Consider the following 66,595-nt stretch of genomic DNA (forward strand, 5'->3'; position numbering starts at 1 on the left):
TCCAGACTATGGAGGTGTGAAACCCCAGAAGCCAAGTGAGCCTTGTCCTGACCTGTTCCTCTGCCAGTCTCTCCCCGGGCCCTGAATTCCCCTTCATTCACACTTTTCTCTGCCCCCAGGATTCGGCAACGGGAATGGACTTAGCCTGGGAGCCCAGCCAGGTGAGGGTGGTGGGCTGTGTTGGGGGGGTCTACATGCCCACAGCTCACCTTCCCTCTCAGATTTCAGAGGACAGGGCCAGCCAATGAGGAGGAGGGTTGGGCAAGTCCTCAGGAACCGTGGTTTCTTGCATGACTTTGAAGTGGGGGCTGACTGAGTGCCTTTGCCCCTTGTTTGCCCTGCCCTTTGCCCCAGGTCCTCCAGCTCAGAATGGACATGGACCAGTTACAGGAGGGGATGAAGGAATTGGGGTGTGTGCTAGGGCTGGGGTTCTGGGGAACTCTTAATTCTTCACCTAGTCCCTATTTCGTTCTCAGCTATCAGAGTGGGTGTGAAACCTCCAAAGTCAGGTGAGGTCTTCCCTGTCCCAGTGTCCCTGTGCGGCCCACTCACCTCTGCATAGCCTGGCCTCCCCTTACTCTTTACCACTGTCTGCCAGGATTTGGCAATGGAAACGGAATTGGACCTGCAGCCCAGCCAGGTAAGGCACCAAAAACCTGGGAGGAGTTACAACCAGGGTACTAGGGTTCTAAGAGAGGCATTCCTGGGGTCCTGACTGATCCTCGTTTCTCTCTCATGCTTTGATTGCATGCAAAACCCCAGAAAGCAGGTGGTACTCACTCCCGCCAATGATAGTGCTCCCTCTTGAACCATCTCCATAATAGTGCTCCCTCTTGAACCATCTCCATAATAGTGCTCCCTCTTGAACCATCTCCATAATAGTGCTCCCTCTTAAACCATCTCCATAATAGTGCTCCCTCTTGAACTGTCTCCACCTTCACTTATCCCTCCAGGGTTTGGGAATGGTAACGGACTGGGAGCCCAGTCAGGTGAGATAAGGACCTGAGAGACCCACATCTGGGGTGTCCTTCTGTGCTCCCCTCCCAGGCCTCAGAGGGACAGAGTTGGTACAGAATTGAGGGGGTGCTGAGAGCAGGCCTCTAGGACTCTAGATTTCTAGTTTTGTACAAGAGAAAAGTTGCACCTCCACCTCAGTCGAACCCCACATCCTACACTTCCTCCTTTCAAACAGGTCTGGCAGCCCAGAGTGGATTTGGTGTAGGAAGGAGGGGGTCCAGAGGGGACTGGCAGACTTTTATACAGTGTGTGTATGGGACAGGGGTGAGCAAGCAGGGTTCATCAGATGTGTGTGTTTCCTACAGGTTTTGGGGGCAGGAAATCCCAGAAGCCAGGTGAGTCCTGTCTACGTTGGGTCTGCCCCTGCCTTAGTATGGGTTTCTATTACTGTGATAAAACACCATGAGCAACGCAGCACTCGTGAGGCAGAGGCAGGCGGATCTCTGTGAGTTCAAGGCCAGCCTGGTCTACAGAGCAAGTGCTGGGACAGCCAGGACTGTTACACAGAAAAACCCTGTCTCGAAAAACCAGCAAGAAAAAAAAAAAAGACAGCATAGCCAAAGCAACTTGGGGAGAAAGGTTTTATTTAGGCTTAGAAGTCCTGGTCACAGTCCGGCATGAAGGGAAGACAGGACAAGAACTAAGGCAGAGGCCACGGAGGAGGAGCGCTTCCTACCGGCTTGCTTCTCTTGGCTTCCTCAGCCTGCTTTCCCACAGCATAGCCCAGCCCACAGTGAGCTGGGCCCTCCTACATCAGTCATCCATCCCCATGCCCCGCCCACAGTGGCTGGGTCCTCCTACATCAGTCATCCATCCCCCATCAAGAAAATGCTCCACAGATCAATATGACTAAGACATTTTCTCAGTTCAGAGTCCCTCTTCCCAGAAACTCCAGGCTTGTGTCAAGTTGACAAAGCCAGCCAGCACAGGGCCCCTGACCATGCCCCCTGAATCCATGATCACACCACCATGCCTCCCTCTCTGTGACAATGGACTGGGACAGGAAAGATGAAGCCCTACAGCACAGACAGGCCTCTTAAAGAGCCTGACCGGATGGTGGAGGATGGGTGGTCTAGCCTGAGGCTTAGATTCTGTGTCTTCCTTCACCTGGGAAGGGTATGAAGCCTCCTGGCTGGAGACTTAGGAGTCCAGAGGAGGGGATAGCCCTTATTCCCCCTGGCCCCTTCTCTGGAGGCCGGGTCTCACCCCATCCCTTTCTCCCCAGGTTATGGGAATGGAAATGGACCGGATGCCCTGCCAGGTGTGGTCTCCTGGGCGTGTGTCTTACGGTGATGTTGGGAAACTGGGCAGATGAGGAGGAGGGTTAGGGACAGATATCAGGAGGACAGAGGGTTGAGGGGACTCCAGTCAGCCCCTCTCTGTCTCTTGCCAAATGTAGGAGTAGGTGGGAAGTCTCAGAAGCCAGGTGAAGAGAGTCCATATTCCTTCTCCCTCTCTCTGTCCTCACCACCCTAGTCCTTCAGCTCATGGTGGGAAAGGGGGTCTCCTAGACCTGTCTTCAAGGAGTCCGGCCTTAGTTCCTTTGAAGGAAATATGTAAATCAGTAGGAATGCTGGGGATTATGAAGCCAGGGAGGAAGGTGAGAGATGCTAAGGGACCCCTCATTCTGGTCTCTTCTTCCACGGCCCTATAGCATCTTCCCTGTCCTCCCATAGGCCCTGCTGGTCAAAATGGCTACAGACAAGGTAGGAGCAGGGTAGGCTTGTGAGGCCCAGAGGCAGGGGACCCAGCATCCCCCACCTGTACCTGTATCTCTTTCAGACTATGGAACAGACACGAAGCCCCAGAAGCCAGGTGTGGCCAGCTCTAGCCTGAATTTCTGCCTATCTGCCCCCACATCCCCCCCCCAACTTCCCTCCCTTTTTAATGCCCCCCTCCATCTGTATCCCCAGGATTTCGGAATGGACATGGGCATAGAATCCAGCTGGGTAAGGGAGTTTGTATTTGGTGTCCAGTCACTGTCCCCCGTCAGGCCTGCAGGGCCAGGTCCAAAGGAGTCTCTAGCTTCTGGCCTGACTAAAGGAGAGGCCAAAGTCCCTTCCTCTCTAACTGCTAGTTCCATCTTCTGCTCACTTCTCCCTCCTCCTCCCAGTTCAGAATGGCAATAAGCAGGTCTAGGGGATTGGGGATAGGGAACGAGGGGCTGGGAGAGTCAAACAGAGAAAGCAGAGGATAGATATTCACTCTAGGACCTACCCGAAGGGACCCCTGGCTTCTGCAAAACCTGTCCTCCATCTCTCTCTGCCCACTAGACCCTGTAGTACCCATCAACTATGGACCAGGAAGGGGAGGAGGCGTAGATGCATAGGTCAGATGCTAGACAGAGATCAGAGGAAGGTCTTCGGAGGAGGGGTAACCCCATTTGTCTCCACAGGGTACAGAAATGGGCTGGGAACTAGAGCCGTCCAAGGCAAAGGACCACAGCCGGGTAAGGGACACAGAAAGGGGAAGAAGGCACCTCAGGCACAGATGGTCCTGGGAAGGGGCAGGGGCAAGCGGGTGGGAGGGTCCTCCATGCTCTGTTCGCCTCACCTCAGGCCTGGGAAGCTTCTGAAGCCAGGTGAGGCCCTCTCTGTCCCTCCTTCTGCCTCCCTTGTTATTCCCACACCCAGTGGTAGCCTGGTTCTCATAGCCTGCTTTCCTCCTAGGGTCCATGCCCGAGAACAGGCTGGGGTTCTTCACAGGTGAGTGTCGGGGGCGGCAGGGGTGGGGAGGGATGGGGGTGGGGGGAAGGAGAAGCTTCACTCCCAGGGATTGGTGTGTATATGTGATCAGTTCTCTGTCTCCACCAGGCCTGGGAGGGGCAATGAAACCTCCAAAGACAGGCAAGTGAGAAAGCCCCTCCTCACTCCTGCCTTCCTCCCCTGCCTCCCCTGCAGGCCCACCCCCAGCCTGCCCTTCATTTACTGCTTTTCCTCCCCAGTTTACAGCAATGGACATGGAAGGGCAGCCCAGCCAGGTGAGTACTCCAGTCTGGTCAGGAGAGGGGTCAGAGGGCATGGCTGGGAGACGGAGGGGTTGGGTGGGCTGACACAGCAAGCGCCCTTTGCCCGGCTCAGCTACCTTATCCCTCTGAGCAGTATGGCTGTCTCACCGGGTAGATGTCTCTGGGAGTGCAGTGAATGTCCTGAAAGCCACTGCAAACCATGGCTTGTCCTACCCACGTGTCCCGAGTGGCACATGGTGAAGAACCACCCAGAGCCAGCTCCTTACACTTTGCCTCCCGCTCTCTCTAATCTAGGTCCCTGCAGTGGTGGGGTTGCTCTACCACAGCTCCTCCCCAGGTCCCCAACTCCAGGAGTCTCGTCAGACAAAGGAGGTAGCTGGGGCCTGAAATCCCAGCTCCTACCCCCAGGGCAGAATGGTAAATTCCCAGGTCAGTGTGGAGCCTGGGGGTAGGGAGGCGCCAGGAGGCACGTGACACCGGGAGGGGCTGGGCCTGGCTGCATTTTCTAATGTCACATTCTCTGAAGCTCTGAGAGACCCAGCGCAGGGCTCATTTCTGTGTCCCTCATTCTAGCACCAACCCCTGCCATCCAGTGGGGACTGAAGCCTCAGAAAGCAGGTGCGAATCTGTCTGTCTCCAAGTCCTGAATCTCAGAGGGACAAACCCTCAGCTTCTCTATTCCTGTCTCTCTTGGGTATCAGGTCCTGCCATCATCATTATCCTCAAGCTGCCTCGATACCCTAAAGCCAGGAAGACCCCCCTGCAGTCTGCATCAAAATCTCTTGCTGTTTCTGTTCTTCCTTTGACTCTGCTCCATTTAAGCAGGGCAGTTCCTGCTACTTTTTCAAGTATGTGTCCTGCTACTTCCTAATGTCAGCATGTGTCCCTTAGGAGATCTGCCGTCTCCACCCTCCATCACTGACCTCCACCCTGACCTACACCCTTTTCACAGGTTACCAGGCCTTCAATGGCTATGGAGCTGAAGCAAAACCAGGTGAGAATGATGTTTCTCCTCCCCTTCCCTTCCTCCATCTCTTTCCTCTGTGTTCCAGAAGAGGGGAGGGAAAGGCCAGGGTCATTTCTGACCCACAGTCTCCTCTCCCTCAGGCTTCCGTGGCCTCAAGCTGCAGAAAGTTGGTGAGCCCTCAAGCAACTCTGTCTCCTGGCCAGACTTTTTATTTCCGTCTCTCTCTCTCTCTCTCTCTCTCCTCTCTCCTCTCTCTCTCTCCTCTCTCTCTCTCTCTCTCTCTCTTCTCTCTCTCTTTCTCTCTCTCTGTTCTCTGTCTCTCTCTCTCTGTCTCTCCCTCTCTCTTCTTTCCTAAGACAGAATCTCACAGTATAGCCTTGGCTGGTCAGAATTCATAGTAATCTTTGCTTGCCTCTGCCCCTCTGCCTCTAGAGTGCTAGGCTTACAGGCATGTACCTCTAGAGTGCTAGGCTTACAGGCATGTACCTCTAGAGTGCTAGGCTTACAGGCATGCACCGTCACTGTTCTGTTTCTTATTCACCCAACCTCCACTCCTCCACGACGGTGGCCAGTGACAGTTGTGACCCTGTCTGAGATGGGTACGGTGACAGTCAGGAGGAAGTTGGGGAGAAAGCAGCTTTAGAAGTTGCCCAAGAGGGAAGTCAGGGAAGCCTTCTGGAGAAGCAGCAGGAAAGCAGATCTGGGGCAGGCTGGATGAGGAGGCAGATGAGGGAGCCAGGGGGATGGAGCTGCCAAACACCCCAGCCTTCCTTCTTTTTACTTTCTATTTTTGATATTATTATCATTATTATGTTTTGGTCTTTTGGCTGGCCTGGAACTCACAGAGGTCCACTTGCCTTTGTCTCCCGAGTGCTGGGATTAAAGGCACGTGCCACCACTGCCCAGCATCAGAGGACAGCTTTATGTAGTCAGTTTTCCCCACCTTTATGCGGCTTCTGGGAACTGAAGTCAGCACATCAGGTGTGCACTGTAGGCAGCAAGTGCTTTACTGGCTGAGCCATCTCAGCAGCCTTTCCTTTCTGTTTGGAGATAGAGACTTGTATAGCCCAGGCGGACACTGAGATCTTGATTCTCTTGCCTCAGTCTCCCAAGTAGCTGAAATTCCATTCCTGCGGTGGGAGGGGTTGGGACTCTGCCTCTTTAATTTGAATTGCTGGGTCTGTTATCTCCTTGCTGCCCTGTCTGCAGATTTCCATTATGGAAATGGAGCTCTGAAAGCTGGAATTTTCCCTGAGATCCTGCAGTCTGGTGTCTGGGGAGGGGATGGGTGTGGGGGCTGAGACTTGGGGTAGAAAGCTAGACTTATTACCACCCCCACTAAACCTTCTCTTTCATCCTCCAGGGTTCCCCATAGCCAGTAGCTTTAGGAATGGTGAGTTGGACCCAGGGTACCAGATACAGTGAGGAAGGGGATGGACCATAGCCAGGAGCTGGGTAGGAATAAATAACGGATCTTTTGCAGTATTTGGGGAGGAGACTCTTCTGTATCCTAAGACAACAGTTCCAACCCTACGGAGAAATGGTAACATGATGATGATGATGATGATAATCCAGCAAGGGCAGTCAAGAGGGTTCCAGAGCCAGAGGGACAGGGACCTCCTGAGTGCCCATTTCTAGGGGATAGTATACTACCCATACTAGTTCTCCCCCTGCAGGTCAGGCTGAAGCCCTGCAGGGCTCCCCCTGGCCAGCCCTCCAGCCCTGGGGGGCTGGAATGAAGCCAGGCTATGGATATGCAGGCCTTGGGAACCAGGCAGGTAAATGGGGTATGTGAAAGAGGGTGGGTAGGCGGTATCAGGCCCTGAGTCCAGGCCTCACCCACAGCTCTGTGTAGGGAAGGAGGGAGCATACCTGAGCCCAACCTGAATGCTGTGCTGAGATTTGGAGGAAAGGAAGGGGACCCAGGGCTATGTAAGTTGGCTACCCTAACCCTTCTTTCCCAGGACCCTATGGGCACCTGAGGCCAGAGCTGGGACTGGAACATTTTGGTGAGTGAGCATCTCTACAAGTCTGGGGTGAAGGAGCTGGGTAGGCAGAAGTCCCCTGGTGTCCCACAAGCCCCTGTCTTGTATTCTGTGTTGTAGGGGGTCCTGAAGTGAAGGCTGATACCAAGAGCCAGCTAGGAAACCGTTACAGAGGTAAGAGGAGTCATGGTGGCCCACATGGTCCATTTAGGGGCCACTACTGTCATCTCTCCACAGGTGTCCCCAGTCCTTGGCAGGGGTAGTAGACTCCATGGCCCTTAGACTGCTGAGTGATGACCTCAGAGACACCCCCAGTGCCTGAGATGCTGCTCTACCTCTCCCCAGGACACTGCCCTTCTGGGAAATGCTGAGTGTGGAGTTTGTCCCCTGCCCGTCCCCAGGGTCTCTGCATTAGAGCATGGCTGGGGGAGCACAGCTGGGGTATCTCAAGACTTGCCCAGGACACTGCCCTGCCTGTGCTATCCTCTGGGCTGAAGTAGCAATAAAGCTGTAGGATTCTTTGTTGCCTCTGTGTCATGAAGAAGTGCTGATTTTGATGAGAGTGGCCCATCCTGACTCACAGCTCATCAGGTGACAATGTGACTCTGCCAGACGCTCTACTCAAAACGGAAGACATGACAACAAACCAGACTCCGAACCTGTCTCCAGTCTAGGCGAAACAAGTCCAGTTTAGGGGTCTTTTGGCTGGGTATGTTCCTCAGTGGCATGTCCCGGTCATGTTCAAGACCCTGAGTTTGGCCTCCAGCACTGGGGAAGAAAGACTGCCCCTGAATAGGGTCCCGAGGGTCTAGGATTTAGGGAGTGTTTGCCATGCAAAAGAACACTTTAGAACTTGTTTTAATTTGTAATCATTCACCTAAATTGTTAAAGAAGCTGGATGTGGTGGCTATACTCTAACCTTGAAAGGTAGAAGCAGGGTGGGGAAACTGAGCAGGAGAATTCAGAGTTCAAGGCCAAGCACAGGCTACAGGTAGTGACCCTGTCTCAAAAAATTAAGGTGGGGTCTGGAGAGATGATTCAGCTAAGAGCACTTGGCTGCCCTTCTAGAGGACCAGATTTCAATTCTTAGCGCTCACAAATCGGCTCATTGCCGTCTGGAATACCAGCAATTTGACTCCCTCTTCTGGCCTCCAACAGTACTGCATGCACATAGTATACAGACACATGCAAGCAAAACATCCAACGCACATAAAATAATAAAAATAAAAATATTATGTTTTCTTTTTAAATTTTTTATTTATTTTTATTTATTTATTATGTATACAATATTCTGTCTGTGTGTATGCCTGCAGGCCAAAAGAGGGCATCAGATCTCATTACAGATGGTTTTGGGCCACCATGTGGTTGCTGGGACTTGAACTCAGGACCTTTGGAAGAGCAGGCAATGTTCTTAACCACTGAGCCATCTCACCAGCCCCAAATATGTTTTCTAGTTTAATTTAATTTACTATTATTTTTGCATGTGTATGATAGTGTGTGATGGTCAGTGTGTGTGTGTGCCATACATTGGAGGCTGGACGACAACTTTGGGAGGTAGTTCTCCCCTTCTTCTGTGAGTTTGAGTCCTTAAAGCCTGGTTACATGTCAGGCTTATATGGCAAGTTTTTTTGCCTGCCAAGCCATTTCACCAGGCTTTTGGAGACAGGATCTTATGTAACCCAGTTACATAAATTAGAAGCTGGCCTCTAACTTGCTATATAGCTGAGGCTGGTTTTGAACTTCTGATCTTCCTGCTTCCATTTCTCAAGTGGTGGGATTACAGGCAGGAGACACCACCCCAGGCTCAAAAATATTTTCTACTGGAATCACAGCAGCCCAAATGAAGTTCAATCCCCTTGTGACCTCTGACCGAAGCAAGAACAACAAACGGCATTTCAATGCACCTTCTCGCATTCAGGAGAAGATCGTGTCTTCCCATCTTTCCAAAGAGCTGAGAGAGAAGCACAGTGTTTGATCTGTGTCCATTGGAAAGGATGATGAAGCTCAGGTTGTCCGAGAACACAACAAAGACCAGCAGATTGGCAAAGTAGTCCAAGTGTACAGGAAGAGATACATCACCTACACTGAACAGGTGCAGTGAGAAAAGGCTAATGTTACAACTGTCCATGTGGGCATCCACCCAGCATGGTGGGTATCACCAGGATAAAGCCGGACGACAAAGACCACAGGACGATCCTGAAGCCAGGTGGTGATGGCGCACACCTTTAATCCCAGCACTCGGAGGCAGAGGCAAGGAAAGCCAGGTCCTGACAAGTAGGAAAGGGGAAGGGTAAATACACGGAAGAAACGACTGGGAAGATACAGAAGTGGGGGCATTTCATACATAGTTTTCATTAAAAATTGCTTATGTTTAAAAAAAAAAGTATTTTTCCGTGTCGTGACCCAGCCTCAGAGGAAGCAAGATGTGACTGCCTCACGGAAAAAGGTACCAAGCCACATGGCTAACATAGACAAGAATTATGGGTTAATATAAGTTATAAGAGTAATAAGAAACCTGAGCTAATAGGCCAATCAGTTTATAATTAAAACAGTATTTTTCCTTAAAGATGTCACTGAATTAATAATTTAGTTATAGAATTTACTTCCACATTCTTTGACTAATGCTCATTAAAGTACAGATATTTAAAATGGCTTACAAACTTGATGAACTAAATTAGCTATCTCAAACAATTATAGACACCAGGGACCAGGGATATAGCTCAGTCTCAGAGTTCAATTGTGTGGATTCAGGCTCCAGAACAACAACAAAAAAAACTAAATAAAAAATCACCTCAATTAAAAATACTGTCTACTTGAGTCTGTTGATCTCTAAATAGTATAAGGGCACAGGTCCCACAATGCCTTCCCAAACAGCCAAGGCTTCTTGAAATCCTTACTCTAGCAGATTAGAGAACACTTCCAAATATTTCTTAAAGCCAGTCACTCGTCCTTAACCCATGTTAGCTCATGCTGCTGGGTGTCTTCATTTCCTCCTCTTGGAGCTGCAAATGTGGACACACAGGCCTCCAAGGAAAGGTTCAGAATGGAGGTTAAGAAGTTGAGCCCAGACCTCAAAGGGTTTTCTCCCAGGTTCTCCTCCTCGTCTCACTATATGTTCTACTTCACAAGGCTTTCCTCCTTGCTGAAGAGCAGGATTGTGAGCCTACCCCACCTGCTCCCAGTGGCAGCTCTCAGGGAGGTCCATAGACGATACCGATACCCCATATCCCATGCTGGAGACGGAGTCCAGGGTCTTGAACACGCTAGGGACGCACACTATTGCAGCCACTCTCTCTGGGCCACTCGGGCCATTAACCCTTGAACCTTCTGGTGTCACTAATTATCCTAATAAAAGCTCTAATATTCCAATTCCAAATTATTATTTTTTTTTAAATTTTGTTTGCTTTCAAGACAGGGTCTCTCTGTGCAGCCTTGGCTAACCTAGAATTCCCTCTGTAGACCAGGCCGGCCTCAAATCTTTTTGTTTTGTTTTGCTTTTTGAAGATAGTGTTTCTCTGTGTAGCCCTGACTGTCCTAGACCTTGCTCTGTAGACCAGACTCTGTAGATCTGCCTGCCTCTGCTTCCCGAGTGCTGGGATTAAAGGTGTGCATCACCATCATCTGGCATCCAAATATTTCTTAATTTTTAAAATCTTATTTTATATGTGTTGACTGTTTTGCCCAAATGTATGTATGCTGGAAGAGGGCACTTGATCCCTTAAAACTGAAGTTACAGATGACTATGAGACACCTTGTAGATGCTGGGAATCAAACCCCGGTCTTCTGCAAGAGAAACAAATGCGCTGGATGGTGGTGGCGCACACCTTTAAATTCCAGGACAGGCTCCAAAGCTACAGAGAAAACCGAGAGCGAGAGCGAGAGAGAGAGCGAGAGAGAGAGGGAGAGAGCGAGAGAACGAGAGAGAGAGAGAGAGAGAGCGAGAGAGAGAGGGAGAGAGCGAGAGAACGAGAGAGAGAGAGAGCGAGAGAGAGAGCGAGAGAACGAGAGAGCGAGCGAGAGAGAGAGGGAGAGAGCGAGAGAACGAGAGAGAGAGAGAGAGCGAGAGAGAGGGAGAGAGCGAGAGAGCGAGCGAGAGAGAGAGCGAGAGAGAGAGGGAGAGAGCGAGAGAACGAGAGAGCGAGCGAGAGAGCGAGAGAGAGGGAGAGTGAGAGCGAGAGAGAGAGCGAGAGCAAAGTGCTCGTAACTACAGAACCATCTATCCAGCGTCCTCCAATACCAATTTTGAAGAGATTAACCCTTTTGTCTTTTTTTCCTTTTTCCTCTTTTTTTCCTCTTTGCTTCATTTCATGTATGGGGCAGAATGCCAAGTAGTCCAAGGCAGCCTTAAACTTGCTATGTCTGAGTCTGGCCTTCATCTCCTGGTTCTCCTGCCACCACCTCCCAGATGCTAGAATTACAGGCTTGAACCACTATTTATTTTTTCTTTACCAGAATCTCACCTGCTTGTCACTTACAATTATTGGCAACTTTAACGTATATAATGCATATCGCCCCCCCATCTCATCTACCCTAGACTAGCCTTGAACTTGGCTAGTGGTGGAGGGTGACCTTGAGCGTGATCCCCCTGCCTCCATCTCCCCTGAGTTAGAGACGTTACACCTGATTTATGTAAGGTTGAGGACTGGACTCAGGACCTCATGCATGCTACGGAAAGCACTTTGCGTACTCAACCCAAAACATTGCGCTAGAGTACTTTATTTACTGTGTGTGTGGTTGTGTCACGGGTTTGGAGGGGGGGTTCAGAGACAGCTAATAGGAATTACTTCTCTCTTCCCACTTTGGGGGTCTCCGGAACTCTAGTCGTCAGGTTTGGAGACAACTAGTAGGCGTAGTCGTCATCTAGTAGGCCCAAGACTTTGTTTTTTGAATTATGATATTCCTTCTATAAACTAGTCATGGTCTGTAATCTCAGATTTAAGAGGTGCAAGTAGGAGGATCATGAATGGGATGCCATACTTTGCTACGTATTGATACCAGCCTGGGACGTTTTGTCTCAAAAAAGAAAATGTGATGAAAGTATCCTTCAATCCAGAGTCACCATTGATAAATCGCAATAATTACTGTGGCACATTCTATACTGGTGGGGCATGGTCTCTGAGCACCATCGGGCCAGGAGGGGGCGCCCAGGGCGCGTATGCACCTCGAAGGATAGCGGAAGGCGAAGGAGGCACCGCGGGATACGGTGATTGGTTGGGGTGCCCAGGCAGTAAGCGCACCAGCTTGTGTTTGGCTGGAACGTGTTGCAGGCAACTCCAATTGGCTGGGCGGACCTCAGCGGGCTCCTGGATCTCGTTCCCAGGCTGCGGGCATCGTTCACTGGGCCCTGGGGTGGCAGCGGCGTCCAAGCTGGCGGCGCGGTGGCCCCGCTCCCGCTCCCGCTCGCACCCGCGGCGCGGCCGCGTGCACTCTCGGCTGAGCCGTGCCCGCGCGTCCCTGCCGCCCACCCCACCGCCCGCATCGTCCCTGCCGCACCCTCCGCTGCCCGGGTTGCCTCCCGGCTTGAGCTCAGGACCGCCGCCGCCCTCGGCTCTCGCTCTGGCCGAACTACCGCCTCTGCCCGCACTCCCTTTGCGCCCGGAGCTGCTGGCGCCCTGGGGCCCCGGGGTCCACCTGGCGCTGCCGGAGCTGCCGCCCGAGGTCTGCGCGCCCGCGCCGCCCCCAGCCTCGCTCGCCCTGCAGGACCTGCCGCGCCTGCCCGCGCCCGCGCCGCCGCCTGCGCACCTGCCGCTGCCGCCGCTTCCCGAGGCAGCTATCGCTGCCATCCCGGGGCCCGTGGGCGCCCGCGGCCGGCCCCCGCTGATCGCCGAATCTCCCCCGCAGCCGCTGCCCCCGCTGCCCACGCGGCCCTCACCCTTCACCCTGCTGGCGCCGCCGCTGCCCCGTGAGCCCTGGCCGCTCCCCGCCTTTCCCCTGCCGCTGCCGCCCCCGCCCCCGCCCCCGCCTCCCTACTTCTACCTATCGCCACCCTGCTGATCGCCTGGCTCCGCTGGGCTACAAGTGGGTGAGTCCGTGCCTGGACACTGGTAGGCAGGTTCGGAAGGCAGGGCCAGACCTCGGTTGGGGACGAGAGAAGAGTGCCAGGACTGCAGCCAAGGCGGGGGGTGGGGGGGGTGGGGGGGAGAAGAAATAAAACTGACCTTCAGTTTAAGATGAGGGACGTCAGATGGGGCTGGTGACACACTCCTGTAACCCCAACATTAGGGATGCTTAAGCAGGGGGATCACGAGTTAAAGGTCAGCCTTTGTTACTTAGTGAGACCCTGTCTCAAAACACTTTCTAAAAAAAAAAAAAAAAAGCCGTGCGGTGGTGACACCTTTAATCCCAGCACTCGGGAGGCAGAGGCACGTGGATCTCTGTGAGTTCGAGGCCATCATGGTCTACATAAAGCTACACAGAAAAACCCTGTCTCAAAAACAACAACACCAAAAAAAAAAAAAAGATTTAGGGACTTTGCCACCCCTTCTCTGGCCCTCCAGTCTTGCAGCGTCTCCCTAGGATATTTGAGAACGAAACTCATCTAAGTGCTGATAAAAGTAGCTGTTGCCTAAGGAAGAAACCCTGGTCAAAAGGATGACACCAGCAGTTTGATTCTTTTTTGGTTTTTTGAGACAAGACCTCTTTGCTACGGTTGTGCTGGCTGGCTTTGAACTCAGCAATTCGATTAACCTGTCAGCCTTCTGAGTGTAGGTGTAATAGTCTGCAGCCACCAAGCTGGGCTTTGAAAACAAAACTTCAGATGCTGCAGCCAGTGTCCAGAATGCCATGCTGTCCCCTGTCCAGTCTGTGTGCAAGGCTAAGACCTTCCTAGCTTACCTTTGGAAACTCCTAAGCCATATGAGTCAAACTGAAATAGATCCAAGGGTCCCCCAACCCCCAACGGGTGATGATGGATAATTGATACTAGACAAGATGATCGCATAGAAGGCTGTGAAGTCACCCCCATGGGGAAAGAGAGCTCTAGGTAGATTCCTGAGTAGAAACTCCTCTCTCCTGCCACACAGGCCTCTCACCCCCACACCGGTTTCTGTGCAGCCAGTACAACTTAATATAATGTTCTCTTTGTTCCACAGGTCGCCTGGGCTCAGGTAACCAGGTGGATGGCAGACCTCTTCAGCCACTCAGGAGTGGTGTCAGGAAGCCAGCCTTGACCCTAGAGGACCTCTGAGAGCCCAGTCCCGTCAGCAAGAAGATCAATTTATTAGGTTCCTGTGACTGCAATAAGGAATTATGCAAACTAACGGCCTGGGACAATAGGAATTTGTTCTCTTAACAGTGCTGGTGGCCAGAGGCCTAAAAAGACTGACAGTGTCAATAGCAGCAGAGACAGCTCTGGCTTTGCCTTGCTCCGGCAGGACCTTGCTCGTCCTCCCGTGCTAGGAAAGGACTTCTATCACTGCCTTTCTTGAATCCAAGTTGACTTCATACTGAGATCCTTCAGTGAATCATGTTTGCAGAGATAATTTATCAGCTAGATGTGGTGGCGCACACCTTTAATCCCAGCACTTGGAAGGCAGAGGCAAGAGGATTTCTGAGTTGATAGTCAGCCCGGTCAGGCTGGTCTCCAGAGTGAGTTCTGGGCTAGCCAGAACTACGTGGTGAGACCTTTAAAACAAACAAACAAACAAACAAAAGACACTTTTATCACATGAAGTCACACTCCCAAGTTCCATTATCAAGTTCATACAGCCTAAGCCTTCTCCGTTGACCAGGCTACCTTTGAACTTGGAGTCTGTTTCTGCTACCCAAGTAGCTGGGTTGCAGGATTGTGTTACCAAGCCTGTCTTAGGCCATGCCGGTCCCGCCTTCCTTCTGTTCTTCCCAGAAGACTTTTCTAGATCCTGTCCTTCACTGACTTGGGGCCCTGAGTGGTCTGTGAGCCCGTGGACAGCAGCTGACACACTAACCTGCTACAGGAAGAAAGTATGCCTGTCTTCCCTAGTGACTGTCTCTCTGCTTCTTTGTGTTCCTTAGCTTGCTCTCTCTCATGTGCCCAGCTCTTTTCTCTGCCCGGAAGCAGAAAGTATCAGGAGAGACAGTGAACGTATCTTTTAAAGACAACTCTTGTGGGAGTGCACCAAACTGGAGAGCCGTATGCTGGAGGATGAAAGCTGATCAAAACTGATAATAAAGTTAATTGTTACCCAGTCCGTGGTTGTGACCTCTCCAGGTGTGCAGGTGAAACTACATTGCTCTTGACAGAATACCTTTGTCTGAGACCGCATGGGGGTGGGAGCCTGGGCTTCTGAAGGTTTTCCACAGTAGGGACCCCAGCACTAAGAAAGCTGCTTCACACAAAGTGTGTACACACACGCACGTTCACACATACTAGGAGAGAGGTTCTGTCCAAAGAAAGGACAGGTTGTAGGGACCTCCCCAGGGGGTGTAAGGTTGGCAGGGAAAGGAACCACCTTACAATCCACCACCCCTGCTGATGAATGGACGCCCAGAGGCCTGCTTTCCTGACCTGTTGAGGGAGCGGCAGACTTAGAAATCAGGTGTTTTCTGTTGCCTGTGTGTATACACAGCCCAGCCTTTTTAGGGCTCTGGGCTTGTTTCCTATCTATAGTAAGTGACTAGTGAGCTGCTGAGGATTACGGGCTTTCCAGTCTTCCTTTAGCAGTCGTTGAAGGTTCCGGAGCTAAGGAACCGGCTCCTCTAACTATAAAGCCAGGTGAGCCCTCAGGCTTCTCGAAAGGCAATGGGGGTTGTAGCCTGAGGTCCCCGGTGAGGACAGCAAATTAACCCACCTAGGCCACATTCAGGTAAACTGAATCCTGGCTCGTGATGAACTCAGCCAAGACAAAGAATGTTGTTTAGTTACTTAAGATGGGGTGGGGGGTGGGGCACACCTCCGTTTCCTCAAGCGATTAGAGCATTGGGGAAAATTCCTCATACCCTTCCTAGTCTGCGGAGATGGGGGCTGGGATTCTGGAGGACCTGTTAAAGTCTCAATGAGATGGTAACTGCTTAAAGGGGCCCTACCTCTCCACATCAGTGTTACTGTGTTCCAGTCCAGAGGTCCAAACTTTAACCCTTTAGTTCCCAGGACTCAACTGACTCTCCTGGTCTCAGATAGACCAGGAGATAACATAATGGAACTCTAGGGCTACCCAGGTAGACTCCAGGAAAGCCAAGGGCTTCCTCGTAAGCAGACTTTTGCAGCCTGGCCTAGAGTCCCCCCAAGAAGCAGCACCCAGTCCTTCAGGCTTCTGGAATGTGGGGGTTCTTCCCCACATTTACTGCCCCCCAGACCTGAATGGAGCTTGTGTTAGAAAGAAACAGTGGAAGACTTGCTGCCTGAGCCACTTGAGGACCAGTCCAACCACAAGGGGAGGTGCATCCCTGTCTGCAACACACACTTCACTGTGCTTGATGAGTCCATGGCAGTGTGGGTGCTCCGTGCTATGTTTCTAGATAGAAGATAGGGAGCACCCCACACTTTGGGGCCACCGAGAAATTGGGGACTTTTTGGCCTCTGCTCCCTGAGAATGCTTACTGTTTTCTTTCTTTCTTTCATTTTTTGTTTGTTTATTTGTTTTGTTTTTGAGATGAATTTCTCTGCCGAACAGCACTGGCTGTCCCAGAACTCACTCTGTAGACCAGGCTGGCCTTGAACTCACAGATATCTGTCTGACTCTGCCTCTGGGGTTACAGCTTGCAATGCCACCACCCAGCTGAGAAAGCTAACCCTTAATGGGTTGTGTACTACCACACACGACTCTGTCAGGGGTTCTAGAGCTATCTATAGCAATGGTGGGCTACCTGGCAAAGCCTTCCATAGGTTAACCAACTCTCCCAATCTTGGATGCAGAACTTAGTCCTCAAACTCAAAATATCCAGGGCCAACAAACCACGGTGAGTTGGCCTCCAACACCCAAAGGCAGTAGACTTTGTCTACTGCTGGGGAAGATACTCCAGGCTTGGGGCTGCAGAGGGTAGAGTTGGTGGCCCCTAGACCCAAGCTTGCAACAGTCTCAGACACCTAACCAAACCTGTGTGACCAGATTCCTGGAGGCCCCTGGAAGAGGGAGTCTCTAGGCAGGCTGGGCTCTATTAGCCTTGCTTTGCAGCCACTCCCTCATAACATACTGTGAAATCCCTGCCCCAGGAGGCAGATGAGCTGGGCAGGTCTGACCCCATCTGCAGAGTACTGGAAACTGGCCATTGATCTAAAGCGTCTCCTAGTTCTGACTTGGAGACTGCAGAAAAGCCATCTCCATTGGCCACCAAATGGCTCAGTGTGTAAAAATGTACTTGCCAAGAAGCCTGACCTTCTAACTCCTGGGACCATGAGAGGAAGAAGAGCAGCACCAACTGCTGCAAATTGCCCTCTGACCTCCTCACACATGCAGTGATACCTGGGTGCCCATATACACACAGCCTACACAGTAAGTAAAATTTAGCAAGACTGTATCAGCTTGGAGGCTGGAAAGAGTTCTGAGTGTTCTGAGCAGTTCTGTTCCCAGCACATATGCTGGTTGGCTCACAACCACCTGTAATTCTGCTTCCAGGGAGCTGATCCTCTGGCTTCTGCAGGCACAGCACTCATTAACACATATCCACACATACTCCTTCCCACAAAACTAGGATTATTATCTTATTTTATTTTAGACAGGGTTCTCTGTGCAGCCCTGGCTGTCCTGAAACTCGCTCTGTAGACCAAGCTAGACTCCAACTCAGGGATTCACCTGCCTCTGCCTCTGGAGTGCTGAAATTGAAGGTGTGCACCACCACACAGGGCAGAAAAGAACCTTCTAAAACTCTGGGCTCTGAGAAGGCGTCTCAGCAGAGAGAGGTTGATGGGTGGTTCCAGCCCACTTTCCAGACCAGGTGACTAGTATGGGCCTTAGTCTATTTATTTGGTGGGAGAGGTTCTCAAATTTGGGAGATCACAGAAGTGATGAGCACACCACACCCTGGGTTCCAATACCCAGGTTCATAGACAGCAAGCATTGAGATGCCTAAGCTGGTAAAAGGTTCTTGCTGCCAAACATCACTACCTGAGCTCCATCTCCATGCCCCAGATTATAGAAAGAGAACTGACTCCTGCAAGTTATCCTTACACATGCACACACACACACAAATACACATACACAGTGGTGTAGACATAGTAACTAAGAAAAACTTTAACCTGGCAGCCCACGCCTTTAATCCCAACACTTGGGAGGCAGAGGCCTGCGGAATTCTGTGAGTTCAAGGCCAGCCTGGTCTATAGAGCAAATTCCAGGACAGCTAGGGCTACACAGAGAAACCCTGTCTTAAAAGACCAAAAACCAAGAAACAAACAACTTTGTAAAGGCCTAAAAACATAGTAGGGGAACACCTAAATCCCTAAGTGTGTGTGTGTGTGTGTGTGTGTGCGCGCGCAGGTGTGCGTGAGTGCATGCCTTCCAGCCCTGGTCAGATCAGTGTTTACTCCCTAATAAGAGGAAGAGATTGTCCTCTTGGGTGTGGTAGCACACGCCTTTAATCCCAGCACTCCTGAGGCAGAGGGAGGCAACTGTGTGAGTTCAAGGCCAGCCTGGTCTACAAAGAGAGTTCCAGGACTGCCAGTGCTGTTACACAGAGAACCCTGTCTTGGAAAAGAAGAAAGAAAGAAAGAAAGAAAGAAAGAAAGAAAGAAAGAAAGAAAGAAAGAAAGAAAGAAAGGAAGGAAGGAAGGAAGAAAGGAAGAAAGGAAGGAAGGAAGAAAGAAAGAAAAAAAGAGGTTGAGGTTGTCCTAAACTATATCTTGAGAAGCCCCTTACTTTTCTGAAGAAAAAAAAAAAAGGAAGGGATTGTCTATACCCTGGTCTTTTCTCAGTGCTGGAAATGGAACCCAGAGCCTGGTGTGCATGCAGGACACGTTCCCTACCTGAGTCACACCTCACCTCCATCACCCCCCTTTTATTAGTGCATAGCCTTTACTCTCCAATATCACAGGTGTCTAGATGACATTTTCATAATACATTATCATGTAACCTTGCTAGTACAGCTAGTGCAGCTGAGTATATACAGGATCCAATATTAAAGGTATATGTCACCACACCAGGCCTCTTTTTTTTTCCTTTTGTTTGTTTACTTGTTTTTCTGAGACTGGGTTTCTCTGTGTAGACTTGGCTGTCCTGGAACTAGCTCTCTAGTGCAGGCTGGCCTCAAACTCAGAACTCCACCTGTCTATGCCTCCCAAGTGCTGGGATTAAAGGCATGCACCACAATGCCCGGCTTTTCTTATCTTTCTTTTAAAAGACAGAGTTTGACTGTGTAACCCAGATTGGCTTTGAACTCTTGGTGATCCTCTACTGTGTCAGAGTCTGGAGTACTGAGATTGGCATAAGCTATTATGTCCTATCCCTTTGTGTGTGTGCATGCAAAGTTGTATTTGCCTGTGGATGCTTGCACACATGTGGAAGTCTGTTGACACTGGGTGTATTCATTATTCCTCTCTCTCTCTCTCTCTCTCTCTCTCTCTCTCTCACACACACACACACACACACACACACACACACACACACACACACACACACACAATGTAATCCTGGCTTGGAACCCTGGAACCAAAGCTGTAACTCATGTAGACCAGCTTAGCCTTGAACTCACAGAGGTTCACCCATCTCTGCCTCCTGAGTAGTAGGATTAAAGGCAGGCATATGCCACCATGCCTGCAAGGTTTTTTTTTTTCTTTTTTTTTTTCTGTAGACCAGGCTGGCCTTTAACTCACAGATGTGTGCCTGCCTCTGCCTCAGGAGTGCTGGGATTAAAGGCGTGTTCCACTACTGCTTGGTTTGAAACACCTCTGGACTGTGGCAAGAGATTGTTCAGTGGTTAAGAGCACTGACCACTCTTTCCAGGTTTGATTCCCAGTACCCACCTGGTGGCTCACAACCACCTGTAATGCTAGTTACAGGGAATCTGATGTTCTCTTCTGGCCTCAGGCACCAGGAACACATGTTGTGCAGATATACATGCAGGCAAAACACCTGGGGTTCAGAGTGCTGGCCTGGCCTCTGATGGAGTCTCTTTTCTTTTCTTTTCTTTTCTTTTCTTTTCTTTTCTTTTCTTTTCTTTTCTTTCCTTCCTTCCTTTCTCTCTCTCTCTCTCTCTCTCTCTCTCTCTCTCTTTCTTTCTTTCTTTCTTTCTTTCTTTCTTTCTTTCTTTCTTTCTTTCTTTCTTTCTTTCTTTCTTCCTTTCAAAATCCTAATAGTCCTCAGAAGCTGAGCATGGTGGTACACACCTTACTTAATCTTAGGGCTCAGGAGGCAGAGGCAGGCAGATCTCAGCGAGGTCCCAGCCAGTCAAAATGTCCAAAATGAAAAAAGAAAAAGAAAAAGGCCTCAGAAGTTCTTAGCCTCCAGAAGGGCATTGCTCATGACTCCCATGACCTCTCTGAAATATGCACATATTGGCAGGATTGCGTTCCCTTGTGGAAGGAATGCAGAATCTAAGTTTTCTTAACTCAGTCTCAGGCCCAAAGAGGTTAAGACACTTAGTCCTCCCTAGTCACCCCGGTAGGATCAGAATTTGAGCTGAAATCAGGCAGCATTCTGTGAATGGAGAAGCTAAGGGACCGGAAGTCAGGGCTCAGGGACCTGACCCCTTTGCCCACCTCCGTAGTATCTGGGCTTGGCTGGCTATTCATGTAACTATCAGAAAGAGCACCCTATACCAGAGTCCCCCCCCCCCGTTGTCCCTTCTTGCCCCAGGGCCCCTTTCTGCCCCTCCCCCTCCCCACAATGAGCTCTTTATCACCAGGCCACTAGGGACTTCCAGCCGTTCAGCTCAGCCCCCTAGTTTCGGCAATGGGGGTGGAGTGGGAACACCTGAGCTGAGGTAGAGTCGTATGCGTGTGTGTATTGGTGGGGGGGAGTAGTTTTCTAGGCCGTTGCCTTGGTAATGCCACCTGAGCTGGGCGCCAGGCACCTGTTGTCTGGGAAACTGTAGGCGGGGCCTCTCCCCTAGGAGCTGCCGGGGTTATTGAACTGAGACTGGAGACAGATCAGATTCCAGAGAGTCCTGAAAGGGTGGGGGTGGAGAGGGGTACGATGATGGATAATGGGGGCATATATTCCCCACAGAGTGAATTAGGTGGCAAAGAGGGAGCAGGCTCAGGCTGAGAACTCATCGGCCCATTTCTCTGTTCCAAGCCAATATATTGGTTCCTCTCGTCCCTTTTCTCTGTGTCCTGTCTTCCCGGAATTCCTTTGTTCCCGGGTTTCCATTTGGTCTTGGCACCCTACCTAAACCTGAGGGCCCCCATCCCACCCCCTTTTCACCATTGCTCTGGTTCTGTTACCCAATGGTAGCCTCTAGGTCCCTTGCCCGGCTCCTCCCCTACCTAGGCCTTAAAACCCCGCCTGCAACCAGCGCCCTCAGACGCCCCAGGTGACACCTCACAGTTCTGTTTTGAGACAAGCTGTGTACCAGCCGAGAGGACTTCAATCGAGAAAGGACGGGAGCAGCCAGCAAAGAGGACCGCGGCTGTTTTAAGTCCAAGGCAGGTTTGGAGGGTCTCTGATGGGCTGGCTACAAGCGATCCTGCTGAGCAAGACCTAAGGACGTCTTTGTATTCAGTGAGTATCACATGTGCGAGGCCCGACCGCCGATGTGAGGTCTGTCCTGGCCTGAGAGCAACAGATTCATCTCCTGAGCAGTGAGGCCCACCCCGAACACGAACTCCAAGCCCCCAACCCTGTCGAGTGCGTGATTCAGGCTGAGAGCTGAGAAGACCTGAGGAGCAGATGGCTTCGACTGGTCTTGAACTCCTTGGCATGACCCTGGCAGTGCTAGGCTGGCTGGGGACCCTGGTGTCCTGTGCCCTGCCACTGTGGAAGGTGACTGCTTTCATCGGCAACAGCATCGTTGTGGCCCAGGTGGTGTGGGAGGGGCTGTGGATGTCCTGTGTGGTCCAGAGCACTGGCCAGATGCAGTGCAAGGTGTACGACTCACTGCTGGCGCTACCCCAGGATCTGCAGGCTGCCAGAGCCCTCTGTGTTGTTGCCCTCCTGCTGGCTTTGCTGGGCCTGCTGGTGGCTATCACGGGTGCCCAGTGCACCACATGCGTGGAGGACGAAGGTGCCAAGGCCCGAATTGTGCTCACTGCAGGGGTCCTCCTTCTCCTCTCGGGCATCCTGGTGCTCATCCCTGTCTGCTGGACAGCCCATGCCATCATCCAGGATTTCTATAACCCACTGGTGGCTGAAGCCCTCAAGAGAGAGTTGGGGGCCTCCCTCTACCTGGGCTGGGCAGCGGCTGCACTGCTCATGCTGGGGGGAGGGCTCCTCTGCTGTACGTGTCCCCCATCCCATTTCGAGCGGCCCCGTGGACCCAGGCTGGGCTACTCCATCCCCTCCCGTTCGGGTGCTTCAGGACTGGATAAGAGGGACTATGTGTGAGGCTCCCCCAGAAGCTGGAACGGGCAGCCTTATGCCCAGGCTCTGGGCTGTGCCCTTGCATCTCTCATTAACCTCATGAGCCGCTCACTTCTTTGTTTGGTTAAGACTTGGCTCTAGGAGAATCTCAGCTGGTCCATCTTGAGCCAGCCCTTTGCAGTGGTTGCAATCTTGTGAATGCGCCAAAGCTACTGGGTACCCTGACCCTTCCCTGACTCCCAGGGTATTGCTGGGGTTTCCTCCGACTTAGTCTCTTCTCTGTTGAGTTCTGCCTTATCCCAAGAACCTGGACCTCAGCCTCCTTGCCTTCAAAACAAGATGCGCACTGTGACCTAACAGCCCAACCACCTCCTGAGTTCAAGCTGCTCAGTGCCCTACCCACTCCCCAACCTGAGCTGGGAATAAAAGCACATTGTAACTGCGCTTCCTCTGATCTGTGGAAAGGCATGGGGGTGTGGGGTGCTCCAGGTTCCAGCCAGCAAGCTTACTTGCTTAGAATATGGGGTCTGAGCCAGAAAAGCTTGGAATTGATTATGGAACTGCCACCTCCCTCTAGTTACGCTTGTAGCAAATACCAAGTGACATCAAAGGCACATTATAAAAACCATGTTTTATTTAGTAAAATGTGTGGGCAGGGAAATGTGCAAGGTTAGAGAAACGGGGGTGGAGGGTCTACCGCACAGCTGGGGCCTGATCTGGGGGAGAATGCATGGTAACTTTGGTAACGGGATGTAGGGCCAAAGGTTGGAAGACTTGGAGTAGAAAATTCTTTGGTAACTTATCACCTGTCCTTCCAGGACTGGGAACTCTTGGAACAGGCCATCTTGGGGGGGTTCACAAAGGGCAGATTCACAAGTGGTCTCAAAACAGGTTCCACAGAAGATGCCCAGAATGAATAAAGACACAGACTAAAAGTGTCACCCCTCCCGATGGACGTCCGAAATGCCAACAGCAGAGGTAGGCAGAGTCTGGACTTAGGTTGAGGCAGGAAAACTAGAGCCTGTCTCAAAAACAGATGGAGCCAACCCTAGGGGCAGGGTATCATACAGCTCATTGGTAGAGTGCTTGGTCCCCAAACGTGTGGGGCCCCAGGTTCAATATCGGGTACCGCAAAAGAAAAACAAGAAAAACAACCCAAAACTCCTAGGCATCATTTCTTGATGGCTCAGCTCAGGGTCCTAAGGTTCCCTGGCCAGCAGAGCCTCACTCCCCAGTAAGCATCAGACATAATTCTTGGTGGGGTATTCAGAGGGTCCCCGAATGGCCGAATGTGGGGCAGACGTAGAATAACGGGCCATGTAATGGCCAGGTCCCCGGGGCCCCCCAGAGGAGCAAGAACAGCACAACAGCCCTCCACCCAGCAGCAAAAGGCCCGAGGCTGCCCAGCCCAGATAGAGGGAGGCCCCCAGCTCCCGCTTTTGAGCATCAGCTACCAAGGGGTTATAGAAGTCCTGGATGATGGAGTGGGCAGTCCAGGAGACAGGAATAAGGGTGAGGACACCGGAGATGACAAAGGTGATCCCGGAGATGAGCACCAGTCGAGACTTGGAATTCTTGTCTTCCACACAGGTAGTGCATTTGGCTCCCGCGAGGTAGACCAGCAGGCCAAGCAGGACAACGAGGAGGGTGACGACACAGAGGGCTCTAGCAGCCTGCAGGTCCTGGGGTAGCGCCAGCAGTGAGTCGTACACCTTGCACTGCATCTGACCAGTGCTCTGGACCACACAGGACATCCACAGCCCCTCCCACACCATCTGGGCCACAACGATGCTGTTGCCGATGAAGGCTGTCACCTTCCACATGGGTAGAGCACAAGACACCAGGGCGTTGACCCAGCCAAGCAGGGTCAGGACAATCCCCAAGATTTGCAGACCGGCAGAGGCCATGATGAGGTTGAGGGGCTGTGTAACATGGGAAGATGGAAACAGGAGTGTTAAAATGTGGCAGGCCCAGATGTTCTGTATCTTGCCAGCGGCGATACCAACACCAAGTACCCTGGCAGTTGGCTACTCTGTCCTGCATTATGGGTTAGATACACTTCCTGGGCCAATCAAAAGTAAAACAAGAATTTAATTTTTCCCTAGTCTGTGATAGGCAAAGCACAAAATCCTGTTGTTTTTTGTGCAGGTGACAGGAAATAGGACAAAGCTAAAAGCACGGGCCAGTCCAGTGACAGCTGCTTTCTCGGACATTTATTCTACTTGAGACTGGGTCTTAGGTAGCACAGGCAAGCTGAGGATGACCTTGAACTTCTGACCCTCCTGCTTTCAACCCCAGAGTGCTGGGATAACAGGTGTTTACCTGTAAGGCCTCACCCAGATAACGCAGTGCTGGTGACTGAACTCAGGGCCAGGCAAGCCCTCTACAAACTGAGAGGCATCCTCAGGTACAGTTTATCAGGTGAGCAGAGTGTCACAAAGAGGGTGAAATGTCAGGGGTGTAATTTTGGGACGGTCGGGCTCTAACTACAAGTTTTAGGTCCAACCTTATCACTTCAGCCCTCAGGTGATATCTCAAGCTTCCTCCCACCACTCAAGCTCAAAAGGAAACCCCAGCTCCGCTCCATGCTCCATTTCAGGTAGATCTAATTCCTTGAAATCCCAGGCCTAGCCCTCCCCCCCACACTCCAGGTACTTCTTCCCAATCCCTGGGAGTGGTTGGAGGCCCTTCCAGGCCAGGCTCAGCATGCCCTGGAGGGCAAGAGAGAGGAGGAAAAACAAACCCTTTCACCCAAAAGCAGATTTTTCTAGGCTACCAGCCGATCCTCAGTCCAGCCTCCACCTCTAAGGGTCAAGGTGCATGCTCTAAGGATGGGGGCATTCTTTTGAATTTTACACAAAAGGCCGTGCTACCTTCCTCTCTGGACACAGCTTCCCAAGGAGCTAAAATTCAAGACCCCAGTGCTTTCTGTGACAAGCTGCACCTGTGTCCTTCACATCGCACTTCACATTGTTGGCGCTGAGGGAATCAGTTCTGCCCGGCGCCAGGCTGTGGCTCCCCATTACCCTGGGTTCTAAGTGTGCACCTTGCACCTAAGAATGGCATAGGCCCCTTTCCACTCCTCTCCCTTGCAGTCTCACGCTGGAGACCCGAGTCAAGATCTGGAGAGACATTCGCCCCTTCTCATCTCTGTCCCCCTCCACTTACCGAGTACTCCCTCAGCTTTGTCCGAGGGCGTCTGTAAGGCTCGGCCTCCCGGGGCTGGTTGGTTATCAGTCAAGCCTAGGAGTGCGCGAACAGGAGGGGCTTAATGGCGGTGCCCGAAGATGGGTCCGCGCCTGCAGGTGAGGGGGAGGTGAGTCCCGCCCCAGAGAAGCCAAGCAGGTGGAGGAGGGGCGTCCCGGGTTTCGGTGCCTTTGTCCCAGGGAGGGGGAGGGGCGTTTAACTTTTCCGGGGCCGCGGGGACTCGATCGCCTCGCGGGGCTCGATGCACCACTTTCTACATAGGGACTTGAGGACCCAAGTGGCTGCCGCTAGGATCGAAGTTTCAGCTTTCTGCACACGCCCGCACGCACCCTGCCACATCCCCCTGCTTCCATATCGCCACACTTGCCCCAGGCTCACCTGCAAGAGACCGCAAAGATTCCCAAGTCGAAAGTAGGGACGAGGGCGGAGGCAAGGGGTCTTAAAGTCGCAATTACGTCACTGAACCACCTCCCTCTGGGAGGGGCAGACCCCCCCTCCCACGACCGCAGCCAGTGTGCGTTTCTTGGCCGGGTGCCTTAGTTACTGGCGACTCCAAAGTCAACACCTGCTACCCGCTGAGTTCAGCGACTCACTCGAGTTGTGACTTGAGAATTCACCCAACTTTTCATAGCCCGTCTCTCACTTTGCAAATGGAGACAAGTCTGCATGTAAGTCCTAAGGTACAAATTAAAGGGCACATGGGGAGGGGGCGGTGTGTGGCTGTCATACTGCGTACCTGTGATCAGAAGAGGGCTAGCAATGGTTCTCGTCTTCTACTCTGCCGGCCCCGGGGATCGAACTCCAGATTGACATGCTTGGCAACAGCCATCCTTAACCGCTGAGCCATCTCGTTGTTTTTGTTATACCCTCGAGGTCCTTAAGAAAGCAGCGTGTGGGTCTGGAAAGATGACTCACCAGTTATGAGCCTTTCTGCTCTTCCAGTGACCGGGTTTTTTTTTTTGCACCCAGCTTATAAGCACCTGTAATTCCATCTTTAGGAGATCCGTTGCCCTCTCTGGACGCCAGGGACATTCATACACATGTGGCACACACAGGTACACAAAAATAAAATAAATCTTTTTTTAAAAAATAAGGTAGAGTGCATAAACTCGCACATACTACAAACGTAGTGCTGTTTACTGATACAGGAGAATTCGGAGATAGAGACCAGCCTGGGCTACAAAGCAAGATTCTGCCTAACAAAATTAAAGAAACCAAAGAAGTCTGGATATGGTGGCACCTGCCTGCAATCTTAGCACTTGGGAGGCGGAGACAGAATTGTTTCGAGTTTGAGGCTAGTCTGGGATACAGTATGAGACCCTGTCTCAAAAAAAACAAAAAAAAAAAAAACAAAAAAAAAAAAAAAAAAAACCATAAAGGCTGTGTGCGCAGAGCTCAGTTGCTTGCCTGGTGGTTCCATCCCAGAATTGAAAAATGATAAATAATTTCTTTTTACTTAAATTTTTTTTGTAATTGTCTTATAGCTGATTTTCCCCGCTCCACACCCTTGGGACTAAGGCTCGCAGAGGGTGGTGGATCAGGGTAAACGTCTTCGCGAAGTCCTAGACACTCGAAGGGACTGTGTTGAATGAATGGCTCATTAGCGGACTGCTTGCTCTCGGCAAGCAGAGCTCAGAGTGGGCAAGGCAAAGGCAAGGGCTCCGCCCCGGAAGGCGGGGGCGGGGCGGGGCCCAAGCCCTGAGTCTTGGCCCGCGGATAGTGGGAACAGACTGCTGTAGCAGCGGGACCGGCAATCATGGCTCCGGGTTGGCCGCGGCCTCTGCCGCAGATCCTCGTGTTGGGACTCTGGTTGGTTCTGATACGCGCCGCGGCCGGGGAACAAGCACCAGGTATGCTTGGCTCAGAGGACGGTGAACCTCGGACTTTGGGGTGGTCAGGAATGGAATTTGGGTGCCTGGAGATCTGAGTGGAACCGAGTAGACATGAGGTTCTGGGATCCATGGTCCTTTAGGCAGTGTGTTTCAAGTGGGGAAGATCTCAATCTACTCCAATCTTTATCCACAATCCGAGTCTCAGTTTCGCTACCTGTCCAATCAGGTGCGGGGTCTTCTGTCTCAAAAGTTCGAGCCAGAGTAGAGAGAGAGAGAGAGAGTAAACTTCGAGAGAAGGACGTTTGTTTTGTTAAGTGGGCATGCCCTCACCCTGGTCTGTGATGGAATCTGACCAGTCCCGATAGCTAAGAATCACGAAGGGGTACTGGGGTCTTTGCCCTCTATACCATGTGGGGGTGCCCCTTCCATCCGGTGACTTCAATGCCCAGTTATGCGGGAGGAGGGACTGGGGTCGGGCCCAGTGCCCAGGAGTGAGTCACACTGGCGGTGGGGGGGGGGAGGATATCACCCCCCCCCAGTCGCGCGCTACCGGACCCCCTCCCGCACAGCCGTGTCTCGGTCAGGCGGTGCGGTCACCTGTGAGGAATGCGGGGGTGTGGGGGGGCGATGGTGACTCACGTTATTTGAGCCGACTGACCCTGACCTCAGCCCCCAGAATAGCCGCGCCCAGCCGCCAGCTTCTGACTTGCAGCCCCCTCCCCAGGCACCGCCCCATGTTCTAGCGGCAGCTCCTGGAGCGCGGATCTCGACAAGTGTATGGACTGCGCTTCATGTCCATCGCGACCGCACAGCGACTTCTGCTTGGGATGTGAGTGGGGGCGGGGCCGGTGGCAAGCGGATCCTAGAAGTGGGTAGAGGGTTGCTGGGGCGTCGAAAAGGATCTAGGAAGTCAGGGAAGACTGACGGGGAAGGGGCTTCTATCAGGTTGGGGAACACAGGTGGGGCAAAGCTTGAGACTCCATTGAGGGCAGACTGGCTTCCCAAGGGCAAGATCTGATTTGAGCCCTGGCCACTAGGCGCAGCGGCACCTCCCGCTCCCTTCAGGCTGCTCTGGCCCATTCTGGGAGGCGCTCTTAGTCTGGCCTTGGTTTTGGCGCTGCTTTCTGGTTTCCTGGTCTGGAGACGGTGCCGACGGAGAGAAAAGTTTACTAGTAAGTGACCTCCCCACCCTCACTCCTCCCACCTCCCCCATCACTTCCCTAAATGTCCCCTAATCATGACAACCCCACTTCTTATCTTCCAGCCCCCATAGAGGAGACTGGTGGAGAGGGCTGTCCAGGTGTGGCACTGATCCAGTGAGGAGCACTCGCGCTGGGTCCCACTCATCGTCCATTCATTCATTCTGGAGCCAGCCTGGCCTTCCAGACACAACCCGAGCCAGACTCTTCCAACCACAAGGGGGTGGGGTGAGGTGGTGATTCACCTCCAAAGACTGGGCTTAGGGCTCAGGGGAGTCTTCCAAGGTGTCTAGATTGCCCTGTCTCTGGTTCCAGGGCAGAAAGCCTTGAGCTGGGTCACAAAGCGACACAATACTAAGGAACTGCAGCATTTGCACAAGGGGGTCTTTTGCTCTCCCCAAGTCCTGGAGGCCTGACTGACTTGAGGGACAGACACACTAGGTCCCACCCACTCAGATGGGCTAAAATTCAACTAACACTGAGTTTCAGCCCTGGAAGTGGGTCAGATTTAAGGACCTGTTCTTAACACTAAGGAGGCTGGCCCTCTGGGAGGGCTGGCCCTAACACAAACACACACAACCCATCCCCTAAAAGGGGGGGATATTTATTTTGGGGATAAAGTTTGGAGGGGAGGGAGAATTTATTAATAAAAGAATCTTTAACTTTAAATGGTTTGGAGTATGGCCTAATCCCTAGCTTGACTCCCCAGAACTGGAGGAAGGGAGGGAGTCAGTCGGCCACTGCGGGGGCGGGGGGGTGAGGCTCTGACTCACACATTCTCAATGCCTGGAGCCCGGCCTGCCAGGACCTGGCTTGCCCTCACCGTTTTCCAGGGAAGATTTTGAGGAGGAAACCCCAGCATCCAGCACTCCACCCTCCTCAAAGGCTGTTGAGAAACCTTCAACTGCTCAGAAATCTTTATTCACTAATAGGGTAACACATTCCCCTTCCCAAGCTGCTGCCCCTCCCATTCAGGGTTTCTCTGAGTTCAGTTCAGTATCATCTATCCTGTTACAGGGGGAAGGACCTCTTCCTTCTGGGAGGGTGTGGGGGGATTGCTGGTCTTTGTTGTCTGGGAACAAGGTGGGGAGGGACACTGGCCGTCAGCACTTAGAGCTCCATGATGTCCCCAGCTGGGGATGCAGGGTAGAAGGGACTGGGAGTATCCCCCAGCCTCAGTAGCCTGAGGGCCTCAGGGATCAGGCTCCCAGGATAGCGCCAGAGAAGCAGCTCTGGGCAAGAGCTCCTGAAAGAAGAAAAAAGACAGTGAAACTATGGGGCAGAGGCTGGTCTGGCAGAGCCACCTCCTACCAGGGCCAGGTCCCCTGGAGCCAAAGATGGAAAACAGCACAGAAGTTGGCTAGAAGCTAAAAATAGCGGAATGAGGCAGGGTATGAGGAGGCCCTGACGACTGCACGGGATCCTCTAGAAGGCCCCGCAAGGGGAGGTGCCTACCTGAGTGGTGGCAGGACCTGGGGGAAAGTCACAGGGGGACTGCAGTAGGGGTGGTCATTATGTAGGCTGAGTCGAGAGAAGTGGGTGGCCATGTTCTCCTCGGAAAGAAACTGCTTGTGCAAGGGCTCCCTGGGGGAAAGACCAGAGAGGAACAGAAGCAGGGATGTTGAGGGTGGAGGCAAACTGATGAGGAGGGCCAAAGGTGACATCTCAGGGGACCCATCTGCCCCCAAACTTAATGCTCCTTCTCCAGGGGTCTCCGTGCTCTTGGGCACAGCAACAAGGAGAGGGGAGCTGGGAAACCGAGCCAGGTGTAGCCCACTCTCTTGGTCCCTTCCCGAAGATCTGCCCTCCTGAGCCTGTAAAGTAAGCCAGGATTCCAGAATCAGTCTGGTCTGTGTGGCCTAAGCCACCTTCCTCTCCCAGGCCGTCATCCACCAGGCTACCTTGGAAATTCTGACCGTGGCTTCCCAGCTCCAACACAACCTCGAGCACCACGGTTTCCTGCACCACCTCGCCTCACTTCCCAGGATCACCCTGACCGGCCCTGGGTCCCCAGCCAAAGCTCTTGCCCTCCGTTAGTCCGGCCCACCCAGGGACTGCTTACGCACCTGGCGTCCAGGCCGCGAGCCACCCCAGTGGTGGCCCGTGGGTCCCGACTTGGGGGGCCTCGCTCCAGGGGCTGTTGTAGGATCATTACGTTTCAGGGTCCTGCAGATAGAGGGGTGGGATCCAGGCGGCAGAGGCGGAGCCTGTGAGGGCGTGGTACAACGCGAGGGGCGGGGCCACCGGCGTGCGCACCGGAGACGTTCGACGCAGGCGCGGAAGGCGAGCAGCGCGAGGTTAGAAGGCGGGACGGGTCGGCGTGGTGGGGGAGGGGATTCGGAGTAGCTGGACAGTACCGGACGCTATTTAGCATAAGGGTGCTTCGCGGAGCTCTCCTAGGTTTCGGTGGTTCGAGACCATACAGGCCTGCCGCCTTAGTTGTTGAACGGCAGGCAGTGCCAGGTCCTGGGGCGCAACGAGAAGAGCCACTCTCAGGCACGTAGGGATTCGAAAGGTTCTGTCGAGCGTCGAGAGGTTGTGTCGCGCGTAGAGCCCTCTGGGAGTTGTAGTTCCGAAGATGGAGCACGCTGCACCGTCCCCAGTGCCTCTGGGTCAGGTGAGTCGAGTGTGCGCACAGTGCCTTCTGGGGTTTGTAGTCTTGCCCTCACCGGGTGTCTAAGGAATACTCCAGGATGCCCGGTGTAGGTAGGTGGTTTGTGGAACTCGGACTCTGACCCCAAAAACAGTGATCCCTGATCTTTGGGATCTAGTAGGGAGAGTCATAGGGACTAGGTATCAGTACATTTTACTATGAGGGATAATAAAGCCCACTTTAAAAAAATTTAGCACCATTGGATGTGGTGCCACACACGTTTAATCCCAGCACTGGGGAGGCAGAGGCAGGCATATCTGTGAGTTAGAAATTAACCTGCTGCATAGCGAGTTCCTGGTTATCCAGGGCTACATAGTGAGACCCTGCCTTTAAAAAAAAGAAAAGAAAGAAAAAGAGCCTTTTTTTTTTTAAACCCAGGGCCTTGGGCACGGTAAGGACATGCTCTATTGTTTAGTTAGTTACACTCCAGCCCAAGACCTGCTTATTGCTATGTATCCCCAGCTTACTTTGAACTTTGCTATATAATGGAGAATGATCTTAACCTTCTGTTCCTCTCGCTGCTTTTATCTCCCGAGTGTTATGGGCTATTGGGTGTGCCATAATGCCCAATATATACAGTGCTGGTGCTCAAAACACGGGGCTTTGGGTAAGAATGGCTTTAGCGGTTGGAGAGATAGGAGAGGACTCAACTTTGGTTCCCAGCACTCAAATTCCAAAGCTTGTGATTGCTTATAACTCCAGCTCCAGGGGAGTTGAGTCCTCTGGCCTCTGTGGACACCTGTACTCTCTTGCACACACTCCCTTTGCACACGTATACACATAATTAAAATAAATCTTTAAAAAGAGCGCTTACTGGGGGTGGCAGTGTATCCCTTTAATCCCAGCACTTGGGAGGCAGAGAGAGGCAGATGGATTTCTTGAGTTCAAGGCCAGCCTGGCTAGTCTACAGAGTGAGTTTTAGGACAGCCAGGGGCTACACAGAGAAGCCCTGTTCCCCCCCCCCCCACAACACTCCCAAAACAAAAACAAAAAGAGAGAGAGCGTGGTCTACCAATTGAGTAGTTATCTTCAGCCTCAAGAACCACTTTATCTTTTTCTTTTGGAAAACAAAGTTTCACGAAGTACATCGGGCTGGCCTGGAACTCAGAGATCGGTCTTCCTCTTCCTCTCAAGTGCTGGGATTAAAGGCATGCACCACCACACTAGGCCCACTTATTTTCTTGTAAGATTTATTCATTGTTTTATGTCTATAAGTGTTTTGCCTACTTGTTGTATGTGTGCTATGTGTGTTTATGGTATTCTTGGAGGCCAGAAGAGGCATCACAGGGGGCCGGAGAGATAGCCCAGTGGTTAAAAGCACTTGCTGCTCTTCTAGAGGTACCAAGTTCAGTTCCCAGCACCCATATAGGAGTGGATATACAAATGCCTGTAAGCCAGTAGGCCAGCTTGATCTACATAGTGAGTTCTGGGAAAAAGAGGATGCATGGGATAATAGGTAATTTAGTGTGAACTTATTCACAATAATAATAGTAATAGAGTAAATACTTGTGAGCTATTATGGACAATTTACACTAGTATAATTTCTTGTATATTGATACAAGTTCAAATTATATTTGTTATTTCTGTTTACAATATTTGTACACTTATGCAAAGTTATTTTGTCATATTGTATGCATGCATGTTTCTACCTCTAAGACATTTTGTATATTGATACAATTTTAGGGTAATTCATATCGCATTATATATTTCTACCTCTGATCAAGATATTTATACATTGTTTACATTTTGATGTCATTGTCCTGTTTTACTGCAGTTGTTTAAAGATTGTTTAATAGTCTGACATGAAGTCTTTTTTTTTTTTTTTTTTTTTTTTTTTTTTTGGTTTTTTTGAGACAGGGTTTCTCTGTGGCTTTGGAGTCTGTCCTGGAACTAGCTCTTGTAGACCAGGCTGGTCTCGAACTCACAGAGATCCGCCTGCCTCTGCCTCCCGAGTGCTGGGATTAAAGGCGTGCGCCACCACCGCCCGGCTGAAGTCTTAATCTTTAAGTTATATAGGTATTAAGTATTATAGGTCAGTAGTCATACATATTTGTTAGACTAATTAGGCTCTTTAGATACAAAGATATTGTATACTGCATAGAAAGGTAATCCTCAGTCACTTCAAAGATCTGTAGAACATGGCATTTTAACAACTTAGGATTGCTTTCACAGCAAGAGGGCTTCCTATGAGAACCTTTCTGGGGGTTGGAGAGATGGCTTAGCAGTTAAGAGCACTGGCTGCTCTTCCAGAGGACCCAGGTTCAAGTCCCAGCACCCGCATGGAAACTCACAACTGTCTGCAGCTCCAGTTCCAGAGGATTGAATACCCTTATACAGACATACATGCAGGCAAAACACCAACGTACATAAAATAAAAGTAAATAATTAAAAAAAAAGGACCGTGGTGGTGCACGCCTTTAATCCCAGCACTTGGGAGCCAGAGGCAGGTGGTTCTCTATGAGTTTGAGGCCAGCCTGGTCTATAAGAGAACCTTTCTGGGGGAGGGGTGACATCAGATCTCCTGGAACTAGAGTTCCAGATGGTTGTGATCTGCTGTGTGGGTGCTGGGGGCGGTCCTCTGCAGGAGTAGTGCACACTTATCTGCTGAGCCATCTCCCACACAGTTTTTTAAAGATTTATTATTTTTATTCACTTAGTTTTTTGAGACAGGGCCGACATATTTCAGGCTAGCCTGGAGTTTGTCATGGAGTGGAGGAAGTCCTCCTGCCTGCACCTCCTGAGTGCTGGGAGCACAGGCCACAGGTGTGTGCTTGCTTTATGCAGTGTGCAGGGCTGGGGAGTGAGCCTAAGGCTTGGTGCATGCGTATCAAGTGCTCTCACAACTCAATTACACCCTCAGAGGTGTGTGTGTATGGGAGACTATCTCATGTAGCCCAGGTTACCCTTGAATTCACTATATAGCTGAGGATAATCTTGAATTACCACTGACCCTCCTACCTGCACCTGGCAAGTGCTGGGATCACCGTTGTGCACTACCCCATTTGGTACAAAGCTCTTATATTCCCTAGTTTACCTCGTTATAACAGACTTTCCTGTTAGGTCAGCTGACAGGAGAGGCTTGGTGCTTGCTCTAAGTCCTGAGCACTGTGCCTCAGTTCTCCCTTTCGCACTGTCCTGGACCCACTCTTGTATGGGGAGCTACCTGTGGTTGTGATTGAGAAGGGCTGGAGTCTGTAGGATGAGGCCCCAACATCCCAGACTCTCCTCATCTGCCTTCTCCCCACAGGCTGAGGTCTTTCAGGCCCTGCAGCGGCTGCACATGACCGTCTACTCCCAGAGTGTCTCACCCTGTGGGAAGTTCCTGGCAGCTGGCAACAATTATGGGCAGATTGCCATTTTCAGGTACCCTCTCCCCAGATTCCCACCACACATGAGCCGAGCACTGGTGCCTTCTGGGATTAATGCTCCCTGCTTGACTTTGGCTCCTCCCCAACTTTCTTTCAGTTTGTCTGCTGCCTTGAGTTCAGAGGCCAAAGAAGAAAGCAAAAAACCCATGGTGACCTTCCATGGTGGGTATAGCTGTTAAGTGTGGTTCAGGAGACCTCAGGATAGAGATGGGGACACAGAGGGCTCACTAACATTTTCTTGTCTCTTTAGCCCACGATGGGCCTGTCTATAGCATGGTCTCCACGGATCGGCATCTACTTAGTGCTGGGGATGGGGAAGTGAAGGGCTGGCTTTGGGCAGAAATCCTCAAGAAGGTAAGGAGTCTGGAGCCCGGAACAGGCTGGGCTTCTCCGCCTGGGGAGATTTTGGGCTCAGTGTTTCCTCCTATATTTCTCTGAAGGGCTGTAAGGAACTGTGGCGTCGTCAGCCGCCGTACAGGTGAGCGGGAACCATATTGGCAGAGGGCATGTGAGGTCACAGACACTCACTCCCTCTGTGATTCTGACGCTTCTCCTCCTCCACTAGGACCAGCCTGGAAGTACCTGAAATCAATGCCTTGCTGCTTGTCCCCAAGGTCTGAGTTCTTTGTGACCATTCTAGGCCAAGCATTGCTCCTCGACACTCCCTGCCCTGATGGACACTGACCTTCTGCTCTCTCCTGCTTCCCCACAGGAGAATTCACTGATTCTAGCCGGGGGAGATTGCCAGCTGCACACTATGGACCTGGAAACCGGGACCTTCACAGTGAGTGGGGGTCTGCAGCCAGGGCAGGTCGGGGCCAAAGGTGGATGCTTCCTGGGTCTCCGGTCTCCCTCTGAGCCTTCCCTTTTCCCTGCAGCGGGCCCTTCGAGGCCACACAGACTACATCCACTGCCTGGCACTGAGGGACCGCAGCCCTGAGGTGCTGTCTGGTGGTGAGGATGGAGCTGTGCGGCTTTGGGGTAAGGAAACGTCCAATTAGTAAGAAAGTAAGCAGGGTCTGGTGGCACACACCTTTAACCCCAGCACTTGGGAGGCAGAGGCAGGAGCACCTCTGAGTTAAGAGGCCAGCCTGGTGTACAGAGTGAGTTCCAAGTCAGCCAGGGCTATGTAGAGACTCTGCCTCCAAAAAAAAAAAAATAAATAAATAAATAGATACAAATAAAAAAGGATAAGTGGGGGTGGGGCTTTGTGGCTCATCAAGAGTCCTGGTGGTTTTATTTCCACACAGATCTCCGTATAGCCAAAGAGGTTCAGACCATTGAAGTCTATAAGCATGAGGTGAGGAGGGACCTATGCCCTTGTCTCCCTAATTCTCCATCCTCCAGTGTCCTTACCTCCTCTCTCCTTCCCAGGAGTGCTCAAGGCCCCACAATGGGCGCTGGATTGGATGTTTGGCTACTGACTCAGACTGGATGGTGAGCTGGGCAGTGTGGGATCGAGTGGCCACTAAAGTCCATGACTCAGAATGACTGGGGCCTGCTACCTTTCTGCCTAGGTCTGTGGAGGTGGCCCAGCCCTCACCCTCTGGCACCTCAGGTCTTCCACGCCCACCACCGTCTTTCCCATCCGGGCACCACAGAAGCATGCCACCTTCTACCAGGACCTGGTGAGACCTCTGTCTTGATTCTGTCACCTGTGCAGTGCCCCTGCTTAGACCTGACCCCTGAACTCCTCTCTGTCCTCCACAGATCCTGTCTGCTGGCCAGGGCTCTTGTGTCAACCACTGGCAGCTGAGTGGGGAGCTTAAGGCCCAGGTGCCTGCTTCTTCCCCAGGGCTGCTCAGCCTAAGCCTCAACCAGCAGCCAGCAGCCCCAGAGTGCAAGGTGTGTCTTGGAACGGATATAGGATCTCAAGGGGCCTATGGGATAGGTGGGTCAGCCATGTCTTCCTGGCTTTTAGGTTCTGACTGCTTCAGGCAACAGCTGTCGAGTGGATGTCTTCACCAACCTGGGCTACCGTGCCTTCTCCATGTCCTTCTGACATCAGGATCCTCCGTCTCAGCAGCTGGAATTCACTGTTTGTGTTTTGGGATGGGGTTGCCTTACATGTTAGCCCAGGCTGGCCTGGAACTCACTTTGTGGCTCCGTTTGGTCTCAGACCTTGAGCAGTCCTATCCATTGTGGAAGTGCTGAGATTTAGGCCGTGAGCCACGGCGCTCAGCTTTTTTTTTTTTTTTTTTTTTCTGTCAAAATAAAGTTTTAGGCTTTTCTTGTTTGCATTTTCTACCCAAGAGTGGAGACCAAGTAAATATAGTGATGTATATATTACTCTGACTTATCCTTACACATCAATGCCCATCCCCAACCCTGTCACACAGATAGGGTAGGAGCTGAAGCTTAGAAAAGATAGGCCTATATAGATTTCGAAAAATAAACAGCTCTGCCCTGCCACCCCCCTGGGCCTCCTGCCCCAAAGCTGGCCCCTGCTCCAGAAGTGCCTCTGTTCACCTCTTGGGGGAAGGAAGACAATGGCCTTACTTGGAAGTTATTCAGGCCCAGTGGTTCCATTGGCTGTTAAGAGGAAAGTGAACCCGAGGGCGAGAAAAGGTAGCCCTGCTGCCCAGCCCTCAGGTCCTTCGGAAGAGGTTGCTTAGAAAGCCTCCATTCTGCCCTGATCCCAGGCGCAATGAAAAGCCCGTCTTCGTGCGTCTTCGAGCTGCGGCAGCCTCACTGAGCTCCTTCTGGCGCTGGGTGCGCACCTGCTGTCCAATCACCACCTGCATGTCGTCCTGCAGGAGGCGGAGCAGGGTGGGTATGGTTTAGAGTAGGGGTGGGGTCAGGTCAGGATGCTGGTCCACCAGTCCTACTCAGCCCCCGCCCTCTCACCTGCCAAGCCTCAAGCTCCTGCGTCAGCGCCACCTTCTGGCGAATGGCTCGCAGCAGTTCCCGGGACAAAGAGTCCCGCTCTAGCGAGACACGATTGAGCTCCAGGGACAGCTTTAGGGCCCTAGGAGTGGAAGGGGTAGAGAATGTGGTCCGAGGGCACTGGGTATTCTTGGACCTGGTGAAAGTCGCGCGCACGCGGGGTGGGGGGGTACTAACACCAAAATTAAGGAAGGCTGAAGCTTCTGAGTTAAAATGGAAGTTCTACTCTTGTCAGGGCGGTGGAAATCCGGCCCAGAAAAGACCAGAGAACAAGCCCGGCTGAGACAGTGGGTGAGAATGCCAGGCTCACTTGTTCACTGCTTCGTCCCGGTCAGCGAGCGCACAGCTCAGGGCTTCCTCGGGATTGTCCTGCGCCCTCAGCTCCTTCTGGCGCTGCAGCTCATCACGTAGGGTCTGTAGCTCTGTGCGGTGCAGGACGATCTGCAGGCCAGGAAAGAAGGTAGACTGGTACATGAGCCTTGTAGGACAACGGTGCCCTCCCAACCTGTGCTTGCTCCGTAAACACTGCAGGCAGCTTAAATCTGCCTCGGACTGGTACGGGGTGGAGGGGGGGGGTAGGGTAAGCTTTCAACAGGAGGGATGAAGGGAGACGTTTAGGGAGTGGAGCCCAGAAGGGTGGAGGTACTGGCCAGCTCAGGAAGCAACTACAGGTTAACTGAGGAGTGGGCTGGACAGTGGAGATGAGAAGGAACAGGACATTGTGGGCCTTTGCATCCAGTACCATGCCCTCTCCAACCTCATCCTGCAGCCTGGCCACTTCTGCCTCCTTCTGCTCCAGAATCTCCACTGGACTCAGGGATGCTCTTTTCTTGGGGGGTTCCAAGCTCTCTTCCTGGATTGAAGGCTGGGGACTGGATGCCTCTTGTATCTCCGGGGACAAGATAGTCTATAGGCCAAAGGAATTGATCAGTACTGCATGGAACTTCCGGGGAAAAGGGGGCAGAGTCTGCACCCCTCATTGGTTATTCTAACTAATACGGGGCTGGTAAGCTGAAACTCACTTGGGCTCCTTCACACTCATTGACATGCTGGTCTTGGTCTTGGTCGCTGTCAAGACTGTGGGCAAGCTCGGTCTGCAGGGAGGCACCCGACACTTCGGCTTCCTGGAGTCGCGACTCCTCCTCCAGCTCTGAGACCCGCCGCTGCAACCTCCGCAGTGTGCTCAGCGCCTCGCCAGCCTCGAAGCGAGCGCGTTCCAGCTGCAGATCACACAGATCCTTCCGTCAGCATAAAACCTGCGCTCTGCGGTGGGCCCGCAGGGGGCGCCCGAGGGCCGAGCAATGCCAGGGTCAGCACCTCGGTGAACTAGACCTGCCCCATCTCCTGAATCACAGAGCAACCTGGAATACACCTCCCCTCTGCAGGCACCAATTTCCTTACCTATAAAGCAGGGAGTGCCTGGCATCATCCTCTGCCCCAGGCCTGGCCCCATCAGGTCATCAGGTCCCCTCCCCTGCGCAGCCTTTATTCTAATTCACTAATTGCTTTGATCTAGCGTTTATTGATCTCTCCCAAGTCTCACCCTACCAGTCCTTTGAGGTTTATAACACCACCCCATCCCACAAGTGGGGGAACTGATTAGGGTGGGGCTGAGAAGCCAAACTATCTGAACTCACGCTGTCCTCCCTTTTTACTCTCTCTAGTCCACAGCTCCAGACCAGGTATTTCTGTCCTGAACTCTGACCTCAGTCCTCTTACCGGCCTTCCATCCGCCAGGCTCTGATGCACTTTAAGAGGGCATTTCCCTTGCTCAATACTCTTTCTTGGTTCTCATTTGCCCTTGAGGTCTGGCTTGCTTCTGCTCTTGGTCATTTAACTGATCACATCTCCCAGAAAGTCCTGCTGCATCGTCAAGGGCCTAGCTGGCCGCCCCCACCCCCACCCCTCTGATCACCTCTAGTTTGTGCTCTTTCCTCTCTCGTCGAAGCAGCAGCAGCTCCTCGTGGGTGGTCTGTAGTCTGCTTTGGCCTTTGTCCACTTCTTCACGAAGGCCTCGGATCTGGGTCTCCAGGTCCTGCCTGCGATCCTGCAGCATCTGGTTCTGGGGACAGGTGTCAGAGGTGAGGCAGAGGTGGGGGGCTGTGGGGCCAGTCTCAGAGAGCTGCAGCTGCTACTACCTCCGCCTGCAGACTCTCCAGCCGAGTTCTCAGCTCTGCCCCTGCCAGGGCTTGAGTCTGACACTGTCCGCGAAGGGTGTCCAGCTCCCGCTGCAGTTCCTGCTCCGTCCTGGAGGCCTGGGGAGGGGGAACTGACAATGGAGTCATCCGATGGTCTGGGTTCAAGACCAACCCAGCCTGCCCACTGACTTGTCCCCCATTGAGGACATCAGGACACCCAAGACATCAGGTCCCACCTCTCCAGGGGTCAGGGTCATTCTACCTGGGCCAGCTGCTGGCTGAGTCTGAGGTTTTGCTCGCTGAGTTCACTGAGGGCCCTTGCCCGTTCTCGGCCACTGTCCTGCTGCTCTGACCGCTGTTCCCCAAGCTGGGCCCGCAGGGCTTCCACGTCTCCCTCCAGCTCCACAGCTCTGGCCTCCCACTCGGCACCGCGGGCTGCCAGTCCACGGCGGAGCTCATGATTCTCCTGCTGCAGCCTCTGTGGGGGAGGGGAAGGACAGGAAGCCACCTGAATTGGCACAAACTCAGAGTCCAGGATGGAGGGAGGATCACCCAGATCGAAAGAGGCCAGTCTGTATAGGACAGACAAGAAAGCAAAAAAGGGGAGTCAATAAGAGTAAATGACACCCAGAGAGAGCTAGAAAGAAGGTTACAGGCCAGACAGGGGTGGGAGTCACGACTCTGATGCCCACTCACCTCCTGCTGCCGCCTGGGCTTCTGGACCCGAAGTCGTAAGCGGCGTTTTTGGCGCCTGAGCCTGGTAGAATTTAAGCCCCGGCCCATGGCCTCCCACTTCGCGGTCTCCAAGAACTTCTGTAGGCCAGCTTGGCCCAGCCCCTCTGCCTGGCTCCCTCTAATTAATACTGGGCTGTCCCACCCAGAGCCCCACCCCTCAATCTGCCCTCCTCCAAACCTGTTGGACCAGCGCACTGAGTGGGGGTGGCACTGTCTCCCAACCTTCAAAGCAGGAAGGCACGGGATGGGCCAGGTGACTCTGCTACAATTGTTACAATTATTAGCAGGTGTTCCAGCCAGGTGTTTAGCTGGTTCTCTGTCTGTATTACTTAATTTCACCCACTAGAGGGAGCATCAACATCCTCAGACGAGGAAACAGAGTCAGAAGCTAGTTGTGCAGGCAACCTAGGTAGTCAAACTCTTAACTCAATTATTGCTAGAGCAACAAAGCCCTGGGCAGCTTTGGGATCCAGTTTTCCTGCCCCGTGCTTAGCTCTGCTACTGTTATGTGGTTTTAACAAGTCTTTTTAAAAAACTTTTTAAAAAAATTGTTTCATGCCGGGCGGTGGTGGCGCACGCCTTTAATCCCAGCACTCGGGAGGCAGAGGCAGGCGGATCTCTGAGTTCGAGGCCAGCCTGGTCTACAAAAGCTAGTTCCAGGACAGGCTCTAGAAACTACAGGGAAACCCTGTCTCGAAAAACCAAAAAAAAAAAAAAATTGTTTCATGCATTTTATGTATGTGAATGCTCTATTTGCAATGCTTACATGACAGAAGAGGGCACCAGATCTCATTACAGATGGTTGTGAGCCAGCATGTGGTTGCTGGGAATTGAACTCAGGACCTTTAGAAGAGCAGGCAGTGCTCTTAACCACTGAGTCATCTCTCCAGCCCCTCAACAAGTCTTTTTAATATCTGCAAGTCCCTTTAACATCTTCAAATCCTTTATCCACCAATCCCTACTGTCATACATCAGCCCTATTCAATATTTCCCGTGCTCCTCTTAGTCTAGGGTCTGGCTATTAAGAATTGAGGGAGACCAGCAAGTTCACATTCACTGCCAGAGGGTCACAGGTAAATGGGCACATGCCTGAATCAGGCAATTTCAGAGAGGAAGGGCTATGGAGGAACTCAGGGAAATGAGGTCACTTAAGAAGGGACTGACATTTACATTGGCCCCTGTAAGACAAGTTTCCAATCAGAAAGAGGGCTGCAGTGGAACAGCAAGTGCAAGCCATGAGCAATGGCACACATCTGTGCACACATCTGTAATCTCAGCATTTGGGAGACTGAGGTGGGAGGAGGGTGAGTTCAAAGCCAGCCCTGAGCTGCGCGTAGCAGACCTGACTCCAAAGTGAGTCACTTAAGGAACTGAAAAAGACCCTGTCAGAAGAAAGAAGATGTCACTGACATCAGAGGACAGCAGTTCTAGGACTCTTAGGCCACAGGGAGGAATTTCAGTTTCATTTTGACTGAGATGGGAAAGCTGATACAGAAATAAAGTAACGGGGTTTTTTTAAAAAAAATTTTTTTTGAGACAGAGTTTCTCTGTGTAACAACCCTAGCTGTCCTGTAATTTGGCCAGGCTGGCCTCTAACTCAGAGATCCCTCTTTCCCTGCTATCTGAGCACTGGGATTAAAGGTGTGTGCCACCACACCCGGTCTGCTTGTACTTTTTCTGTTCACTGTTATCCAAGTCACCGATTCTGGGACTCCTGGGGCCAATGTGGGGCCAATGTGGGGCCAATGTGGGGATGTTGTAGAGCTTGAGACAGAGACGTGGGAGCTACCACCTGCTGGAGCCAGAGAGAGAATGAAAGATGGGCCGGGGGAATTAGGAACCTGGCTTACAGGTGCGCTCGGAGTCCTGAGCACCATTTCTATGCAAATGCTAGTCGGTGGCCTGGTGGGAAGGGTGCAGGGCAGTTGTCTACCAAGGTCAGCTTGATGCAGGAATCAGGTTTACAACAGGGGTACATGAAGGTGCTTACAGCTACAGATGTGAGCCCCAGCGTGAGAGTGGCTGACAGAGTGACACCCCACCCTACAACCCAGGAATGGACAAGAATGAAAAGAATATTCGTGGGGGTATTTAGCAGGGTGAAGGCTGGGAGCGGCTCCCAGAGTCTGAGTTTACGGTGGATGGTTGATGAGCTAGCCTTTAGATTTAGAGGGCCAACAGCTTGGCCAGGGTCACACAACCAGACAGGGATCTTGTCTGTTCTTAAATTATTCATGTTATTGAGACAGAGTCTTACTATATAGTCCTGTATAGCCTGGGACTTACAGAGACTAGCTTGGCTTCACTGATATCTGCCTGTCCCTGCTTCCTGGGTGCTGGGATTAAAGGTGTGTGCCATTACATCAAGCCTGAGATTACTTATTTGTTATTTATTGTTGTACTGGGTACCAAACCCAAGGCCTTGTACGTGTTAAAAAAATCTTTCACTACAGAATTATACCTCCAGTCTAGTTTCTTTTTTAGGGTCTCATGTAGCCCAGGTTGGATTCTAACACACTTTGCAGCCAAGGATGGCCTTGAACCCTTCTGAACTTCCTGCTTCCACTTCCCAAGGGCTAGTTTACAGGCCCCACCACGCCTGAACTTATGTGTTGCTGGGGACCAAACTCAGGGCTTTGTGTTTACTTGGCAAGAATTCTACCAACCCACCTCAACCCCAGTCTACTTTTTTTTTCTTTCTAGTTTTGAGACAGGATTCCTGTGTGTAATAGCTCTGGCTGTCCTGGAACTCCCTTTGTAGATCAGACTGGTCTTGAACTCACAGAGATCTGCTTGCCTCTGCCTCCCTAGTGCTGGGATTAAAGGCGTGCACCAACACTGTCCAGATCCACTCTTCTCTTTTAAATGAATGTGTGCATGTGTGTGCTTGCTTGCTTTTTTTTTCTGTTTTTCCTTTCCTTTTTTTTTTTTTTTTTTTTTTTTGACAGGGTCTCACTATGCAGAATAGAACAGGCTGCCACAGAGATCTGCCTGTCTCTGCCCCCTAGTGCTGGGATTAAAAGCATGTGTCACCACACCTGGTTCTTTTTCTCATTGGACAGGGCCTTCCTCAGCCTCTGGAGTGCTGGGACTACAGGCTGGCACTATCCTGGTTTCCCTGCTCAGATCTGTTTGAGAGGCATTGCCCTGCCCTTTTATCCTCCCCAGGCTCTGGCTCTTCTCCCTGCCCACTGCAGCCCTGCCCACCCTCCATCTGCTGCAGAGGCCGGCTTACTTCTTCACGCTCCAAGTGCTGAGTGTTCATCGTTTCTAGCTGCCTCCGAAGCTCCTCATTGCGTTCCAGAAGCATCTTGCCGAGTTCGGCGGCCAACAGCAGGTCCTTCTCTTTCTGTTGCAGCTGTAGGGCCAGGTCCTCTGGTTCCTCTGGCCCTGGGCCCCCTCCCAGGAAGGAGTCTCGGCGCTCCAGCACGAAGGGGAAGAATCCTTCATCACCACTAGGAGACGCACCCCCTGAGAGCAGCCCAGAAGAGAAGCTTGGCCCACTGGGGGAGTCCATGGTACCTGAGCATCTGTGGAGACAGTTTGTTGTCGATCCTGCCACCCTGTAGCAGCCCCAGGACTGGGCCCCTGGTGGCAAACACCTACGCCTCCCAATCTTGCAGCCAGGGCCTCCCTGAACCAACAAAGGTTAATGGCCAATGATGGCTGCTTAACTCCGTTAATGACCTCAGGGTAGATTGAGGCAGGAAGCAGCATGAAATCAACCATCTTGCCTTCAGACTCCTACCTTCTGCCTTTGCCACATGGCCTTTGCCTTCAGGAAGCTTTTGTCCCTGCACCCTGGTGCTACAAGTTACTCTCTGACATTTCCTGCTCCTCTTCCCAGTCCCTCACCTCCTGGGCACTAATCCTAGAATTCAGGTTCACACAGACTCAGCTATAGGAAAAAAACAGCTCCTTATCCTAAGAGCACAAGGCTCTCTCACCATTAGGAACCCAGGTGTGTCTTGACGCTTTAGCCACAGGGATCCAACTCCTGACCCTTCCAGAAACTCAGATCTCTAGCCCTTTGCCTTCCCATATCCTGGTTCTACTTTCTCAGACCCAGGTGTTTTAGCCTTGATCAGCTTTGTCAGTCTTGATGGCCATCGTGTACCCTCTCTCCTGAATTCCCAGTGGAGTCTCTTAGGTCTTTATTTTAAGCAAGACCCAGGATTTCCAGCCTCTACCCCTCCTGATTTAGGAGCCCTCATCCCCAGACCCCCAATTTCCCTGGGCCTTGGCGCTGACCCAGCGTAGGGCGAGGTAACTGGTTGTGCCAGCCAGCACACCACCGCCGCCACTTCGGGTTTCTGTTTACTTCCCGGCCCGCCCCTGGGGATGGTATCCCTGTGCTCTACGAGGACCGCCCAGGGACAGGGGCTCAGGGGCTCAGGAGGAAAGGCCTGATACCCTGGCTTCTTCATGCCAACCTCTGGGAGGATCCCCGCTCCCTATTTACCCCAGAGCGCGTGCACACCTGTCTCCCTCCTCTCGACAGGTGTCAAGTACAGCTGGGCCCGAAAGTCCCAAGTGTTACAGAAATCTCTACAGTCTAGCTGTGCCAGACCCAGACCCAGTGGTCCCACGCAGTGGGGACTGCTGTTTTGGGTATCCAATACCTGCCCACCACTCTCTTTGCTGCTGGTGTTCTGGCTTCCCGGAGCTTTTTCCAGAGTCCCTAGAGGCCGTTCCTGAGCTCCCTCCCTCATCCTGCCCTGACGACCGGTCTTCCCCAACCAAGCCAAAAGTCTGGTTGTCCCGCCCTCTGCGCCCCCTAGGCTCTCACCTGTCGTCACTAGGCTCCCTCCGAAGTTCCCCTGATCCCCGAAGTCCTCTTCCGGAGGCGGCGCCAGGTGCAGGTTTGCACAGGTGAGGGGGAGGTGCCGCGGGAGGGGCGGGGACGCCCCCTGGTGGTGGGAATGGTCAAGACCTTGTCAAAGGAAAGCCATCTCCATCCTCTTAAAGGTCCTTCATGCTTCTACTGGGAACAGTAATTGAACATTTACTACATGCAGATCATAGGCTGATGATAGAAGTCAGCTTCTTACTCTTCATGCTTGCCTTTGAGATAGAGAATTATTAATAAGAATAACCCGGAAAGCCCTCCACTAAGAAAGCTCTTTTATAGGAATTGTTTACCTTTGTGACATCCTAAGGAAGCAACAGCTACTGACAGTCTATTTTTTTAAATTTTTTTAAGTTTTTTTTTTTTGTTTTTCAAGACAGGGTTTCCCTGTAGTTTCTAGAGCCTGTCCTGGAACTAGCTCTTGTAGACCAGGCTGGCCTCGAACTCAGAGATCCGCCTGCCTCTGCCTCCCGAGTGCTGGGATTAAAGGCATGCACCACCACCACCCCGCTTGACAGTCTATTTTATAGAGGTGCAAGCTGAGGTTCGGGGAAACCACCGGCTTTGTTTGGAGCACAAGTTGGTTCTTGTCTTAGTTACTTCTCTGTTGTTGTGATAAAGCATCATGACCAAGGCAACTTATAGAAGAAAGCATTTAATTTGGGGGCTCCTGGCTCCAGAGGTTGAGAATCCATGATCATCATGGCAAAAAACATGACAGCAGGCAGACAGGCATGGTGGTGGGGCAGTAGCTGAGTTTACCTCTGATATAAGGGCAAGGAGAGAGAGAGAGAGAGAGAGAGAGAGAGAGAGAGAGAGAGAGAGAGAGAGAGAGAGAGAGAGAGGAGAGACTGTATCTGGCTGGTATGGGCTTTGAAATTTCAAGCCCAGCCCCAATGGCACCAACAAGATTACCCCTCCTAACCCTTCCCAAACAGTTCCACCAACTGGGGACAAAGCATTCAAATGTATGAGTCTATGGGAGCTATTTTAATTCACATCACCATAATTATGAACAGTGAAAGTGTGACATTAGCATTTTTTTGGATGGCAATGGCGGAGTCTTATGTATCACAGGATGGCCTCAAACTCACTAAAGAATAGAGAATGACTTGAGCTGCAGGTGTTTCTGGCTCCGCCTTCTGGGTGCTAGGTTGGCAGCCATGAGGCATGCACCACCACACACTCACTGTATGCTGTGCTGGGGTTTGAACCCAGGGCCTGGCGTGTGCTAGATAATTACTCTACCAACTGACTATAACCCCAGCCCTAACAACTTATTCTTTCATAAGTTCCATGCTTCATACAAGACACTGATGACCGGGCACCTAGGGTGGTTTGCCTCTGAGCACACCTGAGTCCATATGGCTCCAAATGTGGGGGGTCTCAGTTCTTTCATTCTGCAGTGTTGGGCCCCATGTTCCGGCAAGGCCAGCAGCCATGTATGGAGGGATAGGATCCAAGGCAGGTGATGTAGGACCAGCCCACAAAGTGGGACCCCAGCCTTGACTCCGTGGTTTCTCACAATTCTCTTCAGACACCATGGCCTTCTGAGGAGACACACAAGATAGAAACTCCAGACCACATAAAGAGGACAAACAGAACTGAGCAGTGGTGGTGCACGCCTTTAATCCCAGCACTCAGGAGGCAGAGGCAGAGGCAGGCAGATCTCTGTGAGTTCAAGGCCAACCTGGTCTCCAGAGTGAGCTCTAGGACAGCCAAGGCTACAATATAGAGGAACCCTGTCTCTGGGAAAGTGGTCTGCTGGCAACTGTTTAACAACAGTCTCTGGGGAGAACAAAAGCCGCAGCTTGTTACACTTACCAGTTTCTGTGGGATGATTTGAAACTACTACCAGGATTTCATCTGAGAGAGAGTGCCCTGGAGGCAGGAGGGAGAGATAGGCTGGAGTAGAACCCACAGCCTCCACTTTCTTTTACCCAAGAACTCTACCTCCTAATCAGCTTTTCTGGCTAGCCATTTTATTATCTGCTCTGTGTGTCTCTGGCTAGCATTTAGGACACCTGAGTCTTGGAAAGTTAGAGGACTTGGATCTAAAGATTAGGAGATAGACTAGGCAGTGGTGGTGCATGCCTTTAATCCCAGCACTCAGGGCATAGGCATGTGGATCTCTCTCTCTCTCTCTCTCTCTCTCTCTCTCTCTCTCTCTCTCCCTTCCTCTCTCCCTCCCTCCCTCCCTCTCTCCCTCTCCCACTGTGTGTGTGTGTGTGTGTTGAAACTCTAGCTTATGGGGAAAGGGACAAGGGACACAAAGACTACTTGAAGAGGTAGTTCAGGGGCTGGCACTCCTGGGTGCAGGGGATGAGACAAGGTTTACTGCCAGCAGAGAGTATGTGGTACACAAGTCTTTGGAAAGGAGCAAGAGATTGAAATCTGCCTGACCTTTCAAGAATGTCATTTGCCGCCCCCTCCCCAGCACCTGTAAGAGCAAACTGATGGGCTTTGGAGAACTGAAGACAATGCACCCTCTCCTTGGTCGGGCCACCTGACCCCTTTGAAAATCAAGCAAAGTGTCCAGGCAGTGGTGGCTCAGGCCTTTAGTCCCAGCTCTCAGGAGGCAGAGGCTGGAGGATCTCTGTGAATTCAAGGCCAGCCTGGTCTACAGAACAAGTTCCAGAACAACCAGGACTTCATAGAGAAAAAACCAAAACCAAAACCAAATAAACAAAAACACAAAATGTACCAAAAAACAAAAACAAAAAAAAAAAAAGAAAGAAAAAGAAAAAGAAAAAGAAAGAAAGAAAGAAAGAAAGGAAGAAAGAAAAGAAAAGGAAAATAAAAAGAAAACCAATGGCCAGCCACTTGGTCCCGAGCCAGCACACCACACTTAGCCCACAGTGGCAGGGCCCTCCAGTCAGGCAGGTGCTAAGTTCATCTGGACGTGATGAAACTCTGGGAGGTTCACAGCACACCCAAGACGTGGGAGGGGTGTAGACCTATCAACTGGAAACAAACCAATAAAACAACAGAGCAAAGGAGCTCGGTTCCTGGGTGCTGGCATCACGTGGCTTCAGTTCTTGTTCCAGTTTGGTTATTGGCCAGAGGTGTGTGTGCCTGTGCCGTACAGCTGACCTCAGTTTCCTTATCTGTAAGGAGGGGCAGCGTCAGCTCCTGGCTTGCCGGAGTGTAAAGATTCAATGAGAGCGACAACTACACTCCGTGACTCACCCCTGTGTTCCATTGTTTCCGCCCCCAGGACAAGCCTATGAGGTCATCCCAGTCCTAGGTGAGGAACCCAGATGTGAAAGGTAAAGCCGATTGTGGGTACGTACAGACCCTCGCCCCAGAATGTCTAGCACCAGCTAGAATGGAGTCTTTCTATGTCAACAACACTGGCTGTGAACACCCAATCATCCTGCTTTCGTCTCCAGAACAGCAGAGGTTTGGGAATGTGTATCTAGTTCCCAGCTCTGCACCTCGCTGTAGGCCACCCTACACCTGGAGACGTCAGTCCCATCTCCTTTTCACTACTCATGTGGAGGAAGAGGGGCAGTAGGGACAAAGTGTCTCCAGGGAGGCCCTGGAGAAGCTGGATATGAGGAACCATTCAATAGCCCTCCCAAGCCACCCAGGCATTCGGAGGCCCATGCCCAGCTTCCCCACCTATTCCCCTCTCCTCTCCATCTAACTAGCCCCTAGTGAGCCATGGCAAGAAGTGGAGGGAGGGAGTCTCCTTCTTAGGGAAGCCTTCCCAGATGTCACAGTACCTTAGCCTAGTTCTGCTGGGTATCTAGAGGCCAGGGGAACAACCCTAGAGTCCTCCCTTCTCCCACACAGGTAACAGGGCAGGAAGGGCTTGGTTCCAAACCACAGTGCCTCCAGGCTTTTATGCCATGTATGAAGTCTATGAACAACAGGCATATGTGGGGAGGACTTAAAAGCTTTGTATGAAATATTTCATACTGAGCACACTGTTTATTTTTTTAAATTATGTAGAAGCTTTCAGAATGTCAAGAAAATAGCTGCAATGCTTTTAACAACTACAGAGTAGTGTTCAGTACTATAGTGATGTCATATAGGCTATAGCAAAACTAGATGAAAGACATGCTTTTCCTATATATAGCTAGTTTATTCTGTGGGTCAACAAGAGCTGCTTCAGAGCCTGCATGTGGGAGGCCAAGGCTGGAGAAGGGTGATCTTGAGTCCAGCCTGAGCTACAAGGCAGGACGCTGGCTCAAACCCAAAACAAATAAGCTTCTTAAGCCTTGCATCTCATTTTCTTCCTTAGAAAAAAATGAATTATGCTGTGTGGTGGTGGCGCACGCCTTTAATCCCAGCACTCGGGAGGCAGAGACAGAAGGATCTCTGTGAGTTTGAGGTCAGCCTGGTCTACTAGAGCTAAAAGAAAGGGGGGGGGGGTGGCTGGAGAGATGGCTCAGAGGTTAAGAGCACTGCTTGCTCTTCCAAAGGTCCTGAGTTCAATTCCAGAAACCACATGCTGGCTCACAAACCATCTGTAATGAGGTCTGGTGCCCTCTTCTGGCCTGCAGGCATACACACAGACAGAGTATTGTATACATAATAAATAAATAAATAAATATTCTAAAAAAGAAAAAGAAAAAGAAAAAAGAAAGGGGGGATGGAGGAAGAAAGGGAGAGAGAGAAAGAGGGGAAGAAAGAGATAGAGAAAGAGAGATGAAGAAAGAAAGAGAAGGAAGGAAGGAAAGAAGGAGAAGAGTGGATTATATTTCCAGGCGTGGGGTCCATGCCTATAATTTGAGTACTCAGGCACCTGAACTCAGGCCAGCTCGGCCTATGTACAAACTTTCAGACCATCCTGGACTACAAGCAGGAGACTCAATCTCAAAACACTGGGCAGGGGAAAATAGTGTGCTGTGTTTGGGATGGGAGAGATGCTCTGTAGACAAGGAGACAATTCTCCTGGGACCAAGGCGTCCTTCGTCTTCTCCATCGTTCTCTTGCTCTTTGATCCTTTGCCCCTCCCCCTTTTAATTTTCTATTCCAGGTTGTTTAACTCAGTGCACAGTAATATTCCTTTCCAGTGCTCTCTTCAGTTAGCGGGGTTTTGTTTTGGTTTACTTGTTTTTTCAGTACCAGAGATTGGATCCAGGGTCTCACAAATAGTGGGCAAGTGCCCTTGACTTAAAAAAAAAAAAGACTTGGGGCTGGAGAGAAGGCTCAGAGGTTAAGAGCACCGACTGCTCTTCCAGAGGACCCGAGTTCAATTCCCAGCACCCACATGGCAGCTTACAACTGTCTGTAATTCCTGTTCCAGGGTATCCAACACTTCACACAGACATACATGCAGACAAAACACCAATGTACATAAAATACAAATAAATTATTAAAAAAAGCATTTTGAGCTGGGCGGTGGTGGCACATGCCTTTAATCCCAGCACTTGGGATGCAGAGATAGGTGGATCTCTGTGAGTTTGAGGCCAGCCTGGTCTAAAGAGTGAGTTCCAGGTCAGGCTCTAAAGCTACAGAGAAACTTTGTCTCAAACAACAACTGGTGTGGGACAATGGTCTGTATTCTGTCAATTATATTTTAAATAAACGCTGATTGGCCAGTAGCCAGGCGGGACAACCAGATAGGAGGTAGAGGCAAGTCAGTGAGAACAGGAGAATTCTGGGAAGAAGGAAGCCCTAGTCTACAGTCCTGTCCCAGCCACAGAAGAAGCAAGATGTGACTGCCCGGCTGAATAAGGTACTGAGCCACATGGCTAACACAGATAAGAATAATGGGCTAATATAAGTTGTAAGAGTTAATAAGAAGCCTGAGATACTGGACCAATCAGTTTACAACTAATGTAGACTTCTGTGTGATTTCTTTGGGATTTAACAACTGCGGGAACCAGGTGGGACAGGAACCCCCCCAACAACAAACAATAACAACAACAAAGTTTTTCGATCCTGGGCTTGGTAGCAGAAACCTGCAGAGGCAGGCAGATCTCTGAGTTTGAGATCGGCCTGGACCACAAATTGAGTTCCAGGACAGACAGAGCTGTTATACAGAATTCTGTCTTGGGTTGGGTCGGAGTATTTTGAGGAATTCCAGCATTTGGCAGGCAGATCTCCAGGACTATGAGACCAGCCTGGTCTACATAGTGAGTTTCAGTACAGCCAGAATTATGAAGTGGGCCCCTGTCTCAAAACAAAAACAAAAGGTCATGGAAGAAGCAGAAACTTTGCTTTTGGCCTGCTTGTCCCCACTCTCCACGGCAGGCTCATCTATCCTGTTGCTGAGGCATTCCTTCACCAATATGAGAACTGACTTCTGGATTCCAGTGTAGACTGCAGACCAGAGCTCTCCAGGAATATTCCAGGTTTTCAGTGCCAGACCGGGACTGCTGAGACATTCAGTACCTCCCAGGCCTGTCCAGTGTGAGTCAGCCATTGCTGGACTACACAGACCACACCCTACTTACTTCTGCCTTGGATACCCAACACAGCTGCTAAGCCAGCCCATCTTCAGCTCCTTTCTTTCCTTTTTTTTTTTTTTGGTTTTTCGAGACAGGGTTTCTCTGCAGCTTTTTTAGAGCCTGTCCTGGACCTAGCTCTTGTAGACCAGGCTGGCCTCTAACTCACAGAGATCCGCCTGCCTCTGCCTCCCGAGTGCTGGGATTAAAGGCGTGCGCCACCACCGCCTGGCTTCTTCAGCTCCTTTTGACTTGGGATAATTTCATCCAAAATGGGTCTAAGTTCAAAGTACCAGGTGGGTAGGTGCTTGGGATGCAATTAGCTCCTAGTTTTTCCATCATTCTCTGTGTGCCTCCGTGGGCATAGGACCACCTACTCAGGAAGAGTATGAAGACATTAGCTCTGGAGTCCCTTGGATGTCATGTATCTACTGTCACCTGCTGCGAGAGGGATGTCATGGGGCAGCACTGCCAGCTCTGGGTGAGGGAGGCCTGGAATTCTGAAGGCCATGCTTCAGAGCCTAGAATAGGGACCTGTACCCAAGGTTAGGTCCTCGGTCACTCCCTTGGTATTCAAAGCTGAGCCACCACTATGAGGACATCTAGAACTTGGGTAAGGAGCTGCTTGCTGAATCCTGTGGTTTCCTGACTTGGGCCTTTTGGGGACACAAACCCAGAGAGCTTCCTGAAGCAGGGGGAAGAGCCCCTGGCTCGGTTCCTACACCTGCAATGCAGAAGTAGGTACAGGCATCTCCAGAAAGCGGAACCCTCCAGCATACCTACCCAGAGCCCACCCTCAAGTTCTTTCAGCCCTCTCTGCTCCAGGGAGCGAGTACTGGAGTCTGAGAAACCCAGCGTTGGTGATTTAGAATGATGTCCCTTGCCTGCTCCAGCCAGCCACCACCTAGGGTAGCCAGAATCTTGTTGACAGCTAACCCCACTCCAGTAACAGTGAATCCCCAGCTTCCTCCTCCCACTTTCTTTGGTGACCAGGATCCAAGAGTTTTCTAGGTGCTTCATTGGATGGTCCTTTGAAAGCAGGTGGCCTTACCTAAGCCCTATGTTTCTTCACATGTCATGGAAGGCCCCTGCCTTTTGACATGCTACACATCTTTATCTAACTAAAATATCCCCAAACCAGGAAAAAAAATATTTGGAGACAGGTATTCACTATGTAGCCCAGGTTGGCTCCAAATCCTGATCCTCCTGCCTCAACCTCCCAAGTACTAGGATTACAGGCTCACAACCATCAGACTTAGCTTCTCCTCTGGATTTTGGGTGATATTCAAAGCAGAAAGAAGGCCAGGCAGCGGTGGCGCACGTCTTTAATCCCAGCACTCGGGAGGCAGAGGCAGGCGGATCTCTGAGTTCGAGGCCAGCCTGGTCTACAAGAGCTAGTTCCAGGACAGGCTCTAGAAACTACAGGGAAACCCTGTCTCGAAAAACTAAAAAACTAAAAAAATAAAAAATAAAAAACAAAGCAGAAAGAAGCCAAGGGAGGCCAGGTGTGATGGCTTTTGTTGTAATTCCAACACTCTGAGGCAAGGGGATTGATGGGAGTCTGACACCAGCCTGGGCTATACAGTGAATTCCAAGCCAACCTGTACTACGTTATGAAATCTTGTCTTATAACTGAAAAACAAAGCAAAACAAAAAACAACTGGGGATATAGCTCAGTGCTTAAAGCGTTCGCCTAACATCCGAGGCTCTAAATACAATTCCTAATACCCCATAAACCAGGCATGGTGCAGCCTGTGATCTCAGCACTGGGAGAAGTAGGAGGAGGATCAGCCGTTCAGAGTCGTGCCTGGGCTACATGAGGGCCCAGATGAAAAGAGAAAAGAAGAAAGCCACTTGTGGGCCATTCAGATTCTTTTTCATTTCCCGTTTAGGTGGAATACAGGTTTTCATTTCTTTTTCATAAGGGCCTTTTCCGTTCTGTTAGGTCATCAAAAGTTTTCTTTCTCTTTTGCAGATATATAATATTCTTATTCTGAGAAAGCCCTGTGTGTAGTACCACATCCTGAAGTCCTAACACATGGGAGGTAGCGTCAGGAGCATCGGGGGTTCGAGGGCAGCTTCAGCAATATGAGTTCAAGGGGTGGGGGAGACACAGAGTGGGGAAAAAGAGCACTGTGATCTCTGGTTACTTCTTTCCTTCCCCGGGAAAACGCGTATCAGCCCTGCCTGTGAGGGCCACCGTTTCTGCTCTTCCCAGTTTTCCTTGCCTGTGTCTTCCTCAGCGGCACCACCTAAGGCCTGCTTACCTTCCATGGCCCTCAGCACTCACCGTAGAGCTAAAGAGACTGCCCAATACTTGATTTTTTAATGTGAGCGTGTGTGCCTTAGTGCATGGATGTGCACCACAGTGTGCAGGAGCCCACAGAGGTCAGAAGAGAAACCCAGCTCTGCTCAACTTGCTGCTTAAAAAAAAAAAAACAAAAAACATTGTTTTCAAGGTCTTGTGAGATGGCTCCACACCCGCCATTAAGTCTGACTACCTGAGTTCAAGCCCTATGACCTACATGGTGGACGGAGAGGACCGACTTCCATACCTCCACACACATGTACTGTGGCGCCCTAGCACCTTACCAGACACATTCAAAATGCATAAATAAGAATGTTTCCAAGATCCACCCGCAGTTAAAACAAGCCAGCTAAGTGTGAGGGTGGAGGCCTGCGATCCCAGCACTCCTGAAGCTGAAGCCGGGATGATTTCCATTAGTTGGAATAGCCTGAGCTACATAGTAAGTTCCAGGCCAGCCTGGACTATATATCAAGATTTTGCCTTAGCTGAGCATCGAAGTAAATGCCTATAATCCCAGCATTCAAGAGATGTGCAGACAGGAAGATTGGGTGTTTGGGATCATCTTAGGCTCCTTAGCTTGTCCAAGGCCAGCCTGTGCTACATGAGAGTCTGTCTCAGAAACAATAGCAACCACAAACCCTATTCTAAGGGTCAAGAAAACAATCAAAAGTCAACCTGTCGAGGTTGGGATTTTAGTTTCTCAGGACTGATAAGGCAAATTGTCCCGGACTATGATTTAAGAAGAGCAACGTGCTTTTCCACAGTTCCGGAGGATGGAAGTCCGACCATCAGTGCCCCCTCCTCTGGGGTTTCCAGAGCAAGTGCCCCTGTTTTCTCCCAGCCTCCAGGGTTTGAGAAATGCTCCACACTTCTTGCCTTTCACCTTTCCTTGCCCTCTGTGTTTCTATGACTCAAACCACCATTGACTCTCCTTGACCAGGATGTCAGTCATTGGATGTACAGCCTGTCTAATCCAGCATAGTCTTGTGGGAAGATCCTTAGAGTACATCGCAAAAATCCTAGTTCCAAATAAAGTCACAGGCTTAGGTCTTTGGACACTGGGCTTCTTCATATATTCCAGGGGATTCAAGAATTAATATATAAGTTTAAATGCTTGTTTGGTTTTTCGAGACCATTTTTTTTTTTGTATAGCCCTGGCTGTCCTGGAACTGGCTCTGTAGATCAGGCTGGCTTCAAACTCAAGAGATCCACCTGCCTCTGCCTCCTGAATACCGAGACTAAAGGTGTGCATCACCATGCATGGCCAAATTTAAAATCTGAAAATTTTTTTTTTAACCTTTGGTTTTCCACGAAGACACTGAACTAAGGCCTCCAGAATGCTGGAATGTTCTTTTTTTTTTTTTTTTTTTGGTTTTTCGAGACAGGGTTTCTCTGTGGCTTTGGAGCCTGTCCTGGAACTAGCTCTTGTAGACCAGGCTGGTCTCGAACTCACAGAGATCCGCCTGCCTCTGCCTCCCGAGTGCTGGGATTAAAGGCGTGCGCCACCACCGCCCGGCCAGAATGCTGGAATGTTCTAACGTGGAACCACATCACAGCCCTTAAGTGTTTTTGGTTTTGTTTTTAGCTGATGTTGGCTTTGAACTTCTGACACCTGCTCATATCTGAGCACTGGGATTACAGGTTTGTACCTGTACCACTGCACTCATTTTACGTGATGCTGGGGATGAACCCAGGGCTCCATGCATGCTAAGTAAGTACGCTACTCACTGAATTGCATCCCTGTCTGTGTGTGCCTTAAATATGATGAGTTTGGACACAACACAGCATAATCACCATGACCATGAAAACCGATCCTCTAGGGAGCTCCCCCAAGACCAGCCAAGGTCAAACCCCTGGCGACTGAACCACTGTTTTCATGGCTTTTCCACATTGCCCCCTAAAGAAAGATTTGGGGGCTGGAGAGATGTCTCAGAGGTTGAAGAGTACTTGCTGCTGGTACCTGGCTTTTTCTTTTGGGCCACCAACCAGCTCCCAAACCATGACACGGGGATGACTTAGTTATGAGTGCTTGGCCGACTTAGGCTCCGTTCTGGCTGGCTCTTGTGTAACTTAACCTGTTTCTCTTTATCTGCATTTTGCCTCAGGGTTTTTTACTTTCCTTCGGTTTGTCTTGGTTTCACTGCTCCTTGTGTCTGGCTGGTGGCTTCCTGGCTTCTGGGCCCGGGCGTGTCCCTCTCTTTCTCCCTTGTTCTCTCCTCTTTCTTCTCTCCTTTGCCTAGATTTCTCCTCCTACTTATTCTCTCTGCCCGCCAGCCATACCCATCTCTCTTCTCCCTAGCTATTGCCTGTTCAGCTTTTTATTAAACCAAACAGGTGCCTTAGGCAGGCAAGGTGAAACAAGTGCAACACTTCTTTACACAATTAAACGGATGTAAGCCGACTTTGCCTAGTTAAAGTCATGGTCCACCATAGCTGCTCCTGCAGAGGGTTCAATCCTCAGTACCACGTGGTGGCCCGCAACTACCTGTAGCTTCAGTTCTAGGCGATCTGGTGGCCTCTTCTGGTGGTCTTGGGAACCAGATACACATGGTGCACATGAATGAATTGAATGCAGGCAAACCACTCATACTCATAGATAAATAATTTTTTAAAAGGAAGTCATAGATAGGATGTGGGCCTTTGGGTTTGACACTCTGTGTGTGTGTGTGAATTGTGTAAGCATATGTTTTTGTGATATATATATATAATATATATATATATTATATATATATATATATACATACATATGTGTGAACATACATACAGAGGCCAGAGGTCAGTGTTGCATGGCTTTCTTCAATCCTTCTTTATTTTTAAAACATTTTATTATTTGACTTATGTGCATGAGTGCATATATGTGTGTGCACATGCATGAAGGTGGTACCTACAGAAGCCAGCCCTTCATCTTTTCTTTCATTTGCATTTTGCTGGTTTTTTTTAATATTTATTATGTATACAATATTCTGTCTGCGTGTATGCCCACTGGCCAGAAGAGGGCACCAGATCCCATTACAGATGGTTGTGAGTCACCATGTGGTTGTTGGGAATTGAACTCAGGACCTTTGGAAGAGCAGGCAATGCTCTTAACCTCTGAGCCATCTCTCCAGCCCCGTTTGTTTTGTTTTTGAGAGAGGTGTCTCACTGTGTACCTCTGGCTGGCCTGGAACTCGCTCTGTAGACCAGGCTGGCTTCGAACTCACAGAGATCCACCTGCATCTGCCTCCCAAGGGCTAGGATTAAAGTCCTGCGCCACCACCCCAGGCTTCATCTTTGTTTTTTGTAACAAGATCTCTTGCTGAGCCTGGAGTTAACAGGTACAGCTAGGCTGGCAGGCCAGTGCGCCTCGGGGATGTGCTTATCTCTGCCCACCCTCCAGCAATGAGGTTACAGATATGGAATTCTACAAGCACTTTACTAAATGAGCTGCCTCTTCGCTAGCTCAGTCTGGCTTCTTAAGATCCTAGGATGCTCTGACATTCACTGTCACTAGGTTTGAAAACCCTTCAGTTAAGGAAGGGTTGTGGAAGAATCAAACAGATGCTCACCACTTCCTCTCCGACTGCGAACACTGCATAGACAAATGCACACTTTCCATTCTGGCTAGACTATTGTCTACTTTAGCTCATATCTCCTGAGGACAAGGCTTTCTTCTTTCTCATTTTTATTTTTTTATTCTTTTGGTTTTTTGAGACAGGGTTTCTCTGTGTAGACCTGACTGTCCTGAAACTAGCTCTACAGACCAGGCTGGTCTCGAACTTAGAGATCCGCCTGCCACTGCCTCCCGAGGACTGGGTTCAGAAGTGTGCACCACCACCACCCGGTTGTAGTTCGCTCTCAGTTTCTTTTCTTTTCTTTCTTTTTTGGGACAGGATCTCACTAGCCTCGAACTCACTATGCAGATCAGACTTGCTTCAAACTCACTGGGATCTGCCTCCTGCTGCCTCCTGAGTGCAGGGTTCTTCATATTTTTAATAACATAAACACATCTAGGTCTAGGAATGTGGCATTTTAACTAAAATGCACTAGGTCCTGCCTAAAGAACTGCATAAAACCAGATGTGGTAGCCCGTCAGAAGCCATCCTCAGTATGTAGTGAATTTGAGCCCAGCCTGGTCTGCCTGAGCATCTCTATGGACACGCGGGAGGGAGTTCCACTCTGCCTTATACACAAGGATGGAGTTACTGGGTGGAGGGCTCCAGGGACTCTTGCTGGGTAATAATCACTAATTACCTTACAACCTAGATGCTTAACAGCTTTTTTTTTCTTTTCTTTTTTTTTTTTGAGGGAATGGACAAAGGCCTTTCACATACTAGGCAAGTGCTCCACAGGGTCACACCACTAGATCAACTGTTCTTAACTCTCTCACACGGGTGTGAAGTTGGCAGAGTCCTGCCCCTGGAGGGGGGTGAATTCAGTGGAAAGTTTCTTCACACCCACACCTGGTGTCTGGGCTGCCTGGCTGGATCAGCCCAGGATGGGGAGATTAGATGGCATCTCTTAAGTGACAAGGGGTTTGCAGCCATCTTTCATCTTCATGGTGGCTAGACTCGTCAGCTCTGTCTAATATCAACTGCAAACTAGCTCCTCAGCGGTTTCTGCTCTCACCGGTAGCAAGGATTCGGACTCCATTGGATTTTATTGTTTGTTTGTTGCTTTTTTTGTTGTTTTGTTTTGTTTCGTATTTCGAGACAGGTTTTCTCTGTGTAGCCCTAGCTGTCCTGGGATTCACTCTGTAGACCAGGCTGACCTTGAACTCAAAGAGATCTGTCTGCCTCTGCCTCCCAAGTGCTGGGATTAAAGGCATGCACCACTATCACCCTGCTGTTGCTTGTTTTTGAGGTTGTGTCTCATGTAGACCAGGCTGGCCTCTTGCTCACTATATAGCTGAGGATGGCCTTGAACTTTGATTCTCCTGTCCCTCTCTACCTACTGAGTTGATGATGGGGGAGTGTTACCATGTCCATTGTAGTCTCTGCTGGGAAGGAATCCCCAGGTTCCTGAACACCAAGCAAGTGCTCTGCCATCTGGACCTCAGCACCTTCCTGTCTCCTTTTCTTTTTGTTGTGTTTTGTTTTAAGACTAAGTCTCAGTCGTGCAGTCCTGGATGGCCTGGAACTTGCTACATAGATCAAGTTAGCCTAAAAAACCACAGGGATGCCTCTCCTGGTTGCTGTGTCTAGCTATATATATTTTTTACTCCATGGCTCAAGACAAAGGTGTCTCCCAGAAAATTCTTCTTCCCTGCATTTATTCACAGACTCTTTTTTTTAAAAAAAGATTTATCTATTATATATATATAACATTCTGCCTTCATGTATGCCCACATGGAGGAGGGCCCCAGATCTCATTACAGATGGTTGTGAGCCACCATGTGGTTGCTGGGAATTGAACTCAGGACCTCTGGAAGAGCAGTCAGTGCTCTTAACCTCTGAGCCATCTCTCCAGCCCTTGTTTGTTTGTTTGTTTTTTTTTTTTTTTGGTTTTTCGAGACAGGGTTTCTCTGTAGCTTTGGAGCCTGTCCTGGAACCTTGTTTGTTTTTTGAAACAGCGTTTTATTTTTTGTTTTTTGAGACAGGGTTTTGCTGTATAGTTCTGGTTGTCTTGAAACTTGCTCTGTAGACCAGGCTGGCCTGGAACTCCAGAGATCCACCTGCCTCTACCTCCTGGAGTGCTGGGGTTAAAGGTGTGCACCACCATTGCCTGACTTGAAACACGGTCTTACTATATAGCCCTGGCTAGCTTGGAACTCACTATGTAGAACAAGGCTGCCCTTGAACTCAGTGCTGGGGATGGAATCAAAAGCATAGACCGCACTGAGCCTCTTTGTTTTTCTGTTTTGTTATTGAACACGACTTGATGTTTCCCATGCTGGTCTCATTCTTTGATGTTGTGAAGATGACCCTGACCTCTTACATTTCTTTTCAATTGTTTCTATGTGTGTGTTACTAGGTGCTTTGCCCGCATTTCATCTGTGCACCATGTGGGTGTGTTGTCCAAGGAGGCCAGAAGGTGTTGGATTCTCTTGGACTGGAGTTATAGTCAGTTGTGAGCCACAGTGTGGTGCTGAGACTTGAACCCTGCCCTCTGGAAGAGCAGCCAGTGCCCTTAACTGCTGAGTCAGCTCTCCAGCTCAGACTTTGATAAGCATTGGGAGCACAGGGGTGCAGCCCAATGCCGACCTGCCTCTAACCCCTTTGCAGGCTGGAGAAATGGCTCAACTGTTAAAGGCTAAATCACAGCCATAAAAAGTGTTTATTTGCCAATGGCTTTAAATGTGCCTTCCATACATCTAAGCAAGCTGCGACCTTATGTTCCCTCACTCTGGAGAGATTTAAACCAGGAAAGCCCTGGGCAGTTTCAAAGAACTCTTGCCACAGCCTCTCTAGTGGTTGAGGCAAGGGGATTACCATGAGCTCAGTGAGCTAGGGTCTAGCACAGAGTCCCGAGCTGCAGAGTGAGGTTCTGTTTTTGTTTTTTCTTTCTTTTTTGTTTGTTTGTTTGTTTGTTTTTAGAGACAAAGTTTCTCTTTGTAGCCCTGGCTGTGCTGGAACTCGCTCTGTAGTACAGGCTGACCTCACACCTAGAAATCCTCCTGATTCTGCCTCCCAAATGCTGGGATGAAAGGCCTGGGCCACCACCACCTGGTTTATTGTAATTTATTAGGGGGATATCCTTCAGAGGCCTGTTCTTTTTTTGTTTTTGTTTTGTTTTGTTTGTTTAAGAGAACAGAAGGAGGGGTGGATCCAGGGGGAGAGGGGAGGGGAGAGGTAGGAAGAGTGGAGGGATGTAATGTATGAGAGAAAAAAGTGCAAAAAAAACCCTAAAAAACAAAGAAAGAAAAAAAGTTGGTTATGGTAAACCCAGCGACTGGTGTACCCACAAGGGGAAGACAGAGCAAGGGTGCCATACAAGCAGTGACCTCTGAAGAGACAACAACCCTCTCTATGCCCAGAGGCCTCAGGGGAAACCCACTGTGTGGTCTCTTTGACCTTCTAGGACTGTGAGAAATGAATTTCTGTGTAAGTCACCCAGTCTGATATTTGTCCACGGCTCTGCAGAATACAGGATACCAGTTTTTTTTATGTATACAATATTCTGTCTGTATGCTTGCAGGCCAGAATAGGGCACCAGACCCCATTACAAATGGTTGTGAGCCACCATGTGGTTGCTGGGAATTGAACTCAGGACCTTTGGAAGGCTCTTAACCTCTGAGCCATCTCTCCAGCCCAGGATACCAGTGTTTTAGCTTACATCTGCAGCTCGCTCATCCTGCCCAGTTATTTGTTTTGTCTGAAATGCAAATGGACCTCCGCCTGCTGCTCCTGATGCCTAGCGTCAACATGCTGTCCAAACCGCTTTCCTTCCATCTGCCCCGCGGCCTGCAGCCGGTTTCCTCTCAGCTGTCCTCCACGCGTCTAGTCTCTTCGCTAGGGTCCTCTGGCTGGAGGTGCGCTGCGGGGGGGGGCCTCTGCTGGTCCCCAGGTCGTGCCCTTTCCCCAAGAATTGCCTCTTCCATCTTTTGCTGTCTCCTCTTTGTGCAGGTTTGGGGTTTAAATGCCGAGTACCTGGGGAGAAAACCACGAGGCGGAACAGCCGAGTTTGGGGTCTAGACTAGGTGCCAGCGCCCGGTGCTCCGATCAGAGCCTTTTAGGCGGGTTGGGACAATGAATGGACCAGGCAATCACGCTGAGCACGTCTGGCCCGGGCTTGGATCCTGCGGTGAAGGAAGCATCTTTAGAGCTGTCTGCTGGGAGCCGGGGGTCCCCAGGCAGGGCAACAGGATGTGTGGGGGAGGGGAGCTCCGGCCACCCCTCCCCCGGCTCACGATCCTAAGGAAGCAGAAGCAAGGCCTGCTCCTGGAGTCCTGAAACAGCACTTTCTGGGAACAGAAACTTCTGACGGAGGCTGTGGATGAGACGACACATCAGACCACTTGCTCCACCTCTAGTCCTTGAGCTCGCCGGAGAGTCCCTGCATCCCATTGAGGACCAGCGCGGGGGGGGGGCGGGTTTGAACCCCTGGTTCTCCCCTTCGTGCTAGACACTGAAGATTGGACTACTTCCCCGCCGCGTCCTTAGTACTTATTGCGGTGAGCCCCGCCCCATCCAGGCTTTCACTTGCAGGTGGGGCAGTTGGCGCAGCACCCAGGCCGGGACAGCACCTGGAGGCCGGGGAACAGGAGAGGTCCCCATAGTGGACCTGTTTATCGGACCTCTGTCCCGTCCTGTGCCTTCTCCACGCTCCCAGGACCCCCAGCCCCACCTCGACTTTCGGCTATCTCCTGTCAGCCCCTGCTGTGTCTCCTAGGATCCCGGATCTCTCCTGCTCATCTCTACTATCCTGTGTCGGCTCCCTTGATCTTCGCCGGGTACCTCCAGACCCCCAGGGCGGACGGAGTCGGGGCCCCTTCGAGAGTGGACCCTCGGACCAAGCTGAACGCGCCATGAGGCTGCAGGCGCTCGATCTCCGGTTACTGGTGCTGCTGCTGGTTCTTCTGCTTCAGCCTGTGTATGGGACTCCCAGGGCGCAGGACATGAGCCTGGGCGTGGTGAGCTCGGGTCCGCTGGTTCCTGGGATCATAGAGAGCCTGTAAAAGGAAAGGGATAGGGCGGACTCCTGGGTCTGAAGGAAAGAGGGGGCTGGATTCAAATGTCCTGAAGAGTGTCTGGGGATGGGCTCTTGGGCTCCTGGATTGCTGGCTTGCTCTGGAGGTTTGGTGACTGGGATTCGGAACTGTGGAAAGGAGCTAAATTGGGAAACTGGGGCCTCACCTGCTGCATCTATCAGGACTGACAAACCCAAAGCTGGGGGTTGGGGACCCTGGCTGTATGTATAAGGGGGGTGGGTTCTGTAGTTCAGGTCTAGGAGCTCTGGTTCTGGATTCCCTAGAGGGTTGGACTTTTCAAATAACGGTGAGAAGGGAAAGCCCCATTGTCTTAGGGCTTCATCGTTCCTCTCCTATGCCCTAGGACTGGCTGACTCGCTATGGCTACCTGCCTCCGGCTGATCCTTCCCAAGCCCAGCTGCAGAGCCTTGAGAAGCTGCAGGATGCGATCAAAGTCATGCAGAGATTTGCCGGCCTGCCTGAGACAGGTCAAATGGGTAGGTAGGCCATCAAGGCACGGGGCAGTCCTGCCTCTGTCTTTAAACTGCAGGGAACGCTGAATCCCAAGAGACGTAAAGATGCTGGTCTTGGATCCCAGCCCCTGTCCTGTTCTGGCTTTGTCAGGCTCTGATGTGGCAGCAGGGATGGAAGAGGTCTGGTCCACACTCTCTGGAGTTGACATTATTAGGGAGAAAAAAACAGACCAAGAACATCAATATGCAAAATGATTTCAAATGGTGCCAGGTTGGCCTCAAACTTGAGATTCTCCTGCCTCAGCCTGAGCCTGCACCTAGCTGGGCAGGCCACTCTGAAAGGTGTCATGTGAGCTTACAAGCTGAGATCACAAATAGGAGGACATAGCCACAGGAACATGTGGGAGGAAATGGCGGGGTAACTGCAGGAGAACTGCGGCAGGCACAGATTATCTGCCTGCAGTGAAGAGCAGAGGGGCTTAGGCAAGGGTGTGATTAGGTTACCTTGAAAGAGGTTTTGTTCCAAGTATTACAAGAAACCAGGGGAGCAGGGCTGGAAGGAGGGAATTAACTTCATCTGACTTTCAGGTTTTTGATTTTTGTTTTTGTGGGGGCAAGTGTTCTCTGTGTTGCTTAGGCCGCTCTTGAACACGCAGTCTTCCTGTTTTAGCTTCACTGAATGGGTCGTTGGGAGACAGTGGCCATGCCACATTGCTCGGTACTGGTTTGATCTTAAGCTTCCTTTGTCTGTTGATGAGGAGTGGAGGGTGGGTGGAGAACCAGAAGGAGCCTTTTGCAGGTGGTGCTGGGGAGTAGGGGTGGGGATGTGGCAGAGAGTATATTTTGAAGGGAGAGTCAAGGGCTTGCCTGTGGAGTTAAATAGAAAGACAGAGGGAACTTGGAGAATCTTCAAGGAAAAAACTCCTCCCTCCCTGTTCCTTCTCAGCCCAGAACAGAGTATGACGTCACTATGTTCTTGGTTACTGTTTGCTATTGCTGCCAGCGAGATGCAGTTTGACCTCACTTGAAGCTGAAATGACTCCTGGAAAAGGGGAGGTGTTAGAAAGGGGGTTTACAGATCGGCCGAATATAAGAAGGGATAGCGAGGTGCTGCAGACTAAAGACCCCTGCTGGTCTTCAGACTTTGATCAGCATCCCATGAGGACTTAAGCCAGGTGGGATGGTGGTGGTGCTCGCCTTTAACCCCAGCATTTTGGAGGCAGAGGCAGGCAGATCTCTTGAGTTCAAGTTTGAGGCCAGCCTGGTCTACAGAGCAAGTTCCAGGACAGTCGGAGTTACACAGAGGAACCCCCCTGTTTTTTTTTTTTTTGAAAAACCAGGAGAGAAAAAAAAAGAGTGATGGACAGCTTTAAGGGGAGAGCGCAGTCATTTGGATTCTGGTCTTAGAGGAAAGGGGAGAGGACTTAGTTGGTAAAGTATTCATTCACCTTGCAAGCTTGAAGGCTTGAGTTTGGGCTCTAGAACCCAGCTGAAAAGGGGCCTGGTGGAGTGGCCTTGTGATCTCAGCCCTGTGGAGGCTAAGATGCAGATCCTTGGAGCTCACTGGCCAGTCTAACCTAGTTGGGGAGTACTGGACCATGTGAAAGATCCTGTCTCAAAAAACCAAAGTCAATGAAGCAAGCAAACAAACCCAAGGTTGACAGCACAGGAAAGACACCCAAGGTTGCCCTATGGTCTCCACTCCCAGGTGTGCTGGCGTACTCTATAGACATACGTATACAACCTCTTCCACCTTTGGGGTACCTTCCTTCAGCATCCACCAGCTGGGGCCAGGGAAGGGGTACAAGAGACCCAGCTTAAGCCTGAAAGTGCCTCCTGCGGTGGCCAGTCCACCCACAGTCAAGTAGAGAGGGCGCCTGGCTTGAGCTAGCTTTCCCAGTGACTGTCTGGGTTCGGGCCATTTGTTTTCTTTTTTAAAAATTTAGTTATTTTTATTTTATGTGTTCAGATGTCTGGCCTGTGTGTTGTTTATGCATCATAGAGGTCAGAAGAAGGTGTCAGGTCCCCTGAAACTGGAGTTACAGACTATTGTAAGCCACCAGGTGGGTGCTGAGACTTGAACTCAGGTCCTTCTAGAAGAGCAGCCAGTGACTTCAAGTGTTGAGCTAACTTTTCTTTTTTAAAAAAATATTTATTTACTTATTATGTATACAGCATTCCTTCCATGTATGTCTGCAGGCCAGAAGAGGGCACCAGATCCCATTACAGATGGTTGTGAGCCACCATATGGTTGCTGGGAATTGAACTCAGAACCTTTGGAAGAGCAGGCAATGCTCTTAACCTCTGAGCCATCTCTCCAGCCCCCTTGAGCTAACTTTTCAACTCTATTGAGTCAATTTCTTAGTGGGTACCGTGACGACGGACTGTCCTATCACTCATCACGCCTGTCTCCCACAGACACAGAAACAATAGCTGCCATGCACAAGCCCCGCTGCTCCCTGCCTGATATCCTGGGGGCTGCTGAGCTGGTCAGGCGCCGCCGTCGCTATGCTCTGAGTGGCAGCGTATGGAAGAAGCGCACCCTGACATGGAGGTAGGTCTTGATTCCTGTGCTTCCCCTTGACCTGCTGACCGGGTGCCAGACTTGCCTGGCTGGCCGGTACCTCCACAGCCACGGGCTCTCCTCCTCTCTCCTCAGTATCCAGTCCTTCCCTCAGAGCTTCCAGTCGAGCCAGTCGATCGTGCGGGCCCTCATGAGTCACGCCCTGGCTGTCTGGGCTGTTGAGTCAGGCCTTACCTTCCAGGAGGTAGATTCTCAACATCAGGAGCCCGACATCCTTATCCATTTTTCCCGGGGCTATCACCAAGACAGTTACCCCTTTGATGGACCTGGTGGCACCCTGGCTCATGCCTTCTTCCCTGGAGAGCACCCCATCTCTGGAGACACTCACTTCGATGATGAGGAGACCTGGACTTATGGGTCACAAGGTAAAAGTTTCCATTTTTAGAATGGTTCTCTCTTTGTATCTTTGTGCTGAAGAACTAGGTTTAAGTTAATTGATGGATAAAAGCTGTGTCAGTCAGGGATTTCCCCAGAGAAGCTGGAGGTATGTACTACAGTGGTGTACTGCTTGTCTGGCACGTATGGGCTCAGAACACACACACACACACACACACGCACACACACACACACACACACACACCACACGGTCCAACATGGTAACACACAGCTTTAATCCCAGCACTCAGGTGACAGTAGCAGGTGGCTATCTATGAATTTGAGGTTAGCCTGCTCTACATGGTGAGTCTGGCCATGGCTACATAGTGGGAGCTTGCATCTCAGAAAATAAAAAAAAGTTTTTTTTATGTTGATTAATTTTAATTTTATGTATATGGGTGTTTTATCTGCGTGTATGTCTGTGTACCAGGTGCATTGCCTGGTGCCTCTGAAGCCAGAAGAGAATGAGGAACTGGCATTAAATATGGTGTGATCGATCATGTGGTTTCTGGGAATCGAGGCTGGATCCTGTGGAAGCTCAGCCAGTGCTCCTAATCGCTAAACTGCCTCTCCAGTCCCCAGCCCCTCCCAGACCCCTAAAAAGCACTTAAAAAGAAGTTTTTGCTTTTGTTTTTGAGATTTGACCTCATTATTGTAGCCCAGACTAGCTTTGAGCT

General features: G+C 51.0%; 7 protein-coding genes, 1 long non-coding RNA gene and 1 pseudogene across 11 annotated transcripts; 6 read left to right on the plus strand and 3 right to left on the minus strand.

The window, feature by feature from the left end:
- The first annotated feature begins 8,777 nt into the window (after positions 1 to 8,777).
- On the plus strand, positions 8,778 to 9,295 carry LOC121677158 (annotated as a pseudogene).
- Positions 9,296 to 21,325: 12,030 nt separating this feature from the next.
- Cldn9 (claudin 9) lies at positions 21,326 to 22,748 on the plus strand. Its single transcript, XM_038326388.1, has one exon. It carries the CDS (start codon positions 21,676 to 21,678, stop codon positions 22,327 to 22,329), a length of 654 nt encoding a protein of 217 aa, XP_038182316.1. The 5' UTR covers positions 21,326 to 21,675; the 3' UTR covers positions 22,330 to 22,748.
- Positions 22,749 to 22,919: 171 nt separating this feature from the next.
- Positions 22,920 to 25,965, minus strand: Cldn6 (claudin 6). Its single transcript, XM_038326386.1, has 3 exons — positions 25,891 to 25,965; positions 25,474 to 25,548; positions 22,920 to 24,227 (listed from the first exon to the last, which is right to left on the minus strand). The coding sequence occupies exon 3, from the start codon at positions 24,210 to 24,212 to the stop codon at positions 23,547 to 23,549; it is 666 nt and encodes a 221-aa protein (XP_038182314.1). The 5' UTR covers positions 24,213 to 24,227; positions 25,474 to 25,548; positions 25,891 to 25,965; the 3' UTR covers positions 22,920 to 23,546.
- LOC119812051 lies at positions 24,460 to 26,402 on the plus strand. The gene is made up of 3 exons (XR_005285040.1): positions 24,460 to 24,726; positions 24,825 to 24,904; positions 25,401 to 26,402. It is a non-coding gene; the product is annotated as an uncharacterized LOC119812051 (long non-coding RNA).
- Positions 26,403 to 27,071: 669 nt separating this feature from the next.
- On the plus strand, positions 27,072 to 29,212 carry Tnfrsf12a (TNF receptor superfamily member 12A). The gene is made up of 4 exons (XM_038326066.1): positions 27,072 to 27,362; positions 28,069 to 28,173; positions 28,382 to 28,516; positions 28,609 to 29,212. Exons 1-4 carry the CDS (start codon positions 27,269 to 27,271, stop codon positions 28,662 to 28,664), a joined length of 390 nt encoding a protein of 129 aa, XP_038181994.1. The 5' UTR covers positions 27,072 to 27,268; the 3' UTR covers positions 28,665 to 29,212.
- Positions 29,213 to 29,445: 233 nt separating this feature from the next.
- Hcfc1r1 (host cell factor C1 regulator 1) lies at positions 29,446 to 31,072 on the minus strand. The gene is made up of 3 exons (XM_038326067.2): positions 30,610 to 31,072; positions 29,999 to 30,127; positions 29,446 to 29,789 (listed from the first exon to the last, which is right to left on the minus strand). The coding sequence occupies exons 1-3, from the start codon at positions 30,693 to 30,695 to the stop codon at positions 29,654 to 29,656; spliced, it is 351 nt and encodes a 116-aa protein (XP_038181995.1). The 5' UTR covers positions 30,696 to 31,072; the 3' UTR covers positions 29,446 to 29,653.
- Positions 30,808 to 36,750, plus strand: Thoc6 (THO complex 6). 4 transcript variants are annotated; one of them, XM_038326062.1, is made up of 13 exons: positions 30,808 to 31,160; positions 34,444 to 34,559; positions 34,662 to 34,726; positions 34,815 to 34,918; positions 35,005 to 35,042; positions 35,130 to 35,178; positions 35,277 to 35,348; positions 35,443 to 35,545; positions 35,815 to 35,864; positions 35,939 to 36,001; positions 36,082 to 36,192; positions 36,275 to 36,409; positions 36,486 to 36,749. In XM_038326062.1, the coding sequence occupies exons 1-13, from the start codon at positions 31,122 to 31,124 to the stop codon at positions 36,564 to 36,566; spliced, it is 1,026 nt and encodes a 341-aa protein (XP_038181990.1). In that variant the 5' UTR covers positions 30,808 to 31,121; the 3' UTR covers positions 36,567 to 36,749. The 4 variants fall into 4 exon arrangements, with proteins under 4 accessions (XP_038181990.1, XP_038181993.1, XP_038181992.1 ...); XM_038326065.1 differs by having other exon boundaries at positions 30,819 to 30,840; positions 36,486 to 36,750; XM_038326064.1 differs by lacking the exon at positions 30,808 to 31,160 and adding an exon at positions 31,226 to 31,249 and having other exon boundaries at positions 36,486 to 36,750.
- Positions 36,751 to 37,152: 402 nt separating this feature from the next.
- Bicdl2 (BICD family like cargo adaptor 2) lies at positions 37,153 to 45,141 on the minus strand. The gene is made up of 10 exons (XM_038328798.1): positions 45,113 to 45,141; positions 43,559 to 43,853; positions 39,851 to 40,066; positions 39,589 to 39,705; positions 39,366 to 39,512; positions 38,473 to 38,670; positions 38,208 to 38,357; positions 37,761 to 37,891; positions 37,412 to 37,532; positions 37,153 to 37,314 (listed from the first exon to the last, which is right to left on the minus strand). The coding sequence occupies exons 2-10, from the start codon at positions 43,838 to 43,840 to the stop codon at positions 37,153 to 37,155; spliced, it is 1,524 nt and encodes a 507-aa protein (XP_038184726.1). The 5' UTR covers positions 43,841 to 43,853; positions 45,113 to 45,141.
- A 16,778-nt stretch (positions 45,142 to 61,919) lies between these two features.
- Positions 61,920 to 66,555, plus strand: Mmp25 (matrix metallopeptidase 25). Its single transcript, XM_038329024.1, has 6 exons — positions 61,920 to 61,970; positions 62,189 to 62,429; positions 62,851 to 62,983; positions 65,378 to 65,513; positions 65,619 to 65,908; positions 66,349 to 66,555. Exons 2-6 carry the CDS (start codon positions 62,325 to 62,327, stop codon positions 66,384 to 66,386), a joined length of 702 nt encoding a protein of 233 aa, XP_038184952.1. The 5' UTR covers positions 61,920 to 61,970; positions 62,189 to 62,324; the 3' UTR covers positions 66,387 to 66,555.
- Positions 66,556 to 66,595: the final 40 nt, after the last annotated feature.

The sequence above is a fragment of the Arvicola amphibius genome, chromosome 4 (genome assembly GCF_903992535.2).
Source record: "Arvicola amphibius chromosome 4, mArvAmp1.2, whole genome shotgun sequence".
Lineage (NCBI taxonomy): Eukaryota > Metazoa > Chordata > Mammalia > Rodentia > Cricetidae > Arvicola > Arvicola amphibius.

Excerpts from the sequence above, each read along its gene's own strand:
- Hcfc1r1 (XM_038326067.2), bottom strand. The coding sequence starts at position 30,695 with ATGATCCTACAACAGCCCCTGGAGCGAGGCCCCCCAAGTCGGGACCCA. Across the intron at positions 30,128-30,609 it reads GCTCGCGGCCTGGACGCCAG|GGAGCCCTTGCACAAGCAGT; the intron begins GTGCGTAAGCAG and ends TCTTTCCCCCAG. Across the intron at positions 29,790-29,998 it reads CAGGTCCTGCCACCACTCAG|GAGCTCTTGCCCAGAGCTGC; the intron begins GTAGGCACCTCC and ends TTCTTCTTTCAG.
- Cldn6 (XM_038326386.1), bottom strand. The coding sequence starts at position 24,212 with ATGGCCTCTGCCGGTCTGCAAATCTTGGGGATTGTCCTGACCCTGCTT.
- Thoc6 (XM_038326062.1), top strand. The coding sequence starts at position 31,122 with ATGGAGCACGCTGCACCGTCCCCAGTGCCTCTGGGTCAG. Across the intron at positions 34,560-34,661 it reads GGGCAGATTGCCATTTTCAG|TTTGTCTGCTGCCTTGAGTT; the intron begins GTACCCTCTCCC and ends ACTTTCTTTCAG. Across the intron at positions 36,410-36,485 it reads CAGCAGCCCCAGAGTGCAAG|GTTCTGACTGCTTCAGGCAA; the intron begins GTGTGTCTTGGA and ends CCTGGCTTTTAG.
- Bicdl2 (XM_038328798.1), bottom strand. The coding sequence starts at position 43,840 with ATGGACTCCCCCAGTGGGCCAAGCTTCTCTTCTGGGCTGCTCTCAGGG. Across the intron at positions 40,067-43,558 it reads AGCACTTGGAGCGTGAAGAA|AGGCTGCAGCAGGAGAATCA; the intron begins GTAAGCCGGCCT and ends CCTCCCCCACAG. Across the intron at positions 37,892-38,207 it reads TGGCCAGGCTGCAGGATGAG|ATCGTCCTGCACCGCACAGA; the intron begins GTTGGAGAGGGC and ends CCTGGCCTGCAG.
- Cldn9 (XM_038326388.1), top strand. The coding sequence starts at position 21,676 with ATGGCTTCGACTGGTCTTGAACTCCTTGGCATGACCCTGGCAGTGCTA.
- Tnfrsf12a (XM_038326066.1), top strand. The coding sequence starts at position 27,269 with ATGGCTCCGGGTTGGCCGCGGCCTCTGCCGCAGATCCTCGTGTTGGGA. Across the intron at positions 27,363-28,068 it reads GGCCGGGGAACAAGCACCAG|GCACCGCCCCATGTTCTAGC; the intron begins GTATGCTTGGCT and ends CCCCCTCCCCAG. Across the intron at positions 28,174-28,381 it reads CAGCGACTTCTGCTTGGGAT|GCGCAGCGGCACCTCCCGCT; the intron begins GTGAGTGGGGGC and ends CCTGGCCACTAG.
- Mmp25 (XM_038329024.1), top strand. The coding sequence starts at position 62,325 with ATGAGGCTGCAGGCGCTCGATCTCCGGTTACTGGTGCTGCTGCTGGTT. Across the intron at positions 62,984-65,377 it reads GCCTGAGACAGGTCAAATGG|ACACAGAAACAATAGCTGCC; the intron begins GTAGGTAGGCCA and ends TGTCTCCCACAG. Across the intron at positions 65,514-65,618 it reads AAGCGCACCCTGACATGGAG|TATCCAGTCCTTCCCTCAGA; the intron begins GTAGGTCTTGAT and ends CTCTCTCCTCAG.